Here is a 71,529-nt window from a genome sequence, read left to right as displayed (position 1 = left end):
TAATTCTTGCAATATGCAGGTTATATTACGGGCTGTTGGCATGAATTGTATTCCGGATGGACGTGCTGGAGCGAGTGAAAACCACGACGCTCCGACTTTTAAAAATCCGCTCCTCTTCAGTCAGAATAACACGCACTGCTCATACTCTGCTCGGCAGCGTGTCTCAGACGCGCGGGGAGGGTTGAGCACAATCACAACTACGAGCCCTGAGTGGTGCGTCAGCCGTTTTATTTTGCTGCGTCCATACAATATTTTTTAGAGTGTGAAATATACATTTTCACAGAATGGGCCTATTCAATTAAACAATATATTGAAGTTTCTCTAAAATCCCAAACCGAGCAGACATCAATAAAGATCTGTGTATGAACATGTTGTATAGGCTTTTTTACAACGTGACAACAAAACAAAGTTTTTAGATATTTTGTAGACTTTATGGGATTAAATGACATAACCAGAAGCCACAATATCGGCAGAGAAGGGGTCTGGATATTCTCAAAAACATAAAATATCAAGTTTTAATTTCAATTTTTCCGTTTTTGTGTTTCAGAAGGAAATGCATTGTTAAAGACATCTCCTCCGTACAGACCATTCTGAAAAAGAAGAATTATACAAACGCGTATAAAATGCTTTAAAAACTTTAACAGAACAAAAAAACCAAAATAAAGAGAATGTTCAAAAAAAAAAAAAAAAACTGTAACACAGAGATTGTCGAGAGGGGTATTTAATAGATCTGCCTCCACGTAAGATTTTTCTAGTTACTAGTAGTTTCATTGTTGTCATTATTCAACCTAATCGCAGGTTTAATATTAAATTTACATCTATAAATCCATAATAAAGCTTAATATATTCTGCGCTTCAAACACATGCTTTAAGTTTGCCCAAAGAGCACAGGCAAGAAGGTGAGCCCACTAATTGTGAAATAAGGGAGACATGTTAATTATTTATTAATAAACAAATGTTTTCGTGTCAGCTGCAATATGAAAATCACAGTGCTGACTCTCTCCACAAAGAGAGAAATACAACCCTTCACAGATTACATAAGCTTTCGTTCTGACTTGATTCGTTTTTTTATTTTTTATTTTTTAAAAGAATTGAACGCTTCGGAGATATATTCTCATGTTATGTGAGGCACCCAGATTTTCAGTTATTTCCTTATCAGGAACAAAACTCACGTCCGTGACAGAGAGGGCGCATACTTGTCATGAATGCATTAATTAATTCTCGCACAAACACTTCAATATGAATAAATAATTCACATTGTGCAATATGAATTACAATAGCAAATATTGTTTTACCATGCAATAGCCAAAATAAAAACAAACAAGAAGATTTGTAATGGAAGATAAAATATGCAGTGCACTTAGCATCAGGGCAGGCGCAAAGCTTGCAATGATATTTTACGGATAATGATTACAAAACCTGCATTTTAAATGTGGCTCCAATTAGTTTATTTATTTAAAAAATATATTGTTTTACTAAATTACATGAAAGCAAGTTAAAGCATATTGAAGTTGTCTATTAATGAAGCTCTTTGGGACATCATTTGCACTTTGTTGATTATAATGAGGAGAACTTGAGTTTAATCCATGAGGACGTTTTATTAATCCGTCCATTCTTTAGAGTTGTGCAATGAATTTAGTTAAATCGTGCAGGTTTAATTTATTCGTTTCTTGTTTTAATAGGCCTAAATAAGGGAGCGAAATGATTACAGTGCCTCACGTTTTACTAAATAAAGAAAATAATTTATAAAACACGCAGCCTAGCTCACAATAGGTAACCACTCTTAATGGCTACGATGCAAAGTAAACCATAATTCCTTTTTGAATAATATTAACACATAATTAATATTATAACAATAATACTGCACACTATTTAAATGTGTCTAATTCTAAATTAATGTTTTAGTAGAGAAAAAATATAAGCACAGGCTCATAGCTTGACGTTTATCCTGCTTGAATTCGTTCTAAGAAACGCACATATCTTCATAAAGACTAAACTTTCATCTGTGAATATTTAATATTTTTGTTCTTTCATTGTTCCCGGACTGCAGTCAAATATAAAACCACCTCGGTGAGGCAAAGCTCGATGTCTATTTGCGAAAATGTGCTTTGATGCGCTTGTTTGAAAACTTTGAAAACTCTTTTAAAGCGCAACTCAGCGGGTCAAAAGCTGCAATGCACTTGTACAGACGCCATGGCAGCGGTAGAAAACAACATTTTGGATGGCCACCTACTGTACGTCGTTTTATTGATTTTTCTGAACATTTCTGCCATATGCACATAAACTGACAGTCATCACTGAGCTACTACTTAAAATATTGTAGAAACTTAATTTTCTGTTAAAGTTGCTTTGCAATGATTCGTGTCGTAAAAAGCGCCTATACAAATAAAACTTGAATTGATTTGAACTACTCTTTCCCCGCCAGCATTTTTTTTTAGAAAGTTGCCACAGCCACCGCCAGCATTTTTTGATGATTTTTTATCCAATTCGGCGGCCCTCCGAATATTTTCTGGTAGGAATATATGAACATATTAACAAAGTAATGAACCAAGCCTCCTCCTTTTAAACAAAAAAAAAACTGTTTTATTATATTTCCATGTTTCATGTTGTTATCACCACTTGAATGCAGATAGGTTTCCATTCAGAAAAACACATTTTGGAAAAAAAACAGAGAAAAATGCATTTTTATCAAAGTAGTGCAACTTTCAAGCAAAATACATTCCGATGTCATATTCGCCTCTTAAGTAAAACCTTCAGAAATAAATAAACATTGAATATGAATAAAATTTTAAATTGGTAAAAAAATTTAGGTGACTATTATTTTTATTCCGCTGTAGCCAGAAGTCGCCAGATAATCGTGTTCTGGTTTACTTGCGCGTCGCCGGAAAATGAATTTTTTTTTATATCGATGTCTCCAGGTTGTATCCGAAAATAAGCGTCAGCGATGTTCATCGCATTGTTGATGCAGGTCCCCATGCTCCGACAAGCAAGAGGGACAAGGGCTTTAAACTCTACATATCAAGTTATCTGCATAAGTTAAGGTTATCTGCATAAGTTAAGTATTTTAATCTAATGTGGTGTGCCAGCAGATAGCGGCTAAGCTAGTTTTTAATGTAACGTTAGTAGTATAGAAGCTTGTTTTCCTTAGTTTTAAACGCAGACTGTTCGTTATTTTTTGTGATAATTGTAATATCAATTGTATTAACTTGCTCTCCTCTCAGTTTCTAATAAAGTTCAGGGCACAGGTGAAGTCACTGTCAGGGCGTTGTGCGACAGGTCCATGAGGAAAGCAGAGAAACCTCAAAGTTTGAGTGTATGGTGAAGTTAGAATTGATAATAGGCCCGGTGTGCACCTGATGTTCCTGGGGATTTAGTAAAGGTAATTCATGTTTATTAATTATATAAGTCTTAAAATGAGTAGGTAATGAAAAGAGAGGCTAAAATTGGCAGGTGAGTTGACCTTGCTGGGTCCCATTCGGGTTCTTGTCATGTTATAAGCATGTTACTTATTATAACCCGGTGTTCCCGATGTTCCTGGGACTTGGCTAAGGTTATGCATGTTTAATATAACTCAAATCTAATGAAAACAGTTATTGTAGGCAGGTAAGTTTCCCTGGCTGGTCCCCTTATGTCCTATGATTATGTCCTAAACAAATGATTAAACAGTGAACAAGCTATGATAAATAAGTATTTAATATGACATTTTACTTATGCAGGTGATACTGAAAGATTCGATTCCTGTGGAGTTATGACACAGCTGCACATGTGTTGCTGGAGCAGCATTATACAACCACTGCGTTGCTTTGCTGTCCCAGTCAGCACATTACTCTGAACTGAATATGCCAGTTGTGCCTCCTGTGCTAAGTTGTACTGAAGGGGAACAGCAGTGGCACAAGCCCAGAACTTTGGTAAGTTTGCACTATAATTATAGACCTGTTGGCTATATTTTCTAACTGTATCCTAAATAACTTGATAGGGTATAAAGCCAGGCCCTGTGGAAAAGATGGCTGTGCTGTCTGCTAAACCAAAGTGTAGAGCAACAACCGAGGGTGTATTGAAAGGCTCAATATTGTAGGTTTATTACAATATGTTGCATGTTTGAATTAAAATACCTGTGGTTATGCCACTTCCCACTCATGAAAGTTTTATGTTCTTCAGAGGAGCACACTCTACAAAGGGCCTGACTGGAGATTTGCCTGATCTGTCCGTCCTTCAGGTCAGTAGGGATATAACAATAGCAAATTTCACTGTACAGTACGATGTATCAAACCAAAATCTGTATACCAATATTTCAATGAATTTCGTTCCTTTTAATTATACTATGGCCCATCAATTATACAACACACAAATTCTGCTTCAAAGAAAAAAAAAAACTGAAATTGAATTGAAATCAATAGGATAATGTTCTCATAAGGGTCCTTCATTGTGAAATTGTATGCCATGCATAACATACTGTGGATAGAAATTACAGGGAAAGTTACTGGTATGCTAATTGTGGTGTTATTATTATAATATTTAGTGTATTGCTAATCAATATATTGTTACTTTCCAGGTGACAGAGGTTTATAAAGATCTCTCTAAAGCTGAGGCACTGATGATCTGCAGCATGGGCATCAGCTGTGAAATTCCCCCCTGGTCGATTCTGCCCTGGGCAATGTTCAAGCCGTAGTCCCTTGTCCTACCAACCACACCTGCAAGACCAAAGCGAAACCTGTCCTTCCATGCTGCCCCACCACAACCATCTGTCCCTCTTCAGAATTACCGCCTACAGCCATCCAGTTGCATGTTTGTCTGCACTGACCTACAACAGCTTCACCTTAGGAGTCTGGAGGTCACCTGGGACATGGCACACCAATATGAACGTGCTACTAGAGACCAAAGTTTGTGTACTGAATGGCATCAGCTAAGGAGGCATAGACTGACTGGCTCACAATTCAAAGAGATCTGCCAGGTTAAAGAGAAGACAGAAGAAGGTCTGGCTAACCGGATACTGCAAGGGGACCCGTCAGACAGCGGCTATGAAGAGGGGGCTCGAATTAGAGGCAGATGCTATCTGTGAATATTGTCAAATAAAAAGGGTCAACCACTTCCCCTGTGGTTTGGTCACTCACCCTGACGCTCCTTGGCTAGGGGCGTCTCCAGACGGGATAATCTTTGACCCTTCAGAGCCATGTCCTTTTGGGCTGATTGAGATGAAATGCCGAATGTTAAAAGCTCGTGACTGCCCATATCTGAAAATGGAGTCAGGCAAATTAGAGCTAAAAAAAAACCATGCTTACTACTGGCAAATACAGGGGCAGATGCTAATTACGGAAATGGATTGGTGTGATTTTGTAGTTTCAGCCGAGGAAGACATACTCATCCAAAGAGTTTACAGAGACAGTGATGTTTTGGATACAATCAAAGAAAAAGTAGACAGGTTTTATTTCTCTGTCTACATACAGAAATGTCTAATGCTTCAGGAGTAGGTGTTAGTAGTGTTTCCAATTAAATATTGTATGTTCTTCTGTGTTACCATTAAATGTGAAAATGAAATATATTCTTATGATTAAGCACAATCAATGTATTTTAACACTGTGCACCCCAAGAAAAAGACCTGTCATTTATTACCATTGTACTCAAGAGAAGGCAGACGTCTCTGGCACTACAACTGCCTCTTTAACAACTGTAAACTGCAAATTAGTACATGACCATGCCTGTGATTTTTTTTATTGCTGCACCTTCCAGTTCTCACAATTTATAAAAATATTTACAAATTATATCAGAGACAATTTACAAAATGATAATGTTATTTTTTTATGAATACTGTATGTTGAACACAAAAATAGTTAATATCGATCTCTTTGGAAGAAAATATGGCTACAGTTACAGTATCTCACTTCATAATCTCCATTTCTTGACCAGAGATCCATTTTGGTAGTTTGAGAGGAGACAAGGGACTGTGAAGAATTGGTTTATGCTCCCTGCAATGGAGAGAGGGATAGTGGTGACCCTAACCATTTTTGCTGTTGCTGCCTTGATCAGGTTCCAGAACGCCATCAGATGCTCGTATAAGGGAATCTAAAATACAGTATTACAATTAAAATTAGTTGACTTGCCATAAGTGCTCAAGAATGATTAAGACAGAGAAGAAAATAATTTATTGGTCAGTCAGTCATTCAGTAAACAGTTATGAGAAGATGTTGATCTTACCTGTTGTAAAATCTGATGACTTCAAGTCCAAAGGAGTGATGAAGATGAAATGTTTGGAGCTGCTCTCTCAGCGCCTCGATTTCCATCAACACATCTTCATACCACTCCCGGTCCACACATACAGTACGACTGGCCCCGTAGTCATGGTCCACGACCATGATGGGTTGCTCAATGTCTTCATCAGGCCCCGGCGGGTCAGGTTCTGGACTTGGTGGTCGAGATCAGCACTCCCAAACACCAGGCGTGACACCGTAGTGTAGTTATTCCACTCGAATAACGCTGGAACTGAGCCGACTGCTAAAACCCGTCTACCCTTAGCAGTAGTGTGAATTCATTCTCGTGGAAATGTCGGCTGCATACCTTAGTATGGGTGGTCATCATGCCCTCCTTATTTTGTGCAGCCACTGCACACAAAGGTTGGTGTCCTTCGGGAAGCAGTGGAAGCTCAAATGGGTGTTATATCGACTTGAAGCAGAGCAAAGTGGCACACAGCAATGCTCCTTAGATCCACCTACAGTTTTTAGAAACTTAGATGTATCACGCACATTATATCTCTTTTTTTGTACAACAGCAGCAGCACTCATCTTGTTTGTTTATAGCGGATGCTAGTAAAGTAAACCAGAAACCGATATGCCGACTTCTGACAATAGCGGAAGTTCGTCACTACGACAAACCCTGCATCTTCTCATCGGGTGTTGCTTTTTGGAAGTGGACTGGAATCGGAACAAGTGCATGAACTGCAAAAAAATCATTCTAACTATTTCTTAATTCAACGTTTTATGGTGCTCTAGGAGTGTTCTCAGTTGGAGGGTGATCTCTTTCTTGGCTGGTCCATGATTTTATAACACTTTGGATGAAAGAGAGGAGAGTTTTACAATTACCTTGTGGGGTTTTTGCTTTGTAAATGACAAAAGCATTGAACAAACTGATCTGCAACAGATATGTGACAAATTTCTTTGTCTACTTGACTTCCTGAGAAAAGAGTAGTAATGTTTTCTTGGTGGCCTCTTTGCCATACCTCAACATCTTCCATGTTGTTCCCATGGCATGTTGTGTCTGTTTTTCCTAATTGTACCACAGACACGGGTTTTCATATCAAGTAGGTGCTTACACAGTGGTATAGAGTTGTAAAAATTATCCATAAATGATCTGTAACCATGACCTGCTAGGCGATCAAGAAGAGAGACAACCGTGTCTTTCAGAGCAGCATTTTCTCCACAATAGGGCTTCATGTTAACAGGAACTGGTTTCAGAAGATGTAAGACACAAGATGTGAGACTTTATTCTATATTTGATGGGTTTTTGAGGATTCTACACCCTGAAAGCAAATGTTTGTGTTAGGTTGATACATTTCACAGAATTTGGACACGAGGTGATCTAAGACAGGGCGGACTTTGTACAGCCTGTCAGTGTCATTGGCTGGCCTTGCTGTATTATCATTGAAGTGAAGAAATCTCCATATGATTTCAAACCTGTTGAGAGAAATGTGTGACCTTTTGTCTTCAACAGCACACACATTCAGAATGTGGATGATATTAGAATTTATTTTCCTGCACACAGAGCAGTGGAAAGGAGAGAATAGTGAGTCATGTTACAATATAATACAGCTCCATCCACAGCAGTTCTCTCTAGCGCTGCTGCTCTCAATATCACAATAAACAATTTACTCACATTATCTGTATTTAACAAAAACAACAAACAAAAATAAAACAAATTCTGAAATGTAATTTCTCCAGGAAATCATACAGACTTTGCCAATACAACATGGCTTTACTTTCTTTCATTTTCTCTTTTTAAATTTAATGTTTTGTGATCGTATAATGCATTCTCAACATCAATTAAGAATATGAATAGACAGAGGAAGTATAATATATTGAATATAAGATAATAAACCACTTTATGTTGAACGTAGAATAAAATTAATGGAAAACATTAAGTAAAACAGCAAATTGAGTGCTATACAAAATACAGTTTGTTATAAACATTTGCAAAACACAGCCAATTCTTAAATGCTATATGACAAACAATTACCTGCACACAGAGCAGTGGAAAGGAGAGAATAGTGAGTTATGTTAAGATATAATACAGCCTCATCTGTTCGAGAAAAGATTTCACTTGATTAGAAAGCACATGGAAAAATGGCGCACATTGAAAGATTACTGAATCCATGCAACCAGAAATAAAACTATCAAAATACCCAGAAATATGAACAGAAAACACACTCTAAAAATCATTTAGTGTCCATTGAGTGCGATCCCTCACATACATCATCTAACATTCAATATGAAACCCATATTTTTAACAGGGAGCTGCAACAGAAATGACTCACCCACAGCAGTTCTCTCTAGCTCTGCTGCAGATAGTTCAAACTCAGTGCGCTATAGCGCCACCAGCGCAGCCAATAGGAAACGCGATCACATTACAGCAGGATTTACTTAAAGAACCCTCAACTATAATATTTATCCCATTACACATGACCTAGCTGAAGTAGAGGGTAGTTAACATTTCATCTGTAGTCAAAAGTCGTACAAGTACATTAAATAGGTACAGGTACAGTAGGTGGCCATCCAAAACGTTGGTTCTACTGCCGCTCGTACCACCGCCGCATCTGCAAAGTGCATTTGCATCTTTTGACCGATGAGTGGCACTTTAACCACAAGTTATCAAACAAGCGCATCAAAGCACATTTTTGCAAATAGACGTCAGCTTTGCCTCACCGATGTGTTATATTTGATTGCAGTCAGAGGAAAATGAAAGAAAAACCCTCTAGTTAAAATATTTAATATTCACAGATGAAAGTTTAGTCCTTATGAAGATATGTGCGTTTCTTTGAACGAATTCAAGCAGGATAAATGTCAAGCCTATGAGCCTGTGCTTATATTTTCTCTACACCATATTTTAGATTAGACACATTTAAATAGTGTGCAGTATTATTTATATAATATGAATTATGTGTTATATTATTAAAAAGAAAATGTGGTTTACTTTGCATCGGAGCATTAAAAGTGATAGCCTATTGTGAGCTAGGCTTGCGTGTTTTATAAATTATTTTCTTTATTTTAGTAAAACGTGAGGGACTGTATAATTTTGCTCCCATTATTTAGGCCTAATTAAAACAAGAAACGAATAAATTAAACCTGCACGATTTAGCTAAATCACTGAAACTCTAAAGAATGGATGGATTAATAAAACGTCCTCATGATTAAACTCAAGTCATTATAATCAACTAAATACACACGATGTAAAAAAGAGCTTCATTAATTGACAACTTCAGTGATTTTAAATTGAGTCTTCTTTACTTGCTTTCATATAATTAAAGTAAAAATAAATGAAATAAATTGCAGCCGCATTTAAATGCAGGTTTGTACAATATTCTGTAAAATATCAGTGCAAGATTTGCTCGGCGCACATGATGCTGAGTGCACGTGCAGCATTTATTCTTATTTGTCTACATTTTATCTTAATTACAAATCTTGTTTGGTTTTATTTTGAATAATTGCATGTAAAAAAATATATATTTACTTTGTAATGCATATGCAAAATGTGAATTATTATTCGTATTGAAGTGTTTGTGCGAAAATTATTAATGCGCTTGACAGGGAGGCGCCCTCTCTGTCACGTGATTTTGTTCCTAATAATGAAATAACTGAAAATCTGGGTGCCTCACATACATGAGAAATATATCTACAGAAAGCTTGAAATGTACTTTAAACGAATCAATTCAGAACGAAAGCATTATGTAATCTGTGAAGGTTGTATTTCTCTTTAAAGGCGCGTCCATGTGGAGAGAGTCAGCACTGTGAAATTTCATCTTGCAGCCGACAAGAAAACATTTGTTTATTAATAAATAATTAAAATGTCTCCTTTTTCACAATTATTGGGCTACTTCTGCCTGTGCTTTGTGGCAAACTTAATGCATATTCTTGAGCGTGGAATATATTAAGGCTCATTATGGATTATAGATGTAAATTTAATATAAACCTGCGATTAGTTGAATAATGACAAATGAACGGCTAGTAACTAGAAAAATCTTACGTGGGGGGCAGATCTATTAAATACCCTCTAGACATCTCTGTTAAAGTTTTTAAAGCATTTTATATGCGTTTGAATAAATTCTTCTTTCAGAACGGTCTGTAACGGAGAGATGCCTTAACACTGATTTTTCCTCTGAAAACACAAAAACGAAAATTTAAATAAATTGATATTTTATGTTTTGAGAATGCACTGTTAAACTTTTTATCGTATTTTTGCGGTAACTTACTGGCAGCACCATTGCCAGTAAGTTACTGTAAGTTCCCCTTTACAGTAGCTTACCTGTAAATGTGTTTTACGGTAAGATGCCCTTACCGCAATTTAATTTTACAGTAAGATGCTCTTACCGCAATTTAATTTTACAGTAAGATGCCCTTACCGCAATTTCATTCTACAGTAAGATGCCCTTACCGTGATTTAATTTTACAGTATGATTCCCTTACTGCAATTTCATTTTACAGTATATTAGTCATTTTATTGTAATTTATTTTACAATATTTTAATATTTATATTTTACATTAATGCTATTGAATTTAACAAATTCCAAAAAAAGTGACTTGAGTCCATGTACATCAACATATTGTTTATTGTGCTTTTTTGTCAAACAAAATATTTTATTTTAAACAAATCATCTAATATTAAAACAAAACTAAGTTACAAAACAAATAAAATAAAATAAAAATCACAATAAAAAATGCACTTCAAAACAGTTCCAAACTTCCACTCCACCAATCACAGCAGATCACTGGTGTCAGGTGGCATCAATTCCTTTCTGCATATGGGAAGTAGAGAGAGAAACAGGGAGAAAGGGGAAAATAAATAAATAAAGAAAACAAAACAAAACAAAAAACAATTACATCCTTGGAGTAACACAATCTCACAGCAAGTTCTACAGATTGTAGCACCAGCACCAGATTTGGTAGCACCGCACATGTGATATAAATCTTACATGTTTTGTCTCTAAGACATGCACAGGTCCCCATTGACTTCCATAGTATTTAATTTTTTCATACCATAGAATTCAAAGGACTATTTGGTTACCAACATTGTTCAAAATATAATCTTTTATGTTCAACAGAATAAATAAATTCATTCAGGTTTGGAACAACATATTTAATGGAACTGCAAAGATTGTGTACTGGTGTTTGGTGTTTGACTGATTGTGGTGGCCTGTCTGGGCCAAATTTTTGTCCCAGTCCAGCCCTGCATTAGAAACTTACCTAATTTGCAGTCTTCCATTCAAATTCCGTAAGCCTCTGCAGGAATGTTGCTACCCGGGAGTTGATGGTTGCAACTTTTCTTTTGTACAGTTCCACCTGTCTTACGGCTTGTACCGAATTTTGCAGTGCACTTTGTGCCCTCTTCAGGATTGATCCTGACAAAGAATCTAAAAACAAACACAGGTCTTAAATGTTCATATTAACACATACAGTAGTCATCTTTAAAAGCGGCCCTGTGCATTTATCGATTTTAATGACATGGAGGCAAAGAACCACCCAAAACGAAATGACCCTAAATCATTCAATGCACAGCTAGCCATGGATAATCCCGCTTATACCATGGTCATTTGCAAGCACTGACAACTTAAAACTGTTGTTGCTGTTTGCAGAAAGTTTGCAATATTTGACCGGAAGGGACAAATTGACGGTTACTTTCAACAGTTACGTTAGATCCAGCATTCTGCCCACTTTAAATCATACACAGAGATAAAGTAGTGCGTAACATTTTATTTAGGTAATAAATTAATGGAATAGTTATTGTTTTTGATAACAAAAAATTTGTATTGTAATTAACAAGGTTATGACACCAACATTTTAGATACCATTGAAATTCTCAATTACAATTTCGATACCACAACTAAAACTACTAACTAATATAAATTAAAAACAACAGTTAACAGTCATTAAAGGACAAGTTCGGTATTTTACACTTAAATCCCTGTTTTCAGATCGTTTCTGATGAAATAGAATGTTTAAGATTGAAATTTGGACACATGCTGCTGGCCCGAGAACTTTCGGTTTCTGTGGTAGCACCCCCCACCTCCACAATGGTTGCATAGGTGCACTGGAACAATCCTTCCTAAAACGCATTAAACTTTCATTTACAAAGACGTGAAACTCACTGAGTGGTCAGGGGTGTTCACTGATATGCTCACAGAAAAATCACTGCAAAAGATGCTTTCCAACAGAGTTTCAAGTCTTTGTAAACGAAAGTTTAATGCATTTTAGGAAGGATTGTTCCAGTGCCCATATGGAACCATTGTGGAGGTGGGGGGGTGCTACCACAGAAACCGAAAATTCTCGTTAAGAATGAAATGGGGTGTGAATACATGATATACATGAATTTTGGTCATGGAATTTTTTGACAAAATTTTGGGTTAACTAATCCATAAGTAACATAAGTTTTTTGTGATGAATTACTCACCTCTGTACCATCTCCAGCGTAGTGGATGCTGACTCCTGATACTCCAGATTGAACACATAAAAGGAGCCGAAAAAAGACAGCGAAAGCACTGGCAAAGTTATGAAGTTGGTTAGCTTCATAGAAGACCTCCCCCTCAATGCTGACCATCCAGTGGGTTGCAAACAGCAGACTACTCCCTAAAACAAAGACATCCTCAGCTAAATTGTTTCTTGTAATAGAAATCTCAACAATTATTTCTCATACCTAGCATGATCACCCGTGGTGTGGTAGGCAATGTCATCTCCTGCTCAACCGACATCTTGGTCGAGGTTGGCTGAAAGAAAAAAAAAAAGAAAAGATTCTCAGATATTGAAAATAATTTCTATTTAAGAAAAAAAAAGTGAGTCAATGACCCATTAAAAAAGACAGTCGCTTGCTTTGTTCCTGAATAAATCTGCCGTTTGAACGAACTGACTGAATGAATCATTCAGTGACAAAGACAGTGACTTGCCGTCCCCTACTGGCAGTTTTAGTTTAATTTTTTCAGTTATTTAAATCATTTAATATTTCTACATTCAAAACCTTCTATTTAAAAACATTAATCTCATAACATATTGTTATCATGAATTTAAATGCATTCATGCCCCTTCAGAGAGCCTCATTAAAGTCCCAGTGAACAGAAAGTTGCAGACAACTTTTTTCCAGTGTTGTGAAGTATTTCCATGTGAAACGGAATATTAAATAGAGGGCAGGGTTTTACTTTATTTTTTATTTAATTTTTATTAAAGTTAAATAAATAAAAAAATTACCTAAGTGCTCCTAAAAAGAAATGTAAGTGTAAAGCCCTGCAAGTTATGCATTACAATATGTTAATCACGTAATGCATCTGATAGTCAAAACATATACTTACAAAGCCAAAGATCCTCAGTGCTTGTGGCTCTTAAAAGAGCCTTTGGGCTGTAGTTAGCTCCTGTTGACACAGGGAAAAGAGAAAAAAAGAAGAACTTTATTTTTCGTCAATGATTTTTGGGCTAATGAATATATGAACATATTAAATCACAGATCTGGGATCACTTACACAATCAGATGACAATCAACACTGAAAAAAAGGGAGAAGAAAATCAGTTTTACCAATAATTAGCATAGAATATCTAAAATATTTTGCAATGAATATTTTTCAATTAATCTATTGGTCTGCCTTTCCATTGCTTTAAAAGCGTTACTATTTTAACATGTCATATTTCTGTCACGTGCAGAGTGAATCGCACGGTGACATCAGACAGTTTGCAGCATTCAATTGGCTGTCGGTCCAATAAACCTCTTACATCGTGTCTAGACTTTGTTGATGAGAGGATTCGCGAGCCTGCATAATTCGGCACTGAATTAAAATGGCGTTATGAGCAGTGAGTAGATTCTGACTAACTTGAACACCTTTGATAGGTCATTGCGTTCAAGAGACCAGACAACTAACATTATGTCTGTGAATGGCTACATTGATGCTCACCGCTGCAAAACGCGTTGTAAGATTAATTTGCCATTCTCCAGAGAGTGAACACAAATAAGCACTAATATACACTGGAGCGTTTGCCAAATCTGTTGCGCCAATACATTATTTCAGTATCAATTGAGTGTGCTCTTGCTTGCGGTGGACTGGGGGAGAGAGACGCGAGAGAGAGCGTTTGAGAATTCGCGCCAACGTTACTTTAAATAGTCTAACGTCACACACATTTAACGGCATTCATTTAAATGATGAGTAAAATATACCATAACTGGTAGTAAAAAATACGGAAAACCATTGTTTGTGTAAAGACTACATTGGGTCCATCTGGAAAAGGCAGTCAGTCAACTGTATGACATAATGGGATATGAAAGCGGCAGTTTTTTTGAGGAAAACTAAAAGTTCCTTCAGACTGCCCTGTTAATAATAGCCTATTAGATTGTATTATTTACTTTCTTCATAAATTTAGCTATATGTAATTGATATTGGTAATGGTTTACGTTGTAAAAGTAACTTATAAAATAAATTTGTCAAGTAAAAAGTACTTACCTCAGAAAAAACTCGCAGCTGGCGTCTAAGGTATAAACGATCCACTCTGAGAGACGTCAGTTTTGCGCGCACTCGACACGTCACACAAACATCAGTTTACATTCTGCCAGGTTGTTGCGCGGGCTTTGCACGTGAGCAACAATTTAAAATTTGTGAGGTCTAAGCAAAGTTATTATTATTATTATTATTATTATTATTATTATTATTATTATTATTTAAATATCACCACACCTGTGCTCTTTTACCTGGCATAAAAATAAAACAAAAAATGCCTAATTTGCCTGTATGGGAACCAATTGTCGATTACTATTATTATTAGGCCACGAGCACCGATGGTGAGAGGACCCTATTGTTTCTGCTCCATTTATTATTATTATTATTATTATTATTATAATTTTTATTTTTATTATTATTAGTAGTAGTAGTAGTATTGTTGTTGTTTTTTATTGGAGAAAATGCTACTATTAAAATTAACATCCAGTGTGTGAAATGAGAATGATTTTATGATTTTCATCTGCAGAACAAGACGCAAAAAACTATAAAACATTATCATATGACATTTTAATAGGCCTAAAACATTAATACAATATGCATATAGCCCTATGAGTAATACAAGTTGTGGACACAATGACAAAGGCAATGATTACAACTTATAGAAATCTGTCTTCTTCATTTACAGTAGCACTACTGCTTTTGCGTAAACAGTAAAGTACTGTAAATGACCATATACAGTAAGTTACTGTAAAATTCATACAAAATACCCACAATGCAGTGCATATTACAGTAGTTTACCGTAAATAATATAAATGGTATTTTACTGGGCTTTTTTGCGGTAAGTTACTGTAAAATTACGGCAAAGTCTAACAGTGTGGCCAACCCTTCTCCGCAGATATTGTGCTTCTGGTTTGTGCATTTTAAATCACATAAAGTCTACAAAATATAATGTCTCCCAAAACTCTGGTGTTTTTTGTCACCTATAAAACATGTTCATAGACGGATACTTTACTGATGTCTGGACTCTGTTTGGGATTTAGAAAAACTTAAAGAGATGGTTTAATATAGGCCTATTGTTTATGAATAGGCTACATTCTGTGAAAATTTATATTTCACACTCTAAAAAAATATTGTATGGACGCAGCAAAATAAAACGGCTGACGCTCCACTCAGGGCTCGTAGTTGTGATTGTGCTCAACCCTCCCCGCGCGTCTGAGACACGCTGCCGAGCAGAGTATGAGCGGAGCGGTGTTATTCTGACTGAAGAGGAGCGGATTTTTTAAAAGTCGGAGCGTCGTGGTTTTCACTCACTCCAGCACCGCTCCTTCACGAGTACAATTCATGCCAACAGCCCGTAATATAACTGCATATTTAGCAAGAATTCACATGATAAACATATTTAGCTATAGCTTGATACACATAATCTCTCTGATCAGAATACTATAATAAATGCAAATATAATGCAAATATATATAAATGCATCGATCTGTAGATAAAATAACCAGGGTTTTTCCTACATTGAATATTTTTTGGCGGCCGCCAAAACGATTTTTTGTCCCGCTAAAGCCTTATTTGATCTGTAATTGGGTTTTGTGAGTGAAGCAGGTTACAGACGGAGTGACGGAGAGAACGAGCACAGCGCCCCACCTCCGCGCGGGCACTCTCCGGCCCCTATTTTAACGATCTAAACACAAAGTGTAAAGCGCACGGTCCAGGTGCACTCAGGGCGTGTCCAAATCCACTTTTGCTATTTTAACGACGGAAAAACGGTTGGCGCGCCCGGGACGCATGGTCTAAACGGGTTTTCCCCATTCTCTTAATGAGTGATGGGTGTTTTTTGGGCGTAATGTGCAATAAACTAATCAGAGTCTCATCTTACAACGCAGAGCCAGTTGCGCTCGTGCCATGACGGATTTGCTATTTACACAGCGGAATTTGGCAAGCGCAAAGACAGAACGCGTCTCCGAGATGAAACGGAGCTGCTCGTGTGAGAGCAAATAGATAGCCTAATTCTGATACATGCGATGACTATCCATTATGACATGTAGGCATTTTTATATTTAATAGCCTACAAAAAAATTCTTATGCATTGCAATCCTTTAATTTTTACTATTTGGCATGTCTGTGTGCTGCTGTGCGTCCCTGTGTTTAATAAGCAGCGTGCACTAACCAGTGGCGCCCCCAGAAAATTTTAATAGGGGTGGCCAGATGAGGCCACAGTAAATCTTGGGGTGGCACATCAAAAAATAAATAAATAAAAAAATAAAGGGTTTGCAATATTGACAAAAAAATGATATCTCTGTGATTTCTGGGATTTTATCGATAACGAAAATTAGACAATATTTTGCTGTGTGTATTATTGTGCTGATATCTTATTTCTAAGTGTGCTGACAGCTGAGGCTTTTTTTTTTTTTTTTTTTACCTTTACGCCATTTTTTTTCTAAAAGTGTGCACCATCTTTTAAGTCAGACACACTTGCATTTGGGCTGTTACCAAGCAAATGCAATCAGTATCAACAAAATTGATCTTTGCAATGCAGAGAAAACAGAAACTGCATCTGAAGTGCCATTTAGATGTTTTTACACTGTTTAATGGAGCTCTGAGGGACATGGAATACTTTAACCTGGAGTTACAAATTAATAAATAATGTTTTGATATTTTAAACATAAAACATTGAAAACTGATGTTTGAAATTGTTTAAAAAAATGAAATGGTACCTTAAATGTGAAATTAAACAGCCAGTAGGTGGCAGCGAGTCACTGTTAATAAGTGAGTCATTGCGATTGAACCGATTCATTTAAACGGTTGATTCATTCAGGAACGAAACACTATCATGTTGCTCAGAGACGCAAAACAGTGCCTGTGTTTGGAATTATTTTTGTTTTTAGAAATAGAGCGCAAAAACTGAATATGTTGTCTAAAACGTAAAACTCTTGATATTAACTTCTTGTTTATTGAACTGTTGTATAAAATCAATGTCACATTTGCAATTATGCAGACTTCTGGAGAAAAACGTCACTCTTCGTGTGATAGTAACTATAAATGATATATAAATTATATAGATCTAAAATTAATAGATTTAAAATAGATTTAAATTAATAGTAGCCACTGCAAATCATCCTAGGGGTGGCCACAACGCCCCTGGCACTAACACGCTCTTTAAATAACAAAGAAAAAACATCGCGCCAGACTTTAGACCAGGTTTGAGTTGGTCTATGGCGCAGTCTATTTTCAGCTCCTTAAAATAGCAATGCGCCTGAACACACCTCTTTTTTAGACCAGCACGCCCATGGGTGCAAATGCATTTGCTAATTAAACGACGTGGCACTGGACGGGAAAATGCGAACGGCGCCGGACTGAACTAACAAACACACTTGCGCTGCGCCTTGCGTCGCATTGCGCCGGGTGCATGATAGGGCCCTCCGTCTTCAGTTCTGTCTTTGCTCTCTCCCACGCATCAAAATCAACTGATCCTAAAGGTCGGAAGACCGAATCCATGTTTCACGTGGTGCATTCGGAGAATATTTTGCTGAATTACCGCTGGGTGTGAATTGCAGTCAAAAAAAATAATAAATAAAAAAATAAATAAATAAATTGCCTTATCTTCTCTTACAACTTGTGACAAGCATTCCGCACATGCAGCTGACATAACTTTAAATAAACGCAACAAAAAAAAATCTATCCAGTTATGAAGTATTTTTGTGGGTGTGGGTGTGTGTGTGTTGACAAATCTTTCGCGATGTCCTAAAAGCCAGGATTCCCACACAACACGTCCGCTAAAGTCCGATTCGCAACCTAATGACTCCTTTGAGCGATTCATTATAATGAATGGTTAAAGCGGTTGGTCTGCCCGGCAGTGTCTGAATCGGTGTATAACAAATCATTACTTCTTAGAAGAACATACACATCTGAAATGAGAAAGTAAGTGTGCTTACCCCATTTAGCTAGAGTGTTTAGTAAAATTTAGCCTTAATAATCCACAGTATGTATAGGCCTCTGCCAATGTGTGGTAAATTAGGCCTACCTATAAAATCATTTAGTTTAAAGTTAGACTGGAGTGAGATGAAACTAGATCAAAGCACAAAGCAAGCTGTTGCTAGCTAGCTGCTAATTTTTTTACATTTTATATGGTAAAAATTACACTATTACACCTTTTAACGCTACGTTTTTAATGCTACTTTTTAATTAACATGATTATACTAAAATAATTATCAGGTCTATCAAAAAAGGATTTTATCTTCCAAAACTATGAAAGCCAGTCGTGAAAAAATCACAGCTTTTTTGCAAAGAGTTCAAGAAAGGATGACAGTGAGAGTGACAGGTAATATCTGTGTCTGATAACTGCATAATTTGTAAATAGATAAATTGTGATACCTTTGACATTTCAAATATACTTTGGTATTGATGATGTTACATGTAGCCTAAAATAAGTTGTAATCGCTTTCTTTTACTATCTAGCCTGACAGTGATCGTTTTTTCATGAATAAATAGGACAAGAAAAAAAATCACAAATTGTTTCTTATTGTATTTCTGTTTCTTATTGTATTTATTTAAAATTTAACATTTATTGTCAATATTAGGCTTGCGGATCATGTGGGTACTAGGGTACTCTTTGCTGTGTGTGAATGACCATGTCTGTCAGCCACCACCGAAGACCCATTTTGACCCAGGAAAAACCCTGAATAACTGACGAAAATGTACTGTTATTTTCAATACAAACAAAATTTGCACAGCAGAAAGCAGCAATTATACCTTTTAATGCTGACAATGTTATTAGTTTGGCGTTTGGTAGGAAAAAAGTTTGCACACAATAGCCTCATCCCCTTTGAAACTGTCCTGTAATTTTATTTATTTATTTTTATAGGCTACATTATGAAAATAACATTTCAACTTTATCCACGGAGCGAGTGCGGAGCAGTGTTTCTGGTATCAGTGAGCGCGGAGCGGATTGATTATTAAATGGTCGAGTGCGGAAGGGAAATTGTATGATTGCATGATGAGCTAGTATTAAAAAATAAATAAATAAATAAAATAAAGGTCTTTCCAGCATTAAGGTAATAACGTTACTGTTTTTTATTAATCATCTTGTCTCAGTTATAAATTTGACTGATAAATGATAAAGAATTATATTAAAACTTGTCTTGAACAATTTCTTTGTCATTTGAATATTGATTTTAAGTAGGGAGGCAAAAAAAAAATCGATTTAAATCGTAAAACGGATTTTTTTGTGAAAAAAATCTGGGATTTTTTTTAGGCCATAAGGCCTATCGCCCAGCCCTAATGCAACAGTTTGCATCTTTTTATTTTATTTATTTATTTATTTTTAGTTAAGGCACTTCCTCTGAAATTAAGTTATAATAACTAATAAACTTTATTGCGCTATGCAGTAGTCAACATTTGAAGTGATCAAACCTTTCTTTAACATTGTCCTAAAACCTGTTCTGCAAGTTTGATACCCTCATAAGGCACTGTCCATATGAAAGACCAAGAGATTCACACATTTATCTCGACCCCTACAAGCTATACAGAACTACCCCCAGCCCCCTCCAGCTGAACTGAACTCGGTCTGTTTTTTGGCTGTGAGGAACTGTGTGTTGTCATGTTACTGGGTTGAAACATGCCTGCACTCACAGCAGCCCTACTCTTTTTAGTCATTATTTTCTCGCAGCCCATATTATTATTTTCAATAGACCAAAATAATAACAAATTATCAATTGATAATTAATCATTATTTTTTTGTGAAAATCATTGTTATTTGTGAATGTAGGCGTTTGAGGAAGGCTTTAAGACCAAGCGGAATCCTCCGTCAGCTGCTCCCGCTTCACAACAAGCGAGCTCTAACTGACCCAGCTTCACCGTCCGGGGTTTGATTTTATAAAATCAGTTTGAGCAAATACAACTCATTGATCACAAGCCCAAGATTTAGCAAAGCGGGTGTGATGAGGTTCGACACAGTTATGCTGAGGAAGGAAGAAAACAGGGGTCGCCTTGCGGCTGGGACGCTCGTTTTTATTTCTCAAAATAAATAAATAAACAATCCTGCGCATCAAGCGCGAACAGTGTGCCCGTTGCACAATAATATCCAAATAACTCAGACTTCTGGTCGTTGTCACTCCCCAGCACCAACCCGAGGTCCCAGCTCGTCTCTCTCCCTCTCTCTCTGCCGTGCTCCGGCTTATATCCGGTCTCTCCACGGCAATTACTGAAATCAAACACAGGTGTTCGTTATTTGCACTTGACCCACTTACGCCTCGCTCTGCTCCCTCGTCTCTCTCCAGTTACAGACTCGGCCAAACCACGCCCCCCTCGCCACATACCCCCACCGCCCGACTCAGGCCGGGGAGCCATCTGGCCTGCAGCCCTCCCCCCCTCCTCCTGGAGAGGAAGTCAGCCACAGTCATCTGTACACCCGGCCTGTGGATCACCTGAAATTGGAAAGGTTGTAAAGCGAGATACCAACGGGTGATCCGCGCGTTGGTATTTTTCATGCGGTGGAGCCACTGCAGGGGAGCGTGGTCCGAACAGAGGGTGAACTCCCGCCCCAGGAGGTAATACCGGAGGGTAAGAACAGCCCATCTGATGGCCAGACACTCTTTCTCTATGGTGCTGTACATCGTCTCTCTCTTAGAGAGCTTACGACTGATGTACAGCACCGGCCGTTCTTCTCCCTCCACCTCCTGGGACAGGACCGCGCCCAACCCCCTGTCCGACGCGTCTGTCTGTAAAATAAAGGGGAGAGAAAAATCAGGAGCATTTAGGAGCGGTCCGCCACACAGAGCAGCCTTTATCTGGGTGAAAGCCTGCTGACACTGCTCCGTCCACTGGACCCTATCTGGTGCCTCCTTTTTAGTTAGATCAGTCAGCGAGCTGGCAGTGTCTGAAAAATTAGGCACAAACCTTCTATAATAACCTGCCAGCCCCAGGAACTGTCTAACCTCCTTTTTGGTCTTGGGTCTTGGACAAGTCGCAACTGCTGCCGTCTTGTCAATTTGGGGACGCACCTGTCCATGACCCAAGTGGAAACCCAGATATCTTACTTCCACCCGCCCAATTGCACACTTCTTCGGATTAGCCGTGAGCCCCGCCCTCCTCAGCGTCTTCAGGACCGCTCGCAAATGCTGCATATGTCGCTGCCAATCACCACTGTAGATGATGATATCATCCAGGTAGGCGGCGGCATATGCAGCATGCGGCCGGAGAATTTTGTCCATCAGACGCTGAAAAGTTGCGGGAGCCCCGAATAATCCGAACGGAAGCGTAACAAACTGGTGTAATCCGAACGGCGTTGTGAAAGCTGATTTTTCTTTGGTCATGGGAGACAAGGGGATCTGCCAATAACCCTTAGTTAAGTCCAGTGTCGAATAAAAGCGAGCAGTGCCTAGTCGATCAAGCAATTCGTCCACCCTGGGCATTGGATATGCGTCGAACTTCGACACAGCATTCACCTTTCTGTAATCCACACAGAACCGTACTGAGCCGTCTGTTTTAGGAACTAACACTATCGGGCTCGCCCAGTCACTGTTGGACTCTTCTATTACTCCCATTTCTAGCATCGCTTCTAATTCTCCTTGAACCACTTTCTTCTTATGTTCTGGTAACCTATACGGCTACCTCATAGTTGAGATCCCCAACTCGCCGTGTGACCTTGAAGGGTCCTTGCCACTTCGCGAGTAATTTTGAACTAGACGTAGGGAGTAATACAAGCACTTTCTCTCCAGGCGTGAATTGACGTAGCCTAGCCCCCCTGTTGTACAACCGACTTTGTTTGTCTTGAGCCTGTAACAAATTCTCCATTGACAGCCGCCCCAACGTGTGGAGTTTTGTTCTCAGGTCCATGACATATTGAATATCATTTTTGCTATCAGAAGGTCCGTCCTCCCAAGTCTCCCTAAGGACATCGAGGACCCCGCGGGGCTGACGTCCGTAGAGAAGCTCGAAGGGGGAAAACCCCGTGGAGGCTTGCGGGACTTCCCGTACGGCGAACAAGAGGGGTTCTAGCCACTTATCCCAATATTTGGCGTTCTCATGTACGAACTTACGAATCATGGATATTAACGTGCGATTAAATCGTTCGACCAGCCCGTCTGTTTGTGGGTGATAGATGCTTGTTCGAATCGATTTAATGCCCAATAACTCGTAGAGCTCGCGAATAGTACGTGACATAAACGCCGTGCCTTGATCAGTGAGGATTTCCTTCTGAATCCCCACCCGGGAGATTAATTGAAACAGTGCACTCGCAACACTTTTAGCGGAAATAGTGTGGAGAGGCACTGCTTCAGGATATCGCGTTGCATAGTCCACCAGAACTAATGCAAAGCGATGACCTCGCGCTGGCCCGATGAGGTCCATACCAATTCGTTCGAAGGGGACCTGCATTAACGGTAATGGGCACAATGGTGCTTTTGGGGGTCACCAACTGACATTCACGACAAGACGCGCACCACCTGCGCACATTCTCGTGGATGCCCAGCCAAAAGAAGCGGGCCATGAGACGGTTTAGTGTAGCCGTTTGCCTTAAATGCCCGGCCATTGGATTACAATGAGCCGCCTGGAAAAGCATTTCCCGACGGCTTCTCGGGATCAGTAACTGGGTTGTATCTTGCTTTGTCTGGGCGTCTTGGGTCACCCCGATACAACTTATCTTTTAAAATTGAAAAACAAGGATAGGAGAGCGGTTGATCAGGGTGAAGAAGCTGCCCGTCGATAGAACGAACCTGATCAAAGGCGTTTTTCAGCGTTTCATCCCGGGACTGTTCCAGAGGAAAATCATCGCGCTCCGGAAGGATGTTCCATTCCAGAGCACTCTGCTCCCCTGAAACAGGCTCCGGAGGTTCCAGTTCAGCCTCTCCCAACTGCGCAACCGCTACTCGAGCCTTCTCTCTTTTCCCCCAAGAGGCATCTGAACATAAATACCCCAATAATTTATTAAATAAGGGCCAATTAGTACCCAAAATTATTGGATGCCGGAAGTGCGGATTAACTGCCACCTCTATTCTATGCTTTTCTCCCCTGAATTGAATATCCACAGGCAAAATAGGATAATTCACCACTTCCCCGTGTACACACCGAACCTTAACCATGCGGCTGTTATCCAATGGCCTCGGATGAATCAGACTTTGATGGATGGAGGATTGGTTACATCCTGAATCCAACAAAGCCTGATATGTTCCCCCCTTGATACTCACTGGTATTTGGTATAGGCCAGCTTGATCGAGGGCAGCCTGTGGCGCGTCAGGGACCCGGATCAATGTCCCCACCTCCATCAATGGACACCTATCAATGAAATGTCCTGGGTCCCCGCAGCGCCAACAGGCCGGCCCAGACTTTACCGCCGCCCTGGCGGCAGGAAGTGGGTCAAGCGATTGGCGGGGAGAGAGCGGAGAGGGCAGCGGTTGTGGGAAGGGTCCCGTGGGCGAACTCCCTCCCCTGGGAGGAGCCCGGGGTGCCGCTGCTGGATCAGCCGCATAACCCATCCTTAACCTGGGTGCTGGCTTCGGCGGAAGCCCTCCACGGGACCTAGGAAGAGGTACAGGTTTGGAGAGAGAGAGGGGAGGGGAAGGGAGAGAGAGAGAGAGAGTTGCCGATGGTAGGGGATCGCCGACCCCTGGACACGCCACCATTTGGTCCTCCGCCAGCTGGATGGCCTGGTTCAGCGACGTCGGGCGGTGGCACTGGACCCACTGTGCCGTCTTTCTTGGCAGCTTGGCCACAAACTGCTCCAGCACCACACGATCGATCACATCCTCAACGTCGCTACTGTCGGCCATCAACCATTTGCGGCAGGAGTCCCGGAGCTGCTGTGCCATCACGAATAGCCGGCCAGACTCTTCCAGGGTCAGGGTCCTGAACCTCTGGCGATGTTGCTCCAGGGTCCGACCGACCCGCTGGAGGATGGCACGCTTGAGGTCCCGGTAGACCAGGAGGTTTTGGACTGGCAGTTGGTGGGCGGCTACACCTGCGCTTCTCCTGACAGAAGAGGGATCAGTCGCATGGGCCAGTCCCCGGGGGGCCATCCTCGAGCCTCTGCCAACTTCTCAAAGAGATCCAGGAAGGCCTCCGGATCGTCCTGAGGCCCCATTTTGTTGAGCGGCAGAGGAGATGTACTGTCCTTGGACGAGGGGATGGCCGGACCTCCCGGTCTACCCAGCTCCGGAACATCTCGCGGTCTTCATGCTGGGTTCGGAGGAGCGCCTCGAAGCGTTTGTCCTGCTCCTCCTTGATTGCCAGCATGTGCTGATATTGTTCTTGGTGAAGACCCGCGAGTGACTGGATGATGTCCGCAAATGGTGTGCCTGACTGCATGGCTGCGGTGATCTTCCTCCTTCCCGGGTTTCGGCACCAGTGTGATGAGGTTCGACACAGTTATGCTCAGGAAGGAAGAAGACAGGGGTCGGCTTGCGGCTGGGACACTCATTTTTATTTCTCAAAATAAATAAATAAACAATCCTGCGCATCAAGCGCGAACAGTGTGCCCGTTGCACAATAATATCCAAATAACTCAGACTTCTGGTCGTTGTCACTCCCCAGCACCAACACGAGGTCCCAGCTTGTCTCTCCCCCTCTCTCTCTGCCGTGCTCCGGCTTATATCCGGCTCTCTCCACGCCAATTACTGAAATCAAACACAGGTGTTCGTTATTTTGCACTTGACCCACTTACGCCTCGCTCTGCTCCCTCGTCTCTCTCCCATTACAGACTCGGCCAAACCACGCCCCCCTCGCCACAGCGGGAAAACATTCAGTCTACCTGAAGGAAGACGTATTTCATTGAGCTAATGCTGTTAAATAGAGAAAAAAAAAAAAAAAAACCTAGTGTAGGCTATTCTTAAAACTTGGATCTCATTATATTAAAGTAAAAATCCAAACACCAGAAGCAACCTACACTCTCAGTGTTCTTTCATTGAAAAGTATGCATTTTATTTATTCACAGGCTATATGGTTGAAATAATATTTTAGTTGAAAACTTTAAGTGGCATTTTTAAAAAAAAAATGCATCATAGAAATGTTTCATAGACCTTCAGTTGTCATGCTTTAAAATCAAATGCCATTTGTAATTTCACTGTATTTTCACCTCCTAAATTACTACCCCAATTCTATAATGGTAAAATGTATTCAGGCCGATGGCGTTTTTTATGACATTATTTATTTTTATTTTTTGAATAATTGTATCCTACATAAATGGGATAAACAAATATAACTTTTTAACTGCAGGCAGATATAGGCCTATATTATTGTACATTACAAATATTTGGATCGTCCTTAATTCTGTCCCTTATTTTATTAAAGAATAAATACTTATTTTCGTCAAGAATAAACATTATAAATAAATAATAAAAGAAAGAACCTCTATTAGCCCTTATTTGCAGGTTGTAGGAGATATGCGAGCGATTAATAGATTTAAAAAAAGAAAAAAGTGGGTGCTTGGTTTCAGAAAACGAATACAGCACGTAAAAAATGCTATGATGAAAAAGTCATGCTAACTTATTAATTCATAGAAATAATTTAAGCAATTAAAACCTTTTTTATACTAGATTCAACTTAAATTTCAATACTATTAAACTGACTTTAAAATCTCAAGGAGTTTATAAGTTGAAACGGTAAAATGTCACAGTGCATGTTAAATAGTCTAAATGAACTTGTATCTTATATTGTATCTGAAGACCTTGATTGCATGTTAGCATAAAACTAACAATATATTTTGATTTTTTTTCTTTTTCTTTTTTAAATGAACAATTACTGTATAAAATGTGACAGCGACCTTTATATCAAACATTTTGAAATCGTCCACAGCTGAACAACGCGAGAGGCAGATTGAGCGTGTGAAGTGAATGTGATGCACAAAGTCATTTTTAGATGCAATGGAAAAATAAAGCTGGATAAAAACATACACGAAAACACGCTAAAAAATAAATTAAGTTTGTGAGAGTTGCATTTTATTACATTCAGAAATAATAACGGCAAGCCTAATAATGCTATAGGCTAATGTACCAACAGGACATTTTTAGTTCCCTTCACTTTACAACAAATCCTTTAAATTCAACAAATTTATCAGAACAGAACAAGAATTACAAATATATAATTCTAATGGATAAATATAATTGCAGTATATAATAATATAGGTTTATAAACCAAAAAATAAAATAAAATAATAATAATTAAAAATAATTTAAAGCGATACATAAGGTAACATTGGGCTTATCTCTCTCATTCCGGACAAATCCAAACATGTTGCCCATTTGAAGCTAAACTCTTATTCATTAGGTAAAACAAGCTTTGGATTTCACACGTGTTTCAGTATCGATGGAAAAAAAAAATCATAATGAGCAAAAATATGCCAAAGTGGACCGCTGCTTGCGCCGCATGGCTCGGTGAACGACTGCTGTTTCCAATGAATATGTGCGCGTGAGGCACCAACGCGATTAAAGTCACAATTCAAAATTTTTGGTCACACAGTAAAGGCATAATTCAAAAATGCAAAGTGTTAGCAATTTGAAAAGTCAAGAATAATAACAGAGTGAATAAGAATTATTTGTAAATGCTGGACCGTTCTCATTTCGCTCTGCAAATGGAACCTGAAGATTATTATAAATTTTTATTTGATTTTTTTTTAACCAAGAACGAACCAAAATGAAAACATTTAGCTTTTAATCCATATATATATATATATATATATATATATATATATATATATATATATATATATATATATATATATAATGTATATGTATGTATGTATGTAATGACTGTTTAATAACAATAGCAATGCATAAGAGCCCTTGTGTAAAGGTCTTTCTTTAATTTTTTGATGAATAGACTGTAGCCTAAGACTATCCTATTTTTTGTAATGGCTTTTAAGGATGTTATAATGTATATTATAATGTTATTGTTGTTTTACGTCTTCCTTTCATTTTACAATTACATTCAGTTCGCAATCCGTCCCTTTGCGCCACCTGGCGGTAGTATAGCGATTGATTTTAACACGCGACTGACTTGCAGTTAACGCCGCGGCCCTGCGGCGGCGGTACGCGTGGCAATATTAACCATTTTGGATGTCTACCTACTGTAGCTATCATACTTTGTAATGAATGATGGTAGCTGTAATACTGTAATTACTAACATATTTTTCTAATCTGTCGATTGCTGAAACAACTTTAAAATGCTAGACTATCTAAAAAAAAAACTTTAGTTTGCCCTTACCTGGAACATTAATGTTCTCACACTCCGGCTCTTCACAGTCCACTGATGAAGCGACATCATCTTCTCTGAAGCTATCTAGTAATTTGGGTGGTCGGCAGCTTGGCCTGTCACCCAAAATGCCTTCCATTTGGTCGAAGAATTGGAATGTTGCACAGCTATTTCCACTCTTATTGTTGTGGTCTTTTATCGCTTTGTATTTGTTTTTTAAGCTTTTTATCTTACGTTGGCACTGTAGCCACGAGCGCTTAAAACCCCATATCTCGTGAAATGTCTTCAAACACAGATTTATTTCTGTAACAACCCTGCATTTTTGCCTGCACTGTCTCTTCGCCCCAAAGACTTAAAAGACATGAAACCTCTGCATTGCTCCACTGTGTGTATCTCTCGTCCTCCATCGCGCCTATAATAAGTCATGTGATCTCAGTTGGTGATGTCCACCTGAGTTGACGTCACTTTTTTAATGACGTACGACTCGCATTTACTGGGGAATATCCGATTTGTCTGCTTACATGGCACACGCAAATGCACGTATCCGATTCATATCTGATTTATTACCACATATGAATGAGGCCTGAATCCGATCTGAGAAAATCGGAATCCATGCGTTTTTTTTCCTGCTTACACGTTCACCGGTTATATCCGATCTGTGCCACATGAGAGGAAAAAATCAGAATTGGGTCACTTGAACCATGCAGTGTAAATGGGGCCTAAGTGAACACCTCCGTTCAATGGCCTATTGTTGTGATACAGTGTTTGAGGAGCTCTTGGATTCTAGTGTTCTTGATGAGATGATTAAGCTCAAATTCTTTTGAGAATCCAAGAAGGCAGTCTGTCTGAAGAGACACAAAGTAGCACAGACAGCACATGTTCCGTTTTCAGTGTTGGTCGCATAAGGTGACTCTCAAAAGCAAATCATTCTGTCTGTACATGAGCTCATGATCCATCACTTCAGTCGTCTTGGGAGAGTTATGGTTACGTATAATTCAACTGCCAGAACTTGGCACTGCCCCTGTGCAAAGGCCCAGATGTCCTGCCCTCACAAAAACATTGCCAAATGGCACTTGTTTCAAACAAATAAACAGTTATTTGCATCAGAGAAACCATCTGAAGCAACTGACTCCTCAGTTCCACAGCTGTTGGAAGACCTCACCTGCGCTCCCCAGTTTGACCTACACCACACTGTGAAGTATATTTACTCTAAGAAGAAAATTCCATCTACTCCTTTAAAAGAAGTAGCCCAACCAAAAACATCACCTGTGTTTCCATCAAGTTTGTTTCCAGTGGAGAGCAGCTGTATGGTGTGTGATGGCAATAAAGCACTTGAAGCACCAGTATTAACGACAAGAAGTTCCAAAATTGTCACCATGACTGGTGTCATTAATGGTAATTTCACAAATTATAATAGAATTATTTGAGAATTACAGACATGTGCTTGCCTTCTTACTTGAATACAGCTGTTCTTTAATATTTGCCCTTTTGTAGAAGTTTCAATTTATACTCGAAGATGCCCAGGATGCCATATGATCTACAGATACCAAGAATGGTGGGATAGAGTCCACAATTTTAACGACTACGTTCTTCTGAGTCTTGAACTTTGTCTATATCTTAGACATAGTTTACAGGTTTGTTTGTATTATTGTGCAAAATGACACATTCAAAAATGAAAATGTTTCAGTAAGCCAAAAAAACTAAGCACCCTCCATTCCACTTTATCTGTTCCAGAGTCAAATTTCTGTCTCCAGGGCCATTGATACTTTGGAGATCCTTCGGGGAGTGAAATACCCGAATCGAGACACTGTACTCCATGCTTACTGTCATTTTGAGGCCTTAACAGACATTGATTACACTTATTCTTGTGTAAACTGTGGTTACCACCCCCCTGTGGTAATCATGGATTTGCATAAGAAAGGTGTTTTCAGCATGGCAGGTAAGAGTGAATGTTTATTTGGCATGGTTTCAGTGCCGACGGTGGACACGCCCCCAGCATTTAAAAGCAGAATACTGCTAATTTTTTCAGAATTTTGGTACCTGTATTTTATTTAAATGCCCGTTTTTGTTTTGTTTGTTTGTTTTTATCATTTAAATTTGGCTGGGTGGTTAATAACACGTTTCTGTGGTGTGACAAACTAAGAACACATATTTAATATTGCTTTACACAAACTTTATTACTTTTTTTTTTTTACCTAAAGGAAGTTTCTAATAAAGTTTTTCAAAACAGTGAGTGACCTCAAAGAGCCACCATCAGAGTTCAAAGGGGAAGTGAACATTGAGGAGTTTTGGCAATCAGTGGATCTGGAGATGATTGCATGTGGCTTTGTTTCCAGTAAGTAACTGTACGCACCTTGGTTTGTGACTCAAAGCCCCTTTAAGGCAAGTGATTCCACTCCGCGACCATCTTTGAAACACCTCTCAGGCATGCAGTTGCAACTCCAGTCTCTTTGAATAAGGAAACTTCAAATTGTCCAAAACTGTTCCCAAGCTTACAATTAAATTTTATATTTGAAATCATCAATGAAATCTGAAAACAACTGTGTTTCTTTTGACAATGTTGTTTCTTTTGCTCATAGCGTTAAAAAAAGCGTACTTTTCATTCACAGTCCTAATCACATGTCTCAGAATCTTGACTTTCTATAGCAACCAGGACTTATAATGGCAGCTGTAGTGATGCGCTGACTTTACTGATTAGGGATTGAAGGCGGGGCTTCCTTCAACTGAGCAGCTATATTGAGCATTGCATCCCCCCCAATTCAAAACCTATACGACTGACATATCTTAGGTATTCTATAGTCTTTTGTTTATTTGATATCGATATGATCAAATTACTTGTGTATTTGTAAATGGGTTTTTTTCTTCTCTTCTTTACCCTCAGGCCGAACAAAAAATCCATTTGTTGTGGAGCCAAGTTATGAAAAGTGGGCTCCATGGATTGGAAAAAATATAAGGATTGGTAACACAGTACACACTACACAAGTAAAAACTTGGTTTGATTATAACAAATTATCAATGAACTTGAATAAAACTAAATATATTATTTTTGGTAATAGAAAAATTGAGGAACCAATTAAAATTAAAATTAATCATATGGAAATTGAGAGAGTGTGTAACACAAAATTTTTGGGTATCTATATTGATGAAAAACTTAACTGGAAATTACATATAAACTTTCTAAAGACAAAAATATCTAAAGTCATTGGTCTAATGTGTAAAATTAAATCATGTATTAATCAAAATTCACTATATTTATTATATAATTCACTCATTCTTCCGTACCTAAATGAATAAATAGAAATATGGGGGAATAATTATAAATCTATTATCAAACCTATCTTCATATTGCAGAAGAAAGCTATTAGAATTGTTAACAGGGTTAATTATTATGCACCAACTAACCCATTGTTTATTAAATTAAAGGCATTGAAATTACAGGATGTAGTTGATCTTAGCACAGCTGCAATGATGTATAAGGTTCACAATCTCAAGTTTCCAGTCTGTATTCAGGAGAGGTTTAAGTCCAGAGAGACTCGATATAATTTGAGAGGAATCGGGGTCTATCAAAAAAATAAGGCCAGGACCAATACCAAAGGGAGATGTTTCTCAGTTAGAGGAGTAAATCTATGGAATAGCCTGGATGACACATTAAAACAATCTAAATCAATAAAGGTGTTCAAAATTTTTTTTAAATCAAATGTGATTGGTAGCTATATTGCATTAGAATGATATTGTTTAGTTTAAATACCAGTAAAATAAGTAGAAGGCCGGTGTATAATGAAATGATTCATGGCAGAATTAAATTAATGAAATGTTTAGAGGAAAATTAACAAGGTGACTTGTGTAATGTTATTAGTAATGGTTGACATTTGAAAAATATCTTCATTAATATCTTATTCGTATGAGCTGTTTATATATAGCTGGTAATATTCTTACATCTGTTTCCACTTTGCTACTTTCTGATTATTGTTGCCTCATGCTGGGTATTTAAATCTTGGTGTAAATAGGGTTAGGCATTAATAAGTGTTTCACTTCAGCCTAAACCCCTTCAGTCATCGCTGTACTATAATAATTCTGTTTGTGTATGTTGTTATGTCTGAATGACTGAAGAAATAAACTACTACTACTACTACTCAACACTGAGTATGAGAAAGTTGTCTCTCCAAAAGTTACGTCACCCGAAGCGCAGGTTCTCAGTGTGTCCGAGGATCGTCTTGTGGATGAGTTGATGAAACAGAAGGTTAAAGCATTGAAGAACTTTTTAATTCATTTCAATTTAAGCCAATATAATTTGTCTGATCATGAACCATTTACATAATAGGTTGGTGTTGTCAGAAAGCTGTGTAAGGCCTGTAATGTGGACTCCAAGGGATCTCGCATGGATCTGATATTGAGATTTAGATCAGAGATGCAAAACAGGCAGTCATACAACAAAATCTTTCAGAAAATCTGGGGGGCATCAGGTGAGAGAGACTGGTTTAGTATGTTAAAAAAATTCACTTGTTCTCTTAATTTTTTATTTTTTTTTCATTTTTTAATTTTTATTTTTTTTTTTCAGGTGGGTGGTCCATTGTCCTTTGCCCACATGGCGTGGTCTACAGTTTAAAATTTAATTTGAGGGCAGAGAGTCCAAGGGATTTTGTGGACCTACTTTTGTCATGGCAACACATGCCTAATGTGACTATATATGACTTTGCTCGAGGCTTGGCCACACATGCCAATTTACCTGTACCTTCGTCACTTCCATTTCAACCATATGAAGGAAGGCTGGCAGTCTCAACACCTGAGAATATCAACAAAGCGAAGCAGGGAAAGCTCCTTCCTTGGTTGATCGAGAAGACTAATCTAAACTCGGAAGGACATCCAATCACTGGATCATCGGAACACTATGTTTTATATGACAAATTACATGAATCCAACACAAAAGACCCACAGGATGTTCTCAGAAAAATCAGTCTGGTGCCAGAACTACAGGGTTGACTGAACAGCCAAATTGCTGAGCAATTTTTTGCAGACTTGAGAAAAAACAACTACTTTCTCAATAATATGGCTCCCTCGACACACATTTTCATTATGCAAAACATTATCCATCACAAAAATGCATCAGCAAACCAGAAGCTGTTGGAGGGACAGCTACAGCGTGGTCACATACCTCACAGCATTGAAAATGTGGTCCTGTCTGACTTTGGACAAGCAATTTTGAGTCAGTATCCATTTTGTATATCTGTTAGTTCTAATCACTGCTATTGTTTATAAATTTGCAGATCTAATTCTTCTTTCTTCTTCTTCTTCTTCTTCTTCTTCTTCTTCTCCATCTTCTGTCTTTCTCAGACCCACATTCCACAGACAAGCAAATTTCTTCTGGCTTGGGCTTAGGACCTGAGCCTGTGTCAGCATTGAAACATTCACAACATGCAGTTGAGAACATTGGTAAGATTTATTTATTTATTTATTTATATTTTTTTCCTCCTACTAATTCTTGCTAAATTAGTTTGTCTTAAAATATGCAGAAGTGTGTGGACCTCAATGCGAAGAAGTCACAAATTGCAAAAACGTTGCTGCCTGCAGAACTTCATGGTCTTTAAGATACCATTCAGCTCAGAAAGAACTGGTTAGTTTCATAAGATCAACAATACAACAGTTCTGCATAAATTTGTGGTTAACCTTGGGTTCTTAAATATTGCAATTTTAATAGCTCAACTACATACTGGACATAGAGAGGCCTGGGAATGAGCTGATTGTTCGAACGGCAAAGGCATGCCTGACCCGTGCTGATTTTTGGACCTTGGGCTTAAACAGAGACATGGAGTCTACCGTAAGATATTGGTTGTTTTACATTTGATAAAATGTAAATAATTTTTGTTTTGTTACAAGTGTTTCCTCAATGTAATTACATGGTCTGTCTGAATGCTTTATTCTGATTATCTTGCAGGTGTTGCACAGCTAGCTGTGCATCAAACAATTTTAATGCTTTGTCAGGTGACTCTTTGCCTCCACATTGTGCATTAAAATTGCAAGTAGTCATGCATTATCTCTTACATATAAAATCTGTTTCTCTAGATTGGAAATGGTTGTTTTCAACTGATTGGCAGAATTGCAGAGTCAAAGGTACTTTCTAATCTATCAAAGGTGTCCCTAACTTTCAAATTAAGATTAGGCAGATTTTTTTGATGATTCTACACAATTATTTGCAGGGAAAGGACATTCATATTGTTGACCTGTATACCGTACCAACATGGCTACCCCCAATCAGCTGTGATCCAATGTTAAGTCTGCCTGTAAGTATGCACTTTCCCATTACTAGTTATGCTCACAAATCATATGTTTTGATTTAGAATCTTTCATTGCTACTCTTGGATGATGCTTACTTAAAAGAAGCGGTGGTGATTCCAATATGGACACTAGGACACTACCAGCTGTGTGTACGTAATAAAAAATCTTATGATTTAGAAAGTTACAGATTATAGCATTTTGATAATTGTATGAAAGCATTGTTATAATTATTGTAAATGCAGTATGTTAATAGTTCATCTCAGTATAATAGTTTGATTTTAAAATGAATTTCTGTAGGTTTTGAAACCAGCACAGAGAGTGATTCTCTGTCTAGATTCTAAATGTGCTGAGACACCACATGGATTTGGTGTCCAGACATACAAATCGCTGTTGAGGTCCTTACATAAAACATTTTAATGCAGGTTCTGTTGTTTAGAGATGGTCAAGTTCTTATGACCTTTCTCTGTTCAATTATTATTATTATTATTATTATTATTAATATTATTTTTTTTTGTATTTCATAGAAGCTGTTCTTATTTCTATAATAAAGCAGGTTTCTCAGACCTTTTGCATCAGCACCCCTCTTTTGCATTTTAAAGGTACAGATGATAGGGGAAAAAAACAATTGTCATAATTCACTCAGCACCATCTCATTCCAAATTCATATGACTGACTTGGGTGTTACAGAACTCTTTTTGTAATCTCTCTTCTGCAATTTGAAACCAAATGATAACTCCCTTAGAACTGAGTTTGTCACCCCTGCTTTAGAAGTTGGTTATGCTGTTTAGAACTGGTCTGTTTCTTTTGACCAGTCTTTCTTCTGCAAGTTGATAGTAAATGAGAGTTCCCTTGTTTGCTGGAGCTTGAAAGTTTGTTTCTTTTGCAAGCATTTCTAGAGCAGGTTTCTCATACTGGGGGTCTCTGTTTAATTCTGGATTTATCACTTTGTGTTGGTGGTTTACCAAGGCAGAGAAACAAAATAACACTGTTCTCAAAGATTATGGATGCCCTGTCTATCTGAAACAGACCACCCCATATGAGACGCACTGCTGTAGATGTTGAGGAAAGGTTGTTTTACACCAAAACTTATGTATGTATGCATGCATGCATGTATGCTTGTATGTGATAGAGAGAGAGAATATTAAGACTATTCTGATTATTTATCTGTTCATATATTCAATAACCTTGCGCATATATACGCTTGAACAACCTTAGATTTTGTCACTGCAGTTATTCATGTATTTGTCCTTTTGCATTCTTGACAGGGACATTGCATATAGGATAATACCTGGGAAATGGACTGAAAAAACAGGCCTTCATTTACTGGTTGGCTGTCTATCTATCTCTAATCTTTCCATCTATCTATCTGTAATCTATCCATCTATGAAATTGTGCTTACTCCCGCCTTTCAATATAATTAAGGGTTTTCCAGGACAACCATATGGAAACGACTGTGGTATATTTATGTTGATGGTAAGATGTGTACAATATGTTTGTGGTTAATTTATATTGTTTTTGCCGAAATACTGACTTGTCTTTCATTTATAGTCTGCATAGTGCTGGATGCCCCATTTGACTACACAATTGTAAGTATTAGAATAGTTTTCAGTAACTTTGAGACAATGTAACTTACAAAGAGCATTACTTTTTATGTTTTGAGCAGCTGGACATGGCAGAGCTGAGGAAATGGTGGTGCATGTTAATGGAGAACTTTGCACTGGAACAGTAAATTCCTTTTTTGGATTTGAATATTTAAAGTTTTCATGAGAAAGGAATTATGTAACATTCAATATTCAATCACTATTTTCCAGACATGGAAAATTGTTTGCCCACTATGCTGAGGAGTCCAAAGCCTTCCTGAGAGGTGATCAGCAGCCTGTATTTAGGTTGCGAAAAAGGAGGTTTGAAGAAATCTCTCAGGTAAAAGTTAATACTTGGGAATCATAAGGTTTAAAAATGGCATGTTATCATGACAAACCAGGTAAACTTGTGCCTTTTTTGTTCCACTAACAGGAAGAGCCTTTCCACATACAGGTAACATGTATATGTTACTTTGAAAATTGCCAGTTACCTTAAAAAGGTAGTCCTAAAGGTAACGGGCTCAAACTCAGAATTCATGTTTTTCAGGTAGATGTAACCAATCTTTTCACCCTTGAGTTTGCACCGGAGAAGCAGGTGGTTCAGTCTCCATGAAAAGTAGGTATTGTTAGAGGGGTTGGAGCAATTATTGTTCAGCATATTTTTATTTATCCACTTTTGCATTGGTCGTTTCTTAGGTGTGTGTCATGACGGATCTTGAGACTGCCAGTCAGTGGTGCATTGAGAACTCTGAGGATCTTCTTGGATCAGTTCAGCTTCCTCTTATACTGTGCATGGAGGAGGACGAAGAAGCTGCTAAGGCCTTGGAACGGTTCTTCTGTGCAGAGTTCATCTTTTAGAGCCACTGATATTTGTTTTTAAATTTATGTAGGACATGCATACATTTTTAGAGAATGTGGTGGACAACATGAACACAAAATTGAAAGACAGTGGTCTATATTTTGTTTTATTTAATGATTTTATATTTTAATAGTATAGTCAGTAACATTTCATTTATTTTATGTATGTATTAAAATTATTCAACAACCGCAACTGTGAAGAACCCACATGCAACGCCATGTTTTTATGTTTTATTATTTACTAAAGTCAAATATCACCAACTGCTGGGTTGAATTATTTTATCGTGTGTCAGTTTTGGAAAGCATATTAGCGTTGAATGTGACTAGCAGACTGACTTGTTAATTGATGATTTAATAATTCATTATTAAATGTTATATACATAAATCTTTCATTTAAAAAACAATAAAAATAAACACTAAACATTTTAAACAACTGTTTAATAATTGATTATAAAGTTTTACAATGACAAATGATATATAATTTGTCATTCTTACAATGAATAAATAAATAGTTTTTTTTTTCGATTTCAATTTAATTACTATATAATTGTCTTAATTTCAGTTCGGAAGAAAGTTTTTAATAATGTATTACCAGTAATTAGTAACGTATTTTGCCAATATGCGGACCATCTACGTACATATGCAAAGCAATCGGACATTATTACTGTAGCTTTTCAATAATGTCTTAATTTTATATAAATCCAAACCGTGACCTGAACCACCAGTCGTTACGGTACTCTTAAAAAGCAGTAATCTCCACCTTTTGAAAATAGGATTTCACCTCGTGAAATACTTTTTCATTTTCATATATATTTTCAGGCAGCGTTAACAGAATTTCTTTTATGCCGTGCCTTTAGTTTGCTCTTTGACGTATTTCCGCCTTGACCCACTGCAAAGAGCGAATGCGTGAGCCTGAGCGTGCATGTCCTCAAAGCGCATGCGTGCGGCTGACAGTGCATCCCACTAAACCCCGAAATCACAGCAGATATCTCATCACAACTCCAGCCAAACACTACCTCCTTGTTCATCCATGGCTTCTGATTAGGGTGCGTTGTGAGCCGTTTCTCTGTTGTAACACAGTCAGTGGTGGTGTTGATGAGGAGGTATAGATATCAATGTCCGTGTGAGAGCCACAGGCAGCCTGAGAAGCAAACATACTCCAGTACGTGTATTGAAACCTGTCCCGAAGTAAAGAGTCTGCTCCAGCTGGCCACACTTTGATGGTCCTCACTGATGGCTTCACACGGTTGATGAGGGGTGAATACTCACACCTCAAAAACAAAGAAAACATATCAGACTGTCCGAGGTGGGGGAGGGGGGTCGTGGTGTAAGCTCCATCAATGTTTGTGTAAACATGATCCAAAGTTTTGTCTCCTCTGGTGTGGCAGGAAACATGCTGGTGAAATTTGGGGAGCTCTGTCTTTAATTTGCAGTGATTAAAATCACCCGCGACAATAAAAGCAGCCTCCGGGTGAGCAGTCTGTTGTTTACTAATGGCCGCATGCAGTTCGTTCATAGCAAGCTTGGCTTTAGCATCCGGTGGAATATAGACTGCAGTTATAATGGTGGAAGTTAACTCCCACAGCAGATAAAAAGGTCTACACTTAACCATGAGAAACTCTAGGTTAGCTGAGCTTTCCCAACAATGACAGTGTTCGTACACCAAGCTTTGTAAACATAAATGCACAATCCGCCACCTCTGGTCTTGCCAGAGTCATAGGCTGTCCTATCTGCCCGGAGGGTGTACCATCCAACAAGGTCAATAGCATTATTGGGCACGTCGATGTGTAGCCATGTGTCTGTGAAAACCATGACATCGCATCACCCACAGTAAGAGACTTTTGGATTGCAAAGTTGTAACTCGTCCATTTTGTTCACCAGTGACGGCACATTAGCGAGGAAAATGCTGGGTAAAGAGAGCCGGAGCAGTGTTAGCTTTAGCTTAGCTCTTAGACCTCCCCGCTTCCCCTGCCTTTGTTTATGATCTCGACGCCGCCTGCGAGCACTTCCGCCCGGCCGGGTAGAGTGCGTAGCCTCGGGTGTTCTCGAGATCTCCGGGATGAGTTGAGGATTGGTGATAAAACTATTGGAAAAGTGCACACCAATAACCAAAAGCTCCTGTCGGGTTTAAGATGTTAAGGCAAAGCTGTTCAGTACGAACAGACCCGAGATGAGCAGGAAAAATACTGCAAAATTGCAAAAACTGGAGAGACCCTGAGCCTCGCAAGTGCATATATACATATACATATATATATATATATAAAATATGTGTGTGTGTGTATATATTAGGGGTTGCACGACTACTGATTTCTGCTAGTCGATTACTTATTTAACTAGTGGTTGATGCTACTGTAAATGAATAGACATTAAATCGTTTTAATCAATAAACGTTAATTAATTAACTAATTAATTAATAGCCTAATGCAACAATTACATAACATACGTAAACTGTCAAAACTTAATAATTATGACATTACATATTTTAATTTTCATGTAACCAGTATTTGTATCTGTAACAAATTATTAGTATCTGTTTTCGGATAAAACCAGGTGTCGTACAGTTACTTGATAAGACCGTTATGACTATCTTTTTCCCCCTGTAGTTATCACTGAACAAATATGCTGCGTTAAAGTAAATAATTATTCATTTCAAAAAATAAATTAATCATATAAGCAGAGACGTCATGACAAACATATAGTGATCATTTGAACACGACTGAATGAATTCAGGGTGCACATATTCATTATGCAGAATTCTCAAAGCGAATCTTTTTGAACTTACTTAACAAATGTGCGTGTGCCACGCAAACCAGCAAAAAATAAAGAAGCAAACATAGAAAATGTATCTGCATCTAAGTTGATTATTAGCCTTCTTTTAAGAGAGAGAACTGGTTTGGTTTTTAAAAGACTGAGGCGCGCAAACGCGGCTGTTTGATTGCGCGATGTTTATTACATTCATTCATGTATCATTTCGTAGCCTACGGTTTAAATCATTGCCTTTTAAATATATACAAATAATAGACCGTGTATGATGTATTATTATAGGTGATATTACTCTCGCCAAGCTCTGATTTCTGAGAGATGCACGGAGAGACCCACAAATGCGGTGTTTGATTTGCACTCTTTTCGTTCATAAAGTTTATATTCATTCACTTCACACACTCATTATTGCGTGACTTTAGAAGTCTGTGTATAATATTGCGCTGATCACCTGGCTCAACTGTTATCTAGCAAACAGCAGAGTGTGCCAGCCTCAGCCAAATATTCAGGCAGAATTATTCCTTATCTGTTATTCGTTTTTGAAGCCATTATCCGTGCCATCTCGGCTTCGCGGGCAGACCCCTAATTATTAAATGACATATTTTACATGTAACATAGAGAAAGTGATAGAAAGTAACAGCTACACGCAATATTGTAATCCTACAATTTGCGTTGTAGGCAAACTGTGCATGTATTATGGTTAATCCACGCTTGAGTAGTCGATTGTTTCCGACAATGCCGACTAGTGGTTAAAGTAGTCGATCATTCGACTATTCGACTAGTCTATGTAACGCCTAGTAGGGTAGAGTGGGGTAAAACGCCCCCCACCTGTTTTTCCCAAAATAACCACTAGAGATAGTCAAGATACATTTTCACTGTTGCTATGCACTACGTTTGACAACAGGGATAAACAAATCTCCTTGGAGAAGCTAACGACAGCGACGTATTTGAAGAGAAGAGGATTACATGGTAAGCGCTATAATTTTCAGATATTAGTAAACAAGTGTTTAAGAGAGTATTGTTCTGCAGGATATCACAGTGATGTATGATACATGAATAGTGAAGTCTGTAGTTTGAGAGGATATGTTATTTATAAGGAATATAATTATATTAAAAAAATTAAACATTTTTTGAAAAAGTCATAGGTTGTGGGGTAAAACGCCCCCTACGCTGAGGGGTAAAACACCCCCCAGAGGGCATAGTTTCTCTCTATCATAATTACTATAATAACATATTTCTGTCTATCAAATCCTTTTTTTACACTTAATGCAGTATAACTAGGAGGTAAAATCAAAATATTTGAACAAAAGAAAAAAAATTACCTCAAGTGAGCATTAGGCTAGCTTGATAGCACAGTTAGCTCACTGATGGAAGGTGGTTAGGTGACCCAATGATATAACATAGTGGCTTTTTAATGCATTTATTGAATGTATTTCACTACATAAATATACAAATTTATAAGTTTAATATTTATTTAGGGATTTCTGTTTTTCTTGGTGATAGTGGTGAACAAATACATCAATTATCAACCCCATAAAGGCCTAGTGTAGAAATCTCAAACTCATATATATATATTTTTTTCTCTCCATATAGATGCGGATATATAAAAGAAAAAGTAACCATGGTGCTTATACAGTGGCAAGCTCTACAAAATGAGATTCGAGGGAATTCATCTGTGAAATGTGCATGGATGAACAGTGAAATAGCTAATGAATTAATGTTTATTTATTTATTTATTTATTTATTTATTACTTATTTGTTGGCATGGCTTAGTTATATGTATAAATATAATTGTTAAAATGGCTGTGAATGGCTAATGAATTAATGTTTATTTTTTTATTTATGTATTTATTTATTACAACATATTTGTTTGCATGACTTAGTTATATGTATAAATTTAAATGTTAAAAATTTGGATATGTTGGACATTTCTCAAATAAATATTAATATATATATATAGGCCTATACATGTTTATACATTACTTGCCTTTTACTTTTAGAGATTAAAAACTAGTCTGTTAATTTTGCTGTTGATCTATGAAGCAAACTGGTTGGTAAGAAAGGGGGCATTTTACCCCACCTTGGGGGGCGTTTTACCCCCACCGCTGGGGCAAAACGTCCCCTTTGTACAAAAAATATTTTCAGTCAAAAAACTAATTAATTATGAAGGCTGAGCAATTTTCAATATTTGGTGAATAATTCCTGCCATAGTCACTCAAAACCGGGATGGCAATTCTAGTCACATTTATGTTTTGTTTCACTATAATGTCACATTTTCCTTAAGGGGGGCGTTTTCCCCCACTCTACCCTATATATATATATATATATATATATATATGTGTGTGTGTGTGTGTGTGTGTGTGTGTGTATATTAGGGGTGTGCAGCGAAGCCAGTATTTGTGTCTGTATTTGTATCTGTATCAATCACAAAATTATTCGTATCTGTATTCGGAGGCGGAGCTTGAACCAGAACTGAACAAATAAGCAGTTTAACTAAAATAATATTTTTTTTATGATTATAACATTTAGCCTATTTAAACATCTTCTAACAGTCGGAGCCGATTTCCTTGTATAGGAAACCTATGGGGAAAAAAGAGAACAGAGTATGGAAAAATATTTCCCTTTTTTTCCCCTTTTTTTCTTTTATTTTTCTATTCATTGTTCTTAAATATAAAATTAATAATTTCTAAAATACATTTATCATACAAGTTGGAAGATTTCATGACAAACATTTAGTAATTAATTCAAGGCTAACATTACATTATGCAGAACTATTTAAACAAGTCTTTTTTTAACTTCACTAAACAAATGCCATGCAAACCAGCAAAAGTTAAGGAAGCAAACATGTAGACCTAGTAGAAAATGTATGTATATGTAATGTGATGTTAGCGACCAACAGGAACAGTTTGATATGGTCCTCAAGAGCCTTGTCTCCCTGCTCCAGCAGGAGGAGGAATTCAGGGCGAATGAGGGGATCCATAGGGGCACACAACGAAACAAAAAAAAATAAAGTGAAGTGACGTGACATTCAGCCAAGTATGGTGACCCATACTCAGAATTCTTGCTCTGCATTTAACCCATACGAAGTGCACACACACAGAGCAGTGAACACACACACACACTGTGAACACACACCCGGAGCAGTGGGCAGCCATTTATGCTGCGGCGCCCGGGGGTAGCAGTTGGGGGTTTGATGCCTTGCTCAAGGGCACCTAAGTCAAGGTATTGAAGGTGGAGAGAGAACTGTACATGCACTCCCCCCACCTACAATTCCTGCCGGCCCGAGACTCGAACTCACAACCCTTCAATTGGGAGTCCGACTCCCTAACCATTAGGCCACGACTTCCCTTAAAAGAAAAGCACTGGAAGAAAAACGAGAAAACAAATGGAGGAGAAAATATGGAAGTTACTGTTTAGGTCTGCTGTCACAATCTCCCTAGAAGGGAAAAAGGAATTAGGAGTCGCTGGATAAATCACAAACAATAGTCTTATATAGTCCATTGGAAACAGAGAACAAGGAGGACATTCAACAAGTAGACCTGGCAAACAAGAACAGAAAGGACTAGGGCTTTTAAAGACTGGATAATTGGGGAGGAACGAGACAAACCTGGGATCAAATTAACACAATTAACAGGAGATGGAAACTGGATCACGGAGCAAAACAAACACACAGACAGGTCCATAATCCTGACAGTGACTCTGCATAATTGATTTTTAGAATATAGATCACAATTCTGAAAACAAAACATTAGCCTAGACAACCAAACTGGCATAATGTAACATATTCAATCTACATTTGATGTGTAACCTTAGTTCTAAACGTCATTCACTCTTGATCGCGGATGCCGCAACATCAGTCTATACCTATTCAAACTATAAACTTTTATGCCAATACTTTCGTTATTATTTAATGTTTGCAACACAGAAATGTAGCCTGCTGTGTAGACTGTTTGTGAAGCGGTTTCAAACATAAGACTTTACATGATGATTGCTGCTCTCTCTGGATCAGCGGCTGCAAGAAAAGAGGGTTTAAATATTCAAATGTGATTGTAATTTCAAAGGGTTAATATACAGCAGAATCATCATCATTTAGGAATAAGATTGCGTGTGTTTAAACCGAGATTGCGATCTTTTAAATATGACTTGTGCATACATATGAGCCTATAGTTATATATTTTTGTAGTCTATGTCATATTTGTAAAATCCAGCAAAACAGTAACATCCAAGAAAAATCCAAAAGAGTACTCCAATAAATAGGCAATGGTCATGGCAGGCAGCAAACAATCAAAAACAAAAAAACAGTCCAAGATCAAAAACACAAAGGCAAGGAAACTAGGAAACTCTAAGAACTAGGAAACTCTGAAAACAAGGAACACAAGGAAACTAGGAAACATTACAGGCTATCAATCATCAGCAGTGTGAGAGTGTGTGTGTCATTCTTATAGTGTGTACTGATGTATCCATGTATGTATGTACCAAGAGCCTTTTAAAAAACAAAATAAATTCCTTGTATGTTTGCGCACACTTAGCAAATAAAGCTAACTCCGATTCTGATTCTAAATAAATGTACCTTTTTTAAAATGCATAGTGTGCATAATGTGCTTACAGACACATTCATAAATGTGTGTTCCTACAGTATACTAATGTGTCTTATTTTTATTAATTCTATTAAAGTGTCTATTACATTATATTATACAAGCTTTAAGTTGACTTGAGAAAGCCTGCATAGCCTGAAAGTCTTAGGTAGTTTTAAAAACTTAAAAGTCATTTAAGATTTAAAGTAGTTTTAAAGGTTGCCTCAGAGGTTCGAAGTTTGAAGGCAAGATAATGTAAAAACATCAAACAAACAATCCATTCAAACCAACACTCTCAAAACGGATATCGCTGTCTCTGTTAAGCCTGAAACATTGCAACTTTGTGCACTGACTGAATGTCGCCAGTCTGCATGTGACAAATTGCCAGCACCTAGAGAGTGTCCTCCTCACGCAATGATTGACACAGTGCACTCTGTTAGTATTACCTGACGTAAACTATGGCAACAGTTTGGAAGACAGTTACTATACTGAAATGCAGAAGGCTGCACTTCTTATGTATGCCATATATCCATTTCAAAAGTACAAATTTACACATTACTGTATGTGGAATATCGATTGAAAAAGACTGGATATGATTCACAATTACATTTTTACTAGTGGTCTGCAAAAAAAAAATGTAATAACTAAATAAAACCCCTTAAAATGTCATTGTGATATAGAAAAGAAAAAGAAATATGGGCACAAAGGTCGAAAATACAGAATTAGAAAGGCAAACACAGGATACAGCCCTTAGGCAGACCTTTTTTTTTGCATGCAGCACTGTATGAGGAGTTTCAAAGAAGTGGTTTATCATTGGTTGATCTACATTCCTTTCATTAGTGAAAGTCAAGATTCACCTGCACAATTCATGGCAAAGATACAAAAAACTAATAGAAATGTGTGTTGAAATTATGCTTATGACAACTAGATGAATCATTTTTTGCAATTAATGAATTATACAATGAACTAAAGACTAGATGATGGGGTAAGACTATTGCACAGAAAACTATATAAATTCCATAATTTTATACATTTTAACATTTTCTACTAATATGTTTCTAAAAGTAAAACTATCAAAATGCATATTGTTAATTTCATATTATTGTTATATTATATTAAAACAATACTGTAATGTTATTGCTAGCACTAACATTAGCCTAGAACCAAGTAATGTAAAAAAAAAAAAAAAAAAAAATCCAGATTCATTTATAAAATTACATTTCTATGGTTAATCCTGGGAACTTGATGTGCACTTTATATGTGTCTGGTGTTGAATAAAACAGCATTGACCAGGAGCTGATATTTTCGCCATTGGTGAGGCAGCTTGTTGTGGTGCATTTTCGTCTCTGTAAAAATAATCTTGTCTCCCTCTACTCTATAAGTCACAGCTTTAGGCAACACCTTTTTACCCGGACCGATGGAGCGACTGTACAGCCTTTTATTTGCCAATCTGATGGTTATGAGAAAATGTGGGATTTTTTTTAATGTGGGATTTACTTTTGAAACCATGGCATTATAATAGTGTTATATTAACACTTGTACGCTGTTCGTTTAGGGCTGTTCAGGGTCTCCCAGACAGTAATATGTGATTATTGGTAACATAATAATGTGAACTGTTGCTTTTTGACTGTTGTTAGATCATGTCGTTTAAACATGCTCATGCTCTTCATCTTCTTTTAGTTGTATTATTCTAGAAGTGTCTGAAAATCATATGACAATGTATACCAAACATAATCAAATTATTGACAGCCTCCTCCATCTTCCTAAGATGATGAAGAAACATCCATGATTGTGACGCATGGTGCATAAATAAATAGAATTGTAAGATTATTGAGCATTGCACAGTAATTTATAGTACTTTATACCATTAGAGCGAACACACAGATACTCAGGTACTCACAAAAAAAATAGATATTCCATCAGTTCACCCTCAGAAGATGATCCAAGAGTGTTGATGTCAAATAGATGTAATGATGGTACATTGCACAGTGATTTCTAAATATACTCCTCTGAGGAGGAACCCAAAACTATAATTTTGGGAAGTATGTTGTTTCTCTTGTTCATGTTTATTCCTACAAATGTGCAGTATGGGTGAATTTGCATTTGAATTTTCAATCGCAATTTGTTACTGAGCTTTGAACTTTGTCATTCTGATACAACAAATAAAATGTCATAAATGATATTTACCTAAAATGCTTGGAGTTTTGCTCTGCTGTGCTCTCCTCCTGTCCTTTAAAAAATGACTCAAAGTTTGCCCAAGTTGTTGAGCGTTGGTTGACGCCCCCTAACCCACCATTAAAGTGAACCCAAGGCTCTTTTAAGTGCCATCCGCAGGCCACTGCATCTCCAGGTGTGCAGGAAACTGTTTTTAATTTGTCTGCCTGAAATACATTGTCTGTATTTGCAAAGTTGTATTCCCAAGGATTATGCAAGCAGAATAAGTAATTTTATTTAAATAAGTTTATATAAATAGTAATTTTTATAATAATGACAGTTAACTTATAGTATTTCCAAACCTGGGGGGGGGTGGGGCAGTTGTCATGAGATCACAAAGAAAACCAGTCTTGATATAAGATGTAATGAAGACATGATTTCTCTTTATTTTATTAAATTTTCTTTATTGTGAGAGTTACCAACAAAATTCCCAGGAAAAACAAACATAACCACTATCTGAAGTGCAGTCAAAGATGTTTACAATCTTAAAACACTTCCTTTGCAGCATTCATAAAACATGCATTTCATGTCCATGACTGCAATCCTTTATCAGCTAACCTCTATCAGAGAAAACCTCCCACATACCAAAAGAAATGAAGCTGGAAATATATTCCCTCCAAACAGCAAAACATGATCAGTGCAAAATCCATACAGATGTTAGATATCAATAAGGTAAAAAATTAAAAGGTGAAACGATTACCTAAAACACACCACAAACAAGCATGCTTTGGCCGTAAATACTATGATTAGGGCTGGCAAAATGTTTCTTCAAATATTTTCTCAAATTGCAACACTGTTGGGGATTTTGTCTGGGGACAGATAACAGTAAGCCAATGTCAATTCATCATTCCGGTTCTTGATGATGTTGGTCACCTCTTCTAGTTTATGGCGGAAAGTCTTTATGGCTTCCTTCGCTGGTTGCTCTGTGAAGTACATATCTGGATACATGCCTAGGAACAGCTGGGAAAAAAAAGTTCTTCAGAAACCAGAAAAATATTTTTCATTCTTTTTACAAGGTAAACTGACTCATCTCTAAACTCCACCCCCTTGGTTACTATCAATCACTCAGAGAAGAGAAGCGTATAAAACACCCCAGAAAAGAATATACTCATAATATTGAAATATCTGGAAGAATTTGCCGTGTTTCTTTAAAGAACTTGTTAAATTATGAGGTAACATGATAAGAACTGCAGATCAGCACTACAAATCAATGCAAATGATTGATCAATACGTCATGTCACTTCATCTCATCCAAATAATTTGACTAATTTCAATATATAAGATTCAACTTGTAATATTTTTTAAAGTTTTAAAAGAATGAGTCAAAATGACTTGTACAGCCAATTTGATTGTACTACATTTTTGTAATTAGAGAACGGTGGCAATTTGTTATAGTGAGCTGACAACATTTGTGTAGACTAGACTGCTGCCATGTTCTCTACAATTTCAAGTGAAAAGCGAATGCGAATCAGAAATCAAACCTCATTGTTCTCGGTCTGAGTGAGGGCCCAAACTGTTGCCAGAGCCTTGCAGGAACAATCACGGTCAGGCAGACTATCCATGATATACTCCATATCCACTTGGCCCTTCTTCTGGGGAGGCGGCTTGCGCATGGTGGAAGGACTGTTGGGGATCCAGGCGTACCAGTCAAACTGGAACACAAACTCTCCAATATTAGCTTACAGATATTATCCAGAATCAGTTTTGAAGGGTTAGTTCATACAAAAATGAAAATTCTGTCATTAATTACTTATACTTTTTGTGTGCAAAAAAAAAAAAAAAAAAAAAAACGACTTTATTCAACAATTCTTCTCCTCGCTGCCATTGTAGAGAGTCCTCACGATGCATGTGCTTGCTTCCACGTCATGTAAGCGACGCATGCCCAAGACGGTAACTCGGGGAGAAGAATTGCTGAATAAATCATGTTATTATTGTTTTCTTTGCGCACAAAAAGTATTCTCGTAGCTTCGTAAAATTACGATTGAACCCCTGATGTCACAAGGACTATTTTAACTTGCTACATTTGTGTGCGTTGATCATTGCTGTCGACGGAGGGTCAGAGAGCTCTCAGATTTCATCAGAAATATCTTAATTTGTGTTCTGAAAATGAATGAAGATCTTGCAGGTTTGGAACGACATGAGGGTGAGTAATTAATGACAGATTTTTTATTTTTGGGTGAACTAATCGTTTAAACGCTCTTGCCGTGTGCATAACCTCACCTGTCCAAAGTTGACAGCAGCATGTTGTGCTGAAGCTGTGAAAATCACGACAGTCAGGTACTCGACCAACTGCTCTCGAGATTCCAGAGACTTTGGAAAGTCTGTAAACAATGGCGGTACGCATTTAACTTGTGCACAGATTTAAATGTAACTTGATACACACAAAGATGCATGCTGAATATACATTACAAACAATCATGCATGCTTGTGCAGACTAACACACACACTAACATTTTGATAATTTGAACTTGTACTCACTGGCAGAGTTATTCATGCCAGAGCAGGCAACATCCTTAACAAATCCTTGAATCTCCTCATCTTGTTGAACCTTCTCATCGCTGTCATAGTAGATCTTGACCACAGCAGAAACAAAGCTACAGAGAGGTAGAAAGAAAGAAAAAATACTCATTGGCCCGAATGTGGACTAATTTGTGTTTTTGCAGTAGCAGTGCTGGATCTGAACTGTTGATACCCTGCCACCTACCAGTGTATTGCCTCCCAGATCATCTTTCCATCGTCTCTGTAATAGTATTTGGGCACATCTTCCATTCCTCGAGCTTTTATGTCCTCAGGGAAGCACAGGGACTTGTAGGTTAAAGTCTCCATGGCATTTTGTATCAGTTTCCCCATCCCATCTCCACTGATGCTACCAACCTTTGGATACCAAGAATACAGTCAATCTTTTGCCTAAATATTTTCAGAAATTAGCTAGACTGTAAGCATTTATTTAGTCATGTGACCATCTAGGGGATAATGGGTGAAGTTCTGGTATTCTGGTGGATGTTTTTGCACTTGTAGATATTTAGGAGCTGAATAGGTCTGTGGGTTACACGGTCTATTAAAGCAAACACCAGCTAACTACAAATTAATACAATGAAGCCTATGTATTTAACAAGAGCATTCAGCAAAAAGACACTATCACAAGCCAAAAACTTGGATAATGATAAAGATTTCTTAAGACCGTTTGCATCTTTAAACCTATATCACAGATAGATATTATGGCTTGCCAGACAAAGACAAATAACCAAATATGAATAGAATGGCTCTGGATCTTGACCAGATGCTGTTTGTGTATGGATATATTAAATTAGCTGTAAAGCTACCTGGCTGAAGATCCCGTTTTTACTGATGAGCTTTTCTCGGGCCTCTGCATTGATTGCAATTGTGAAACGAACATGAGGCATCAATAACTGTAAGAAGCAAAATATGCATTTAAATGTGCATTAAATAATTTTTTATAAATTATTCAAAAAGCATAATGTTAAACAGCAAAAGTGGTTTTCATGTAGTGCTCTTGAGGCTTTTGGTTGAAAAAAGGCAAGGATATCAAAACCAGCAACCCTACATTGACACATGAAAGCACAATCTGCAGTTTAGCACTGAATCTAAATATCATGACTGAAATACAGGTACCTTGTATACGGGATGGACGGCAGAAAGCTGTCTGTATATGGCCATTTCAAAAACCTCTGAGAACAGATGTGTCTTGAGAAGGTGTGTGACCAGCTGGTGTACATTGAAGTCAGAGGATTTCACCCACATCTTGGCCAGCATCCAGTCAAACTTATTATCGCTTGGGAGAAAGATCGGGCTTGTTTCCCCTGGGGTTTGACTCAGCTGATTCAGATATAATAAAGGCAAACTGGACATTTGTATCTACTTCACTGCAAAAGGACTTTTATTTTTAGTTCATTTATGTTTTCATTTGATACTGTTTCTATATGAGACAGATACCTGAATGGCGATTGGTACAATTTGGTTCAGATCATTCTTGTACAGTAGGCAGATGGGTGCAGTCAGATAGCGCTGGCTGCTGGATGCTGGCACTCCCTTCAGTATTTCATAATCTGCTATGTAGATGTTTCCTGCCTGTAAACGTGTGTTCATGGGTGAGTAGTTTAGAATAAATGGTTTGTAGGTTAAAATAACACTGATTTCAGTCTTTTATATAAACTGAATATGTGAAGGAGGTCACAACACAAGCAAATCTTGGATTTGATAATTGACCAGCTGTTCAAGCGATTTATGTTTCACTGTTTCTGAGTCTGACCTGTAATTCCTCTCGTAGTGTGTGTCCTGTCTTCAGACAGCCCTCGACCATCTCGTGTGTGACTGGAAACTTGTCTGGAAGTTGCATGCACTTCCTGATCATGACAGGATTGCAGCCGTTCCTGATAACTGATAGCCAAACATGTAATCTTGATTCCAGTTTTGCATCACGTTCTCTGTCCAGATTACAAAAGAGAAACTTGAGTCAAATGTCAAAGGCGTTACTGGTTTCCCGCAACAATTGTGTTTGGATATATAGTTTTTGTTTAAAATAAGAAAACTGACAAACAATCATTGTGTAAACATGGTTTCCTGAAAAGGAAACAAGATCAAGTTCCGTTGAAAGAGAACAAACATTCATGACAGAGGAAGAAATCATCCAAACCTAGTACTGCGGACTTGTGGCCCAGAGTTCCCAAATGCTCAAGTATCTGTCCAATATCTTTAATGTCTTTCCAGGACTCAAAGACTCCGAGAAATTTCTCAAGACCAAAATACACCACCCTGAAACAGAGTGCATACAGTATAGTTAGAAACATGAACACAATTTTATGGTACTGCATTTGTGCTGAATTTCATTCTGAAAAACTGAGGGAAAATTCTTTAACAAATCAACAAGGACTGTGGCTATGACACAGTCCCCCAAACTTACACTTTCCCTAAATTGTAGTACCAGTCGAATTCTTTTTTTACATCAAACTGAACTTCTTTAGGAAGATCCTTCACATCGGCGTCTATGCTCATAGGGAGGCCTGGGCTCCATTCCTTCCATCTTCAACAAGAAAAATGACAACATTACTTGTACAGTTACACCAAGAATTATATTTAAAGGGAAGTGTTTTCAAGAGCCAGAATGTGGGTGCCCAAGAAGCAATGATCCAGGTCAGTGTCCAGTTCAAATACTGTACTTCCCTTGAGTTGAATGGAAATCTTCCTTGTCTAAGCCCAACACATTACTTTCTATCTCAACTAATGGTCTGAGTTTGGGGCATGGCGACTAATGAGTCTTTTAGCAAGGTAGGGAATATCTGAACAAATTCCCTTAGGCATTAAGTCACAGAGAACTCAATAAATCTAGCTCCGAATAATTCTTAAGTCAATTGTAATATGTATCTTAACACTTCTGAGAAGAATCATTGCACATCATCACTGTTTTAGGAATATGTACAGCTTCCATTAATTTCTTGTTGATGAGCTGTTTGTTGAGCCTGTCCTCCAACAAAAAACGACCATATAGGTCGTTTGTGCAAGCACCTTATTACGACCTATATTTACGTTTTAAAAGTTAAGGGCGGCCTCTAGCGGGCGTATGAAATCTAGCGTAAAAATAATGACAGTATCGCGTTGCGTCTGTCGTCATGAAATGACGTATAACGTCATTACCAATCAAAACGCACGTTTATTTAAATGCAATGTGTGGACTTTTTACACAGATCTCACAGTAATTCGTACATATTTTACTAGGTGGCTTATCCCTTCGAATGACCACACCTAACCCCACCCCCCTAAACCTAACCCTCACAGAAATCATGCTAAATTATGATTTATTGAGCATATACATTTTACGTGCACGTCCATTCTCTGGGATCGAACCCATGATAGCATGATTGCATATCAAGGTAAACGCAATAATCTACCAACTGAGCTACACGAGACGCAAATCACAGCGCAAATAAAAGAGTACAAAACATTAATATGAAAACGACCTTTTGCCGATAGGGGCGCAATTGTAGTATACGCTCTGATGGGTCGTATTTCAGGGATTTGGACAAACGACCTATACGAGCGTATTAGTTGGAGGACAGGTTGGTTTGTTAGATGACAGTATTTGTGCTAAAGAAATGCGAGCTGGCAAAAGTCAAAACACCCGGTACTTTTGAGCATGTAAAGTTGGTGATCAGAGTATCTGGATCAGTTACACCAAAAAGAAATGAATTTCTAGTCATAGAAAAATAAACTTTATTTGTGGAAAGGCCAAAACAACAGCTGCAACTGGGTAAGCGAAGTCACTTTCTCTGCAGTGGTGTCTTTGTGAAATCGGCTAATTGGAAACCAGAGAAATGTTGTAAAAGTGCCTTTATTTACCCCATTATAAATTTAGTCTAGAAAAGGTTAATTTGTCCCTTGTCATTTTCTTCCACTGACCCCAGATTACAAACTAATTCATATAATACAGGTGAATTTTAAAAAATATTTCCTGGTCTTAATTGGACCGATACGGTGCTTAATATTTGTGTGCCAAGCACACTGAACTGTGTCTAGGGAGGAACAAAAAAACTCTCTTTCATCAAACCTGAATATTTTCTGTCTCGATTCCAGTTCATCTTTTCTTTGCTCTTGAAAAGATTTGGTGTCATCCTGAGGCAGTCGAGCTAAATGAACGTGAGGAAATAGATGGCACACACATAACACATAGAAAGAACAGCATTTAAGACATGACTCAATCACAACTGAAATTTAAACAACAATAAAAATAATACTGCTTTATTAAAAACTGGATAATGAAAAAAATGGGTCTGTACATACCAGTGCCCTCTCGGATCATCACTTCATTTTCGTTCACTAGCCACCAGTAACAGGGGAACTCAAAGCAGTCTCCAGAGGGGGTTTGCACTTTGATATGCTCACAGAACCATGGATGATTGTGATGATCCTTTTCAAGTTTCACCTGGACAATGTTTCCAATGTTCTTCTCCACATGGATGTCAAGGGAGAACTCCTTTAATGATAACATTTATTAGACATGTTATATGTGGGGGGAAAAAATACAACAACAACAAAAAATATCTCTGCAGACTTTATTAAATTGGAGACGTTTTTAGGCTAAACTGTTAAATAACATTAATACAATCACTTGACCAATAGGTGGCACTGTGACCAAATAGATGTGTTTTGGTCAGTGTGGGGTGACAAAGTTAGGTGTTAATACGCCAAAATGTATAGCATCAGATTTAGTCGACCAGAGTCGATTTTTGTGAAAATTGGTCACATGATCCAAAATGATGGCTTTTCAAGAAAGCTCAAAACAGCAAGTTTAGCCGGCTAAAGTCGTGTTCACTCTTGGCGTCTTTTTTGACAAGATCGCTTAGTAAAATAAAACAATGGCAGCGTTTTGCTTACAAATAGCAACTGAGGGTTTGTTTTGTTTCTATAACAATAGCTGCAACGGTAGCCTAGCGCTGTGTGCTACGGAAATATGGGCTTTTGAAGTTAACGGGGAGGGTGATGTCGGTTCACAACGACGTTTTTGTGGGAGCGCGACATTAGACGGGGAAGAAAACTGTATGGTGCTTCCAACAATTTAGTTAACTCCTTGTGCTCCGAAACTAGTACAATCTGTCTACCATCTATCTTCTCCTTATTTTCCGTTGTTTTTGTTGTTATGGAAACGACTCGCCACTCGCTTGTCATTGGTCAGCTGTCAAAAAGGCGTTTGACGTACAGTGGGGCGTTTTTTTTTCTTTTTTGAGAAAAGTTGAACTTTTTTTCAACTTAAAAAGACACTCTGAGCTGCAGAAAAAGACGCCGGCGATGGTGTTTGAAAAAGCGCTCAGGACTTTTTTGAAAACACAGTTTACTCCATAGGATTATAATATAAAACAGACAATGTTAGCTTAAAAAAAAGACACGTAGCCTAAGGTGTAATTGGTATCATTGTTCTCGGCATGTCCCAAAGAATCTAACAAGACCAGTCTCACGACAATAAAGAAAAGTAACAGTTCAGACTGTCTTCTGTCTGTGTGCCAAATGTAATAACTTTTGTATGTATGGCTCTATGTGCTGCCATAGACTTCAAGAGGAAGAAAAGAAGAAGAAGAGGAAGAAAATTAATGTGCCTATGTAACTTTAGTGCTTGGCTCCTAATAATAATAATCTTTAGAAGAACAATAGGGCATTTGAGAAAAAGTTTAACAAAATGCAAAGCAATGAATTGAATGAATGAATGAATGAATGAATGAAGTATTGAAATTCAAGGTATACTAATATTGAATAGGAGGTTGACTGGGAAGTCCTCACTAAAATGTATTTTAAGTGTGATATTTAAACACCAAACTGAAAGTGCAGTTATCTGACAGGGTATTTCCCTAATGTTTAAGCATATGAACACTGGTTAGAATAATAAAACCGTAATAAATGTATTTATTGGGAAAGCAGAAATTGGCAAATACTAAACTTAATATCCAGCTGTATAAAACTAATATATATATATATATGTGTGTATGTGTATGTGTGTGTGTGTGTGTGTGTGTGTGTGTGTGTGTGTGTGAAATGATCAAAATAATAATAATAACAACTGCTAAAATAAAAATATAAAATCTTCAAAGGTCTTACCTTTTTAAAACGAGAAAACCAGGATTGATCCACCAGGGTTCTTTTACTGCTCTGCTTCTCTGAGTCCAGCAGCGTCAGGTAAATGTTGTCCATTTTCTCAAAACTGAACTGTCTAACAGTATATACAGTCACCTTGTAGGTCAGCATTGTGTCTGTGTGGAAGGATGTACGATCTCTAGATCCTCAGCTTTATTCCTACTCAGATTTATATAATGTTCACTTCCGACACATATACATTTGCTCCACCTCCTGTGACATCATAATGTGGGTGTTGTCCACCAATCAGAAACGTCACGTAAATACCTGAATATGTGCACTGTTTCACGTGAGGTAGGCACAGATGTAGTGGTATTCCTGTGGTTCAGGCGATCAATCACCTGTCACTGATAAGCTTTTATAATTGCAATTTAAAATTAGCTTCCTTAAATGTGGAGAAATATAAGAGTGTCATTTAATGTGGATATAATACATTCCAAATACTCTGTCACAATGAACAGTATATGTGGGTCAAAACAAAGGGTAAAAATTAGATGCATAATCTTCATATTTCAATGCAATAAATTAATGAGCTGTAATGCAGGAGTCTGTGCTCAGTGTCCAGTAATTAAATGAGATGAAGAATCACCTTTTAACTTCAAATTCACTTAGAAATAAATACAGATGAGATGCTTAACAACAATAAACTGCACATTATCATAGATACTCTGCACATATTAAATATTACCAACAAGTGAGAGACACCATTATTTGTAGAAATATTTATAAGAAGACAATGATTTTTTTAGGCTAGTGTTAATTAATAATGTTTATATTGCCGAGTTTAGCGTTTGGCGTGCCTCAAAAATGGTTTTCCAGTAACCAGTTAATATGACACACAAACTGACAGTGATCATTTACAATAAATGGCAACACCGCTTTATTTTATTTATTTATTTTGGAAGATAGACAATTATTGCTGGGGTTTTCTGCAGGAAAACCTTAAACATTTATAATTAAATATATAGACTAATATCTTATGAAAATGTTGCAAACTGCTTTTATTATTTTACCCTATAATTATTAAATGTTGCAAATCTATTTGCTCAGTTCAATTAAGTTTGAAAGAAACAACCTCGTATATGTCTAAAGTTGCTTCTCTGTCTAGATGTTTTTAATTTCAAAGCTCACAATATTTTAATAGCAATGAAATGAAATTGTGGGTGTAAGTTTTTACATACTTTTGTGTATATTCACGTTTGCCCATGTAGACATCTTCTGTGGTAAAAGGCCACTCCTTGTTATACTGAGAGTTAATTGTGGGATTTTACAAAACGGTCAACTGTTCAGTTGTATTTCTGAATAACTGTATCTAGACTTTCAAGAAAAACAAGGAGGTATTGGGAAACACGGTCAGTGCTGGGAAGGTTACTTTGGAAAAGAAATAGGTTACAGAATACAAGTTACACTATTTGAATATTAAAGTAATATAACTGATTACAATCGACTACTTTTCTAGATTTCTAACTGTTTTCAACTGTTAATCATTCTGAAACATTTAAAGCAGGCAGGTTTAACCTAACAATACTCAACATTTATTACTGTCACACCTTCTTCACTTGAATTACAATTATAATAATTTAATTATAAAGCACAGCCACCACAAAATCTTTAAAGACTTCAGTACCTTTTCTTACTTTGAGATCGTTCTGAGGTTAAATACTGATTTAAAATCATAACAAGCAACTGTTTTAATAGCTATGATACTGTTTTGAAATCAAATCTTTGCATAGCTATGACAGGAAACAGTGGCATCTAACAATGCTTTGAAAATATAAAACAGTTATTCTTAAAAAAATAAAGCATATACATAAACCCAAATAGGAAATAAAACAGTTATTGAATAAGCATGTGTCCTATTCTGTGCCCTAAACTTTTGAAACATTGATGTCTTATATTTTAGAATAGTCACTGAAATTTGGTAAGTGAATCAATCATATCTGAATGCCTGTGAAAATACTGTATTCTGAAGTTAACATTTTCATAAGTAACTACGGAGCCCCAGAGAAGACATGCGGGACATTTTTATATCATGTCCACAAATTAACAATTTGTTCCCATGTTTTACTAATTTATTCCCGCTGTTATGAAAGTGTGACAGGACTGTAATGGGGATGAAGCCTCTGCACAAATTCACCAATCATTCAATGAAAAGAACAGATTAGTAAATTGTGAACACAATGTACTTAATAGGAGGTAATGAATTAATAAATCATGAGAAGCAGAGAACAGAGAAGCAACTTTTAAAATGGGAGGTTGTTTCTTTCAAACTTAAATAATCAAACTAAAGAGCCAATAGCTCAATTTGGTCAGGTCTGAAAGAAACAGCCTCTTTTAACTAAAGTTGCTTCCTCCATCTTGATCTTTCCAATTTCAAAACTCACAACATTGTGATGGAAATACTGAAGGCTCTGAGCAAGAAAGTGAGGTTAATAGTATTTCTGGTAGAAAAGAAAGAAATGTTTGGTGAAATGTTATTTTGCTTCTGAATACAAATATTTCATTATTTATTTTCGTAGCTTTATTTATTAATATCTTGTCCTGCTATCTGCAGTGTTTAGGTCCAATTAAAATGTCATATTGATGCCTGAAATGTCATCACTGTTTCTTGCATTAACATTGTGGTAACTGTTTGTAATCTTTGTTTTCCAGAAATAGTTTTATATTACAATACAATAACTGCATAGAAAAAAATGATATGTACTGCCTTGCAAAAATGTCTTACATCCTCTGATAAAGACTCCACATTTAAGTGTAAGAGTGAGAAGCACTTGGAAGTAAATTTTAAATGACGTGAATCTTCACTTTGGATGACAAATTTAAACCCGACAGGCACATCTGAATTTGCTAATTGTTCCAGGTTTCAGTGAAGTATCAAATTGAACTAAAAGAATTAAATACATATTTTGTGTAACACAATGTCTCATTTCCACATTAAAATTGATCAACATAAACAGTGTTGAAAGCTCATAACATAATTCTCAAATTGAAGATCTGGCATGTGTAGCCTGTAAGTCAATGTTCAAATAAATAGTGAGATGTTTGTAATTGCTCACTTCTTTGAAATTACATATACATGTGTTCTTAAAACAATAATTACCTGATGATGGAAAGTGTTGTTTATGAATATTGGTTAGAACACATTCTACTGCTGTGTGAATGCAGAAAATATACACACATCTTTGTATGAAGTTTTACAAACTGCATTGTTACGCATGAAAACATTTTTGCATATTTTTGTGTATATTCACGTTTGCCTATATAGATATCTTCTGTACTGAACAATCGCATTGCTTATATTACTGATTGTGGGTGTAAGTTTGTATGAAACAGAACTTTTCAGTTGTATTTCTGAATCATTCTGCCTGGACTACACAAGAAAATCATGGAGGTATTGGGCAACACTGTACAGAGTGATTTACTGTATGAAAGAAAACGAATGCACTGTTGGTACATATAGGAGAGGTTTTAGATAGCGCCCCCTCACACACAACTGCAAATGATTAAAATATGTATAGTGCTCAGTGTCAACATTAATATGAAGTAGATAAATGGTGATAATAAACAACATCTAACAAGTCTGAATAAAAAGAATCACATAATAATTAAACTAAATGTGCACTAAACTAGTTTCTTACCCGTCATCCCTGTTTTTGAGCATGCTCTGGAAAATGACATACTTAAACTTTAATGATTGCTATTCATGTCTGTTTAAGACTGAAGTCCTAGTTATGGTTTCTTTTAAAACAAGGTACTTAGGAGTTTTTGGCCATGTAATAGCAAATAACAATATCACTGGAAAAAAGATTTAAATTTATTTTAAGGAAAAAACACTACACTTTTCTTAGTTTAAAACAAACAGCCCACAGTGCTGCCAGTAAAGTGTTCACAAACATCAGAGTCTGCCTTGAAGAATCTTTAACTTTCACTCATTTTTTGTCTAAAGCATAGTTTAATTGGTGAATGTTACTGCTTATTGCAAAAACTAAGCGTGAACAAAAAGCGTGAATATTTTTATTTTATTTTAATTATTTATTTTAGAAGATAGACTTTTATTGCTGAGGTTCTGTTGGAAGAATTGAAACATTTGTAATTAAACATATAGGCTCATATATTTCAATAATGCTGCAAACTGCTTTTATTATTTCACCCTATAATTATTAAATGTTGCAAATCTATTTGCTCAGTTCAATTATTTAAGTTTAAGAAAGAAACAACCTCTTATATGTGTAAAGTTGCTTCTCTGTCTAGATGTTTTTAATTTAAAAGCTCACAATATTGTAATCGCAATACTATTTTTTAATTCTCATTTTCACGTGCCATTTTGATTCTTACAAGAATGAATGAAATTGTGGGTGTAAGTTTTTACATACTTTTGTGTATATTCACGTTTGCCCATATAGACATCTTCTGTGTTAAAAGGCCACTCCTTGTTATACTGAGAGTTAATTGTGGGATTTTACAAAACGGTCAACTGTTCAGTTGTATTTCTGAATAACTGTATCTAGACTTTCAAGAAAAACAAGGAGGTATTGGGAAACACGGTCAGTGCTGGGAAGGTTACTTTGGAGAAAATTAATAGGTTACAGAATACAAGTTACACTATTTGAATTTTAAAATAATGTAACTGATTACAATCGACTACTTTTCTAGATTTCTAACTGTTTTCAACTGTTAATCATTCTGAAACATTTAAAGTGGGCAGGTTTAACCTTTCAATACTCAACATTTATTACTGTCACACCTTCTTCACTTGAATTACAATTATAATAATTAAATTTTAAAGCACAGCCACCACAAAATCTTCAAAGACTTCAGTACCTTTTCTTACTTTGAGATCGTTCTGAGGTTAAATACTGATTTAAAATCATAACAAGCAACTGTTTTAATAGCTATGATACTGTTTTGAAATCAAATCTTTGCATAGCTATGACAGGAAACAGTGGCATCTAACAATGCTTTGAAAATATAAAACTGCTATTCTTAAAAAAAAAAAGCATATACATAAACCAAAATAGGAAATAAAACAGTTATCAAATAAGGATGTGTCCTACACTCTAAAAAAAAAAAAAGGTTCTTCAGCGGTTCTTTGGGGTGGTTAAGGTGCTATATAGCACCACTGCTGTACATAAAGAAGCCATTTAGCCAGCCATTAAGTTTTTTAACTGTGTTTGCACCTGGAATTTGTGTTCTGCATCAATCCCATCCAAGTATGGGTTACCATACTTGCCCACACCTAACTTCATTATACTCCAAATTTTGTAATTGCAGTAAATTAAACTTTATTCACTAATTGTACATCAGATTGTATTATGTATATATATATTAGGGCTGTCAAATGATTAATCACGATTAATCACATCCAAAATAAAAGTTTTGTTTACATAATATATGTGTGTATACTGTGTATATTTATTATGTATATATAAATACACACACATGCATGTATATATTTAAGAAGAATATGTTATGTTTATATATTAAATATATTTATATATAATATAAAATATAAGAATATAAATATATAAATGTATATACATGTAAATATTTTCTAAATATATATAGTGGTGGCCCGTTATCGGCGTTAACGTGCTGCGTTAACGTGAGACTCTTATCGGGCGATAAAAAAATCTCGCCCTTAATCTATTCTCAAAGTTGGGTTGGGAGCTGGGTCTATACTGCGCAAGCTTTGATGACTTTCACCGCGATAGTTTAGTGCGGATGTATACCTAGACGAATTGCACTGTAGGGGGCGAGAACGAGTCTTCGAACTACTGTGAAATTACCAAGCTTCCCAAAAAAAACCTCGACAAGACTCACGCCTGTTTCACACATACTCCGTCTGCAGTGCGTATGCAGTCCGTGTGCGTTACGTATGTGGTGCAGAAGCAGCACAGACTCATTGTGCTTTCACACAGGACGCGTTTGCAGTCCGCTACTGATCCGCGGCTGTTTAGTCTACAAACACAACATTTGTTCATCATTCTATATTTCAAACCATGTAAAAAAAAATAAAAAAAAATTGTGACTCATCACAGAACAGTAACAGTCTTTCAGAATCATTGACATTAGTTTAAACTCAATAAATATAAACAACATATTATTCATGCATTTGACTTCTAGGTTTGTATAATAAGCTGCTCAAGCAAGCGGCAAAACATTTAAACACAACAATTAGCCTACTTTTCTTGTTTTAAACCTAGCCAAAAACCCATGTGTTGCATGTGAAACACAGTAGGCTTTAATTAGTATACATTCATTGTGAAATTACTGCATTTTCGTGTCAATCCATGTTAATTTTTACCGCGAACAATGCACTGTCATTTTAATTCAGCGCATGCAGCACAGCAAAAATAGACTCGGTACGTAAACGATCGCTGCACTGCTGCAGACGCACCGCTCCTGGAACGCACTGACGGAACACAACCGCATGAACGCTGGAATCCGTTAACATGGGTGCGTAAAAAAAACACACACAAAAAAAAAGCAACACACTGCAGACGGAGTATGTGTGAAACAGACGTAAGGTTGTTTGCAACTTGTGCAATGCGGAATTAGTTTACTGTAGGAGTTCTTCCAGTCTCAAGCACCACCTAAACGCAAAGCATCCTTTAGCTAATGCGGAAGATGCCGGGCCAAGCAATGTAGCGCAGGGGAAGAGTCGTCGTCAAACTACTATGTTTGAGTGCAGCACAGCTCTATCAGTACTAACAAGTACATCTTATTGAACATAATTTGAATGCCTTCGGCAGAATTCAAATGAGCCATTTTAATCTAGATTAATTCCAAAATTACAGTGAGATTAATCTAGATAAAAAAAATTAATCTATGCCCACCACTAATATATATATATATATATATATATATATATATATATATCTCTCTCTCAAAACACATAACAAACAGACACACATATAAAAGTAAAATCAGTAAAGGTTTAAAGCTCTGGGGTCTCATTTATAAAACTCTCCGTAGATTTCATCCTAAAAGTGTATGTAGGGACAAAAGCCAGAATCTGTGCAAAAATCCCTTTATAAATCCCAGTCAGGGGAAGATTGTGCGTACGTGCATCTCCACCCCGACTCCTCCCTGAAAAAACATATCTATAACATATAAATAACATGTAACATATAATTTAAATATCATATCTGTGGGGGTAAATTGATGCCAAAACCATTGAAAATGGACAGACTAAAAGTCACAAATACGAAAGTGACGAAAGTGACGTGACATTCAGCCAAGTATGGTGACCCATACTCAGAATTCGTGCTCTGCATTTAACCCATCCGAAGTGCACACACACAGAGCAGTGAACACACACACACACTGTGAACACACACCTGGAGCAGTGGGCAGCCATTTTCTGCTGCGGCGCCCCGGGGAGCAGTTGGGGGTTCGATGCCTTGCTCAAGGGCACCTAAGTCATGGAGAGAAGGTGGAGAGAGCGCTTTACATTCACTCCCCCCACCCACAATTCCTGCCGGCCCGAGACTCGAACTCACAACCCTTCGATTGGGAGTCCGACTCTCTAACCATTAGGCCGCGACTTCCCTGAAAATACATATTACAACTTATAAACACAATCTACAAATAGATATAAAAAAATCCGCAAACAGACTCTTCATGATTCACAAATAGAAATCAGTGACTTGTACTTGACAACCAGAATTTGAATGAATGCAAAGTGATTTGTCTGCGCATGAGGGTCATTATTTGTTTGTAGATTGTGTTGCATTTGTTTTCAGAATTTTGGCACAGCTGTTTCGCTGTTTTTTCCATTAAAAAATCTACAAATGCCCTCCTCACAATTTGCAAACAAACACGGTCTAACTTGTATTTTCAAACCACTGTAAAAAGACATTCTTAAACATTCTGTGCAAAGCTCAGCGTGCAAGTGTTGAATCTGTGTTTGCAGATCACAGGGCATTCACAGATCCCTCTGCACACGTCTACAGATCTTTTTGGCACTATCTTTCCGCAGAGTGTGTGACTACGATCCACACGTGTAGTCAGCCAATCAGGGGTATTGCTTCAATGTGATGTCACGACCCCTCAATAAGCCCTTTTCAAAATAAGAGCTGACACTTCTCTGATGGGTGGGCTGGGCTCACTGCCATTTACCGTTGCCGGTGTCACAGCGCTGACAGGCGGACAGAGCCTGGGCAGCGCTGGGAAAAGACGGACCGACCGACGCTCACAAGATGACTTGTCAGGTAAGCGGTCGCTCGACTAAGTAGCTGTACGACATTTAAAGAATAACTTTATCACACCCCAGTACATTAACGTTATGCACTATTGTTAAAACTGCCCAGAAACCAGCTCACCAACAGCCTGGCGTTAGCCAGTTAACCCCATAACTTGTCCAACTAACGTTAGCCTAATAATATCATTTAGCTTTAGCTATAGCTGGCTATAACCAAACATGTGTTTACAGCATAGAACAACAGCACATACAGTTAACGTTAGCCGTTCTTGCACATTATGTGCCAACAGCAACAAAATAAACGTTCGCTGGGGACGTATCGGCACTGTGTCCCCGTAGCATTTATGGCAAATATGTAAGTTAATGACACACTGAACATAGCATTAACATTAACTAGAACAACCCCTCATAGTCATGCTGTCATTTAAGTTATTATCAGTGCCAATTCAGCTGGTTGACTGTATGTGAAGCTGATGGTACATGGGCAACTTTTTAAGCATTGTTGCTGGGCAGTCTTGCCGAGTGATTGTTGCTTGGGCACTTTCCCATTGAAAAAATACAAAACATTGCTATCTGGATAATTTAGATCGGTCGTGGGCCCTGTGTCTCATCTGGTTGACCGTTAATGGCAACATTGCCCAGAAACATTGCTCAAAAAGTTGCCCTGTGTATCATCACATTTACTCTTTATTGATCAACACAGAGCTGCGCTGTTGTCTTGCAGCCTTTGTCTGGTAAACAACCTGCTAGTGTTTCGGAAAGCTATGTGCTCATGTCTTCCCCCCTCTCCCGGCTCTGTCTGCAGAATCCGGACCGGAGGTGGCCCAAATTGTTTCCAGACCTGCCAAACTGCGGTGTGTGTGTGTGTTTGTTTTTTTGTTTGTTTCTCTGTGCTGGAGTTATTTTAAAGGAACACTCCGACTTTTTGGGACTTTAGCTTATTCACAGTATCCCCCAGAGTTAGATAAGTCCATACATACCTTTTTCATTTCTGTGCGTTCTGTAAGTGTTATTTGACGCACCCACCGCTAACCTAGCTTAGCACAAAGACTGGATGTAAATGGATAATGGTAGCATAGTAATCCCAATAAGTGACAAAATAATGCAAACATTTTCCTATTTACATGTTGTGATCTGTATAGTCACAGCGTGTACAAATAACAAGGCTATATGAGACAGAGACCATTTTTAATCATATAAATATTGGGAACTATATTCTCACTAGGCGTAGGAGCACAGTTAAAGTTACTTGGGCGGTGTGGCTACTTGGGCGGAGTGATTAGCGCAGCACTCGAGTTGCGCCGTGGTGAGGAGCAGAGAGTTCGCTCAGAGTTGGAGTAATAGAGTCAGCAATTCCTCGATAGTAAATTTATAGTGTACAATCATGGGTGTTCGCTGTATTGTAAAGAGCTGCGACAATAAACAGGGGAGACCAGGTAATACTATGATGTTTCATAGAATTGCAACCAAAAACGCTGACCTGATGAATCGATGGCTACTTGTTCTGGGTATAGTTCCAAACACACCTGTAAACACCATCACGAAGTATTTCGTTTGCTCTGAACATTTTACTGTAGACGACTATTTTGAAAAAATGCAAGTTGCCACACGGACCATGAAACGTGTGATAAAGGATACAGCCATCCCATCGATAATAAAGACAGGACAAATTGGATCACCTGTTGCTGCGGTAAGTGTTCCGTTATGTTTTGAGATGACTAACATTAGCCATACTGTAAAAGTGCCATGCTAATGTAATATAACCTTAGTAGTGACACTATTACGTGAATAGGGGCTCCGTGTATCCCCTTTATTGTTATTATTGTGTTGTCATGAACACACTGTATCGCTCAATAACAAATGAGCGGCGCTAAATGTAACTCTCAGGACTAATACATTCAACTTGCTAATGAATTGGAGCGGGATGGGCAGTTTTCTTTTTTGAGAAAATGTTTGTGAAATAGTAGGCTAACGTTACTGTCTGTGGGTTCATTGTGCAAAAACTATTTGCCTTATGCTATTTCTTTCCCCATATTCTTGGCTATTGTAATGCAATTATCTAACATTACTGTATTATATATATGCTGTTGAATATATTTTGTCAGCTGTAATAAATTGCATTTCAAATATATCAATTCCTGTAATAATTCTTTATACATTTTCTGTGATAATTATTAATCAGGATGAGATGAGTGTTCTACAGCACTTTGTAACTCCTCGTCTGTGTATTCTGGCTTAAAACTATATGGTTCTGGATCTTGGTTTGATACACAGTAAAATTCCTCTGAGTCTGACAATTCCTCAAAGTCAGCCATGATCACGAGTCACGTCTAGCTAGTTAGTCACGTTTGTTTTGTTTACGGAACCATCAACAGGGCGTCTCGTGTGCTGCGCTAATCACTCCGCCCAAGTAGCCACTCCGCCCAAGTAACGTAAGCTGTGCTCCTACGCCTAGTGAGAATATAGTTCCCAGTATTTATACGATTAAAAATGGTCTCTGTCTCATATAGCCTTGTTATTTGTACACGCTGTGACTATACAGATCACAACATGTAAATAGGAAAATGTTTGCATTATTTTGTCACTTATTGGGATTACTATGCTACCATTATCCATTTACATCCAGTCTTTGTGCTAAGCTAGGCTAGCGGTGGGTGCGTCAAATAACACTTACAGAACGCACAGAAATGAAAAAGGTATGTATGGACTTATCTAACTCTGGGGGATACTGTGAATAAGCTAAAGTCCCAAAAAGTCGGAGTGTTCCTTTAAGAACTTGATGGCTTTATCCATTTTGTTATTAAATTTGTTATGAATTTTAAACCTGTGTCTTTATTATATCCACACACAAAATAGCTATTTTTAGTCATCAAGCATATTGTTTTTAATTGTATTACCATCAAATCGCATGGATAGTGACGTTGCTGTCTTATGTCAATTCAGCATCTTAAACCTCTCTGGTGCAATCTAGTCCATGTTTGAGGGCTTTTGCCATAGTGGTTTTTGATCAGGTTTATCAGATATATATTCCCCTCTAAAGTATTTTCACTAACAGAATAAAGGTTTTACAAATCTACAGAAATCTAGAAACTACAGTTAGTAGTAACAGGCAAAACGGTCTTTTCCCTCAGGTGTCACTGTGTTGCTGCCCATTGTTGTGCCACGCATGCTCATCACACACTGGCAACTACCTACATACTATATCATTATATAGATAGATATGAAACCATCTATCTATAGAGGAAGCATAAAAAATGAGCTAAACCTTAAACATCTAGGCTACAGCATTGAAATCCAACATGCACATTAATGCAGATTAACAATAACAAAAGAACATAATGGTTATGAAACACTGATGAGGGGGTTGTTATACTGCATTTTGACTTTTTACTGTTCATAGTTTAGGTGAATGTCACTACTACTTTCACTTAAGTAAGGTTTTCAATGCAGGACTTTTGCTTGTCATGCAGTGTTTTCACAGTCTGGTCGTACTACTTTTACTGAGGTAGTCTAAAGAAAGTGAATACTATTTCCACCAATCTAAAAACAAAAATTCCCTAAAGAAACAGTCAACCAGGACACATTGGATAGAGGGAGAACACTTTCCAGAAAGAAAAAATATATATATTTTACCAAAGTTGTACATCACAAATTACTGTATAAACTAATTAACATTTGAAAGATCATGAAACATATTTTCATCACAATCAAGCTTTTATATTTGATACAGTAGTAGGCCTATATCATATTTCGATAAATCTAACTAGCACATTGATATGGACCCTTGTCCCCCTCTCCTCAGTTGGTTCACTCCAAGGTTTTTTTTTTTTACACCTAATGTTAGTTTTTATCCCATGGCAGAGGCCTCTTCCTGCAGCTTTCCTGGCACGTTTAAAGCGTAATTAATACTTTATTTAACCGTTACCACAATACTGTACTTCTATGCTGTTCAATTAAGATGACCTCTACTCCCAACCAAAGTCCAGTGAGTATAACTGCTATAAAATAAAAAGAACCATTTTAAACTATCTTAACATAAATGCTACGAGTGTAGCCAACCCTACAGTGGAATGGATAATGTTAAACGTTAACAAGGCTAGTAAGCTCAGTGATGTTAACCTCAATTAATCAATCAATGTTTAAGAGTGTTCAACATTGTTGTCATGACAACCTAACCACTAATGTGGTCAAAAGTTCAACCCTTTATAAGTAACATTAACGTTATCATCGATGGGCGCAATGGATTTGACCTTTTTTGGCTGCCCGCCACGTTGGAGCTTCTAGTATTGGGTGATGCAGCACTGAATTTAAAACAGATTTTCGTTAAATTTGGTTCGTGAAATCTTGAGAAGTTTAGGGTGATACTGGTTACTTGTTGGAATTAAATCCAGTTACTATGCCAAAAGGGTAACCCTATGAATACTAGGTAAGTAGAAAGGTTTATTGTCACAACATAACAAGTTATAGAGTGAAATTGTGTTTTGTATACAACACAAGACAATATACATTAATACAGAATCAATTATAAAAAATGGTAACCAGAAATAAACTATAATCAATGAAGCAGTGCTGAGGATGAATCAGTTTGATAGCCTGATAGCTTGGGGGGAAAGCTGCTCTGCAGTCTGGTGGTGTGGCATACTAGCTACAATACAACATTATAATTAACATGTTGCTGAAAGGTGTAAGCTCAAGAGTAAAGTTAATCTTTAGTTTGTCCAAATACTAACGTTGCTTTGACATGTAGTTAGTTGCTATATTGCAATTGCATATATATATTATTGTATTGTATTATTATAGCAACAGTATAGTATTATCATGTTATAATATTGTACACAGGGTGCAAAATTAGCACCAGCCAAATGCTGGTAAAATATGGAAATGGCTGGTAGATTATCTTCAGTCGTTAGACAAAAAAAAAACACAATAGTAGTTGGCAGTTCTCCAACAATGCATGCATACACTAGTATTAAGAAAAGAAAAGCAATATAGCTAGCTAGCTGGCTATGCATCCTTAACCTTCAATTCATGGATGCTCTTCAGTTGCCGTCCTTTTAGCATCAGTGTGAAGGAAATCACATGGACGAATGTTATTGGCAGATTTTAAATAAAATGTGTTATGGTAAATTATGAATGCATTTGCTTGCCACCATAACAGAGAATGTTATTTTTCTCCTAGGAACTACAGGATGTGGAGTCAGTAGTGGTCAATCTTTTATCCCTTATTACTAAAAATATGACTGCCACTCAAACTTCCTCTATGACAGAGGCTGCAAGAAGAACTGCACCCCTACAATAACCCCCAACCCTCCTACATGTTGCAGCGTTCGCAATACTTCCTAAATAAAATGATTGTTAGTGTAGCGTTGGCATAATTTGGATATCTTTGAAAGTTAAACATGATATAGCTATAATTGATATGTGTTGTACATTATTCCTAGTCTGGGCCCAGTGTACCCAGAGCAACAACCTTTTCCCCCTCTCCTAAATTGCAGAGTCATGATTATGGAAATAACACGGAAAGCCGGGTGCAGCGGGAGATGACCAGGTAATAGAATTCAAAACATCATTTCTTCTTTTGTTTAAACTCAATGTTTTTAGATTGGATATTTCTAAATTGTTTTTATATATATGTCTATATCTATTAAGCTTATATTATTTATGTTTCAATAAAGTCTCTGCTTTACTGACAACTTTAACAATGTTAACTAAAACAAGAACACAGAAGACATTTGTTGTTAAACCATGTAACACTTGTACTCATCTCCTAATCTGTCTCCCATGAATAAACAGTTAGCTTTTTTTCAGGGCACCTCAGTAAAAGTGCAGTGTAGCTTTTCATGTGTCCACATGGCATAATATTTCAAAGTGTACATTTATAGGCAATCACTGTGTAGGCAATTTCCTGCTTTATTTAACAGAAGGGGAGAGCAGAGCAAGGGGAAGAGGAGGTTTGTACCGTCTCCAAGGACATCGGTTTCTTTGCCACAGACAATCTGTGTGTCCTCCCTGTTCATCACTTACCCCTAAGGGATCAGCTGATTGCAACTAATGCAGTAAAAGACAGGTGCCATACCACAAAGAGGTGAAATCAACTGTGATACTGGGTAACTATTTTATGTAATTGCAAATGTGCTGGGGCGATTGTAGGACAGCATTGATTATGGAAAGTTAAGAGATTTGCAGATCATTAAAATCTGCAGATTATTAAGAGATTTGCAGATCATTAAAATGCAGCTAAAAAAAAACATACGATTGTCTCAAGTTTGAAAGTATTAAGAGTATTTCTGGTAGAAATAAAAGATGAGTGAAATGTTATTTTGCTTCTGAATGCATGTGTTTTTTGAAGTTCATGTAGTGTTAGTAGTCATATTAATGCCTGAAATGTCATCGCTGTTTCTTGCAGTAAAATTTTGATAACTGTTTTTAATGTTTTTGTTTTCCAGAACTAATTTTAAATTAATTATGATAAAATAACTGCATAGGGTAAAAACGTCTCCTTTATGCACCAAAATTCATTCAGTGTTTCAAAATATATTCAGTGTTTCAAAAGCTCATAAAAATAAAAGCTACACATGCCAGATCTTGAATTTGTGTAAGTCAATGTTCAAATAAATAGTGAGATGTTTGTAATTGCTCACTTCTTTGAAATTACATATACATGTGTTCTTAAAACAATAATTACCCGATGATGGAAAGTGTTGCTTATGAATATTGGTTAGAACACATTCTGCTGCTGTGTGAATGCAGAAAATATACACACATCTTTGTATGAAGTTTTACAAACTGCATTGTTAGGCATGAAATTTTTTTTGCATATTTTTGTGTATATTCACGTTTGCCTATATAGATATCATCTGTACTGAACAATCGCATTGCTTATATTACTGATTGTGGGTGTAAGTTTGTATGAAACAGAACTTTTCAGTTGTATTTCTGAATCATTCTGCCTGGACTACACAAGAAAATCATGGAGGTATTGGGCAACACTGTACAGAGTGATTTACTGTGTGAAAGAAAAGGAATGCACTGTTGGTACATATAGGAGAGGTTTTAGATAGCGCCCCCTCACACACAACTGCAAATGATTAAAATATGAATAGTGCTCAGTGTCAACATTAATATGAAGTAGATAAATGGTGATAATAAACAACATCTAACAAGTCTGAATAAAAAGAATCACATAAGAATTAAACTACATGTGCACTAAACTAGCCTCTTACCCGTCATCCCTGTTTTTGGGCATGCTCTGGAAAATGACATACTTAAACTTTAATGATTGCTATTCATGTCTGTTTAAGACTGAAGTCTTAGTTATGGTTTCTTTTAAAACAAGGTACTTAGGAGTTTTTGGCCATGTAATAGCAAATAACAATATCACTGGAAAAAAAGATTTAAATTTATTTTAAGGAAAAAACACTACACTTTTCTTAGTTTAAAACAAACAGCCCACAGTGCTGCCAGTAAAGTGTTCACAAACATCAGAGTCTGCCTTGAAGAATCTTTAACTTTCACTCATTTCTTGTCTAAAGCATAGTTTAATTGGTGAATGTTATGTGAAACTGCTTATTGCAAAAAAATAAGCGTGAACAAAAAAGCGTGAATATTTTTATTTTGTTTTTGGATTTTTTTTATTATTTATTTTTAGAAGATAGACTTTTATTGCTGAGGTTCTGTTGGAAGAATTGAAACATAATTAAACATAGGCTCATATATTTCAATAATGCTGCAAACTGCTTTTATTATTTCACCCTATAATTATTAAATGTAGCAAATCTATTTGCTCAGTTCAATTATTTAAGTTTAAGAAAGAAACAACCTCTTATATGTCTAAAGTTGCTTCTCTGTCTAGATGTTTTTAATTTAAAAGCTCACAATATTGTAATCGCAATACTATTTTTTAATTCTCATTTTCACGTGCCATTTTGATTCTTACAAGAATGAATGAAATTGTGGGTGTAAGTTTTTACATACTTTTGTGTATATTCACGTTTGCCCATGTAGACATCTTCTGTGTTAAAAGGCCACTCCTTGTTATACTGAGAGTTAATTGTGGGATTTTACAAAACGGTCAACTGTTCAGTTGTATTTCTGAATAACTGTATCTAGACTTTCAAGAAAAACAAGGAGGTATTGGGAAACACGGTCAGTGCTGGGAAGGAAACTTTGGAGAAAATTAATAGGTGATTACAAGTTACACTATTTGAATTTTAAAATAATGTAACTGATTACAATCGACTACTTTTCTAGATTTCTAACTGTTTTCAACTGTTAATCATTCTGAAACATTTAAAGCAGGCAGGTTTAACCTTTCAATACTCAACATTTATTACTGTCACACTTTCAAAATCCTTCCTCATTTGAATTACAATTATAATAATTAAATTTTAAAGCACAGCCACCACAAAATCTTTAAAGACTTCAGTACCTTTTCTTACTTTGAGATCGTTCTGAGGTTAAATACTGATTTAAAATCATAACAAGCAACTGTTTTAATAGCTATGATACTGTTTTGAAATCAAATCTTTGCATAGCTATGACAGGAAACAGTGGCATCTAACAATGCTTTGAAAATATAAA

General features: G+C 37.2%; 1 protein-coding gene and 2 long non-coding RNA genes across 3 annotated transcripts; all 3 read right to left on the bottom strand.

Moving 5' to 3' along the window:
• Positions 1–10,918: 10,918 nt before the first annotated feature.
• On the bottom strand, positions 10,919–12,774 carry LOC109110140. The gene is made up of 3 exons (XR_006159366.1): positions 12,649–12,774; positions 11,445–11,611; positions 10,919–10,996 (listed from the first exon to the last, which is right to left on the bottom strand). It is a non-coding gene; the product is annotated as an uncharacterized LOC109110140 (long non-coding RNA).
• Positions 12,775–12,777: 3 nt separating this feature from the next.
• On the bottom strand, positions 12,778–13,821 carry LOC122143764. Its single transcript, XR_006159367.1, has 4 exons — positions 13,706–13,821; positions 13,538–13,597; positions 12,892–12,961; positions 12,778–12,824 (listed from the first exon to the last, which is right to left on the bottom strand). It is a non-coding gene; the product is annotated as an uncharacterized LOC122143764 (long non-coding RNA).
• Positions 13,822–46,498: 32,677 nt separating this feature from the next.
• Positions 46,499–54,897, bottom strand: LOC109101776 (polyunsaturated fatty acid 5-lipoxygenase-like). Its single transcript, XM_042754386.1, is given in 15 exon segments — positions 46,499–47,069; positions 47,591–47,761; positions 48,330–48,430; positions 48,588–48,703; positions 48,814–48,983; positions 49,433–49,519; positions 49,743–49,946; positions 50,064–50,198; positions 50,380–50,505; positions 50,508–50,554; positions 50,764–50,882; positions 51,031–51,150; positions 52,672–52,750; positions 52,905–53,097; positions 54,711–54,897. Coding segments are annotated over 15 exon segments (1,995 nt in total). The 5' UTR covers positions 54,858–54,897; the 3' UTR covers positions 46,499–46,889.
• Between the last annotated feature and the right edge of the window lie 16,632 nt (positions 54,898–71,529).

This window comes from Cyprinus carpio, unplaced genomic scaffold (genome assembly GCF_018340385.1).
Source record: "Cyprinus carpio isolate SPL01 unplaced genomic scaffold, ASM1834038v1 S000006503, whole genome shotgun sequence".
In the NCBI taxonomy this organism is placed as follows: Eukaryota; Metazoa; Chordata; class Actinopteri; order Cypriniformes; family Cyprinidae; genus Cyprinus; species Cyprinus carpio.
Note: the sequence above shows the minus strand (reverse complement) of the source record. Positions and strands in the feature narration are given on the sequence as shown.